This window comes from Thamnophis elegans, chromosome 2 (genome assembly GCF_009769535.1).
Source record: "Thamnophis elegans isolate rThaEle1 chromosome 2, rThaEle1.pri, whole genome shotgun sequence".
Taxonomy (NCBI): domain Eukaryota; kingdom Metazoa; phylum Chordata; class Lepidosauria; order Squamata; family Colubridae; genus Thamnophis; species Thamnophis elegans.
This window is the reverse complement of record NC_045542.1, coordinates 9476886-9533438: the sequence shown is the minus strand read 5'-3', so window position 1 is coordinate 9533438 and position 56553 is coordinate 9476886. Positions and strand designations below refer to the sequence as shown.

The 56553-nt window shown below is 42.5% G+C and overlaps 2 protein-coding genes and 1 non-coding gene across 5 annotated transcripts; all 3 read right to left on the bottom strand.

Moving 5' to 3' along the window:
• Positions 1-4492: 4492 nt before the first annotated feature.
• ATP6AP1 (ATPase H+ transporting accessory protein 1) lies at positions 4493-22658 on the bottom strand. The gene is made up of 10 exons (XM_032211304.1): positions 22523-22658; positions 20312-20438; positions 19472-19546; positions 16832-17025; positions 13938-13978; positions 11816-11901; positions 9850-10085; positions 7695-7742; positions 6192-6426; positions 4493-5354 (listed from the first exon to the last, which is right to left on the bottom strand). Exons 1-10 carry the CDS (start codon positions 22618-22620, stop codon positions 5145-5147), a joined length of 1350 nt encoding a protein of 449 aa, XP_032067195.1. The 5' UTR covers positions 22621-22658; the 3' UTR covers positions 4493-5144.
• Positions 22659-32369: 9711 nt separating this feature from the next.
• On the bottom strand, positions 32370-53152 carry TAZ (tafazzin). Of its 3 annotated transcripts, none has more exons than XM_032211850.1 (11): positions 52931-53152; positions 49488-49642; positions 48142-48270; positions 45127-45172; positions 44923-45008; positions 42347-42427; positions 42004-42045; positions 41861-41923; positions 35101-35153; positions 34006-34083; positions 32370-33021 (listed from the first exon to the last, which is right to left on the bottom strand). In XM_032211850.1, exons 2-11 carry the CDS (start codon positions 49594-49596, stop codon positions 32920-32922), a joined length of 789 nt encoding a protein of 262 aa, XP_032067741.1. In that variant the 5' UTR covers positions 49597-49642; positions 52931-53152; the 3' UTR covers positions 32370-32919. The 3 variants fall into 3 exon arrangements, with proteins under 3 accessions (XP_032067741.1, XP_032067740.1, XP_032067742.1); XM_032211849.1 differs by having other exon boundaries at positions 52941-53152; XM_032211851.1 differs by having other exon boundaries at positions 52956-53152.
• LOC116505111 lies at positions 43018-43121 on the bottom strand. The gene has a single exon (XR_004254897.1). It is a non-coding gene; the product is annotated as a U6 spliceosomal RNA (small nuclear RNA).
• Positions 53153-56553: the final 3401 nt, after the last annotated feature.

Below are 56553 nucleotides of genomic sequence, written 5' to 3'. Positions count from 1 at the left end.
CCATTAAGGACATTCTAAACTGCAAGAGTCAAAAAGAGGACCATGAAAATATTTAGACCTCTCGCATCCTGGACATAAATTGTTTCAATTCCTACCCTCAAAAAGACCCAATAGAGCACTGCACACCAAGACAATTAGAAACAAGAACTATTTTTTCCCCAAATACCATCACTTTGCTAAACAAATAATTCCCTCACCACTGTCAAACCATTCACTAAGGCTGCATTACTATTACTATTAGTCTTTTCATAGTTCCTATCACCCATCTCCTCCCAGTTTTGACTGCAGGAACTGTAACTTTGTTGTTTGTATCCTTACTATTTATATTGATATTGTTTCAATTGCTTATTTGCGTGACCCATCAAATGCACGTCCGTCAAAAACACGCCGAGAAAACCGCGAGGTCGAAAGCGATCCCACAAGAGCGCCAACAAAACCACACCCACAAAAGCGTGGTTAAGGTAAGGGTTAGGGTTATTACGTTGTTTTTACGTTGTTTGTTGATGGCGCGCTTTCATCGGCGCGCATTTATCGGCGCGCTTCTGTGTGCACAATTTTGACCTCGCTGTTTTCTCACCGCGGTTTGGTCGGCGCGCTTTTGACGGGCACACATTTGTCGGTGAACCCTTATTTGTACCCTGTGACTATCATTAAGTGCTGTACCTTATGATTCTTGACGAATATATCTTGTCTTTTTATGTACGCTGAAAGCATATGCACCAAAGACAAATTCCTTGTGTGTCCAATCACACTTGGCCAATTAAGAATTCGATTGTATAACCCACCCGACTGTCAACTGCATTTTGTCAGCTGCCCCAGAACTGCACATGTGTACGTCTGTTGGTTCTGTTCACCAATAAACTATCTTTACAATCAGCCTCCATGTTATTCCCAGCTTGGAACTGGAACTGAAGTTTTCATCCAACAGGATCCCAGCATCGTCTAAAGATAGCATACATTTTGGGTTCAGAAAGAATAAGTTCAGACCCTGATTTCTTTAAGACTGGGTAAAAGAAATCTCTACAAGCCTAGAGAGCCACTGCCAATCCATAGATACTACTGTGTCTTCAGTAGCATCATTCCTGGCTTCAGGAGAGCAGGCCCAGGAGTATTGTATACAGCCTAAAGCAGTGATGGCTAACCTTTTAAATCACTGCGTGCCGGAAATGGCATGCAAAACCATCCCGCCTGGACTGCACAGACTCACTGGCCTTTGCATGTGTCGGAGCACTGAAATCTGACGTGCCGGCACCTGAACTTCTGGTTTCCAGCAAGGGTGCATGCCTGACGAACAGCTGGCTGGCATGCATGCACGTAATGGAAACCCGTAAGTTTGGGTGCCAGTCTGTGCATGCGCGCCAAAATGCTGCTCTTCTGGGTTTTGGCGCTCCTGTGCGCAAGACCACCAGCTGAACAGGATGCATGTGTGCACAGGAACACGGAAAAGGAGCCAGCGAGGCCACATGTCCCACGTGGGATGGCTCTGTGTGCCGCTTCCAGCACGCGTGCCATAGCTTCGCCATCACAGGGCTAAAGAAACAAGATATTATTTAGGCTGTATTCTGCCTCTTTCTCCTTACCTCTTGCTGTTTGCAGAAAGGCATTCTAGGCAAGGAATTGGTCAGTTCTAATGGCATTACTGACAATGCTCTCACTAGGCAAAAATCAGACAAAATGATTGACTGTCAACTTTCAGAATTCTGAGTTGATCTTCTTTAATTGCTAAGACTGAGAAATGCTGTATTAGCATTTTAGAGTTTACTAGTTTTACAGTGTCAAAACAGATGCAGCCATTTCCTCTCTTGCCCATGGCACTATTCATGAAAATGCAAGGAAATGTCACTTCCTTCTATCTTTTCAGCTGCAGAGGTAGAAAGCATCTAATTCAAAGGCTCCCCACTTTCCCATGAGAACTATAGTACAAAACAACTCTTACATACCTTTGCATGATCGATTACAAGAAGAATTGAGACCCACAATAGCTTCAGGTATCATAATTCCTTCTGTTGAATTCTCTTGAACATAAAAGGAAAAAGCAGACTGGTTTTGCACATTAATTCCCTGGGAAATATGCACATTAAAATGAAATAGGCTTCCTTTTTCTCGATCCCTCTACTTTCTTAGTAACAGAAATTGCACATTTTTATTTTTTGCAGAAATCCAGGAATGGGGAATTTCTTTCTATTAAAGGTGGAACATGAAAAGTTCTCATTCCAATGATACTACCTTCCTCATCTACTATTACCTATCATCCTTGCCTGAGTTGTAAATAAATAGCATCCCCATAACTTTTTAAAATTAGGCCAAGCTACTATTGATTACAATAGTATCGGATTATAGAATCTTTAAAATGACAGTATATAACATTTGTGCCTTTACAATAATTTGGCATATCCTACAAATTCCAGCAATCCATCATCCACTTTTATTACAAACAGGATTTAAGAAACCAACTTTTCCCATTTAATATGAAATCCTGGTTCCCAGAATATAGTTGTAACTAAGTATCACTAATATACTGGCTACACAGAACTGTACTAAATGTTTAATAATGTGCTTTTAATAGTGCCAAATCTAATTAGGATACTTTGAAATCGTGCATTGTTAAATGTGATTTACTTGCAACATGTTTCAGGAAGTTTTTTTTAAAATAACAGTTACAATATTTTTTCAAATGAAATGGATTCTTAAATGCAACCACTACTGGAAAAGGAAAGACAGATATTTGTTTCCAATACATGTATAAACTGCCTTTTTTGTTGTTGAAGCACATTTCAGGTGCTATATCCATGTCAATAGCAAGAGCTGAAAGCAATGATAAATGTCATGAAACTGATGTCACACATGAACTCTTTTTCACAGTCTTCATGCCCCTATTACCAGGACAGTGAATCAACTTTTATTCTTCCTTTACATTTTTACAAATCAAAACCAATGTTTTCTCATTGATTTTCTTCCATCAGATAAGAAATTGGTTATTGGATAGGAAACCTCTTGGGTTTTGTGTTGCAGCAATGAAAAAATTGTCAACAGATCAGTAGGAAGCTGGGTATGGGCAAACACATTGAAGATCCTTTTATTTTAACCACTGTCATAATTACTGATAAGATACTCTTGCAAACTGGTGTGAACTCTTATCAATTTAGACATTGCAGCTTTTTAGTAACCAAATAAAACTCATTTGAAAGCTATGGATGTTCAATGTTTTTCATAAAATTGATTTATAGATCTTTTCAGCATATTAGTATCTATTAGGCCCTCAATTTAGTTTTGAAGAGTTAAATCTGTTTAACCAAGTAAAGTTAAAATTAATTGGTTAAATTTATTTTATCAGCGATACCTCATTTCAATTTACTCTTATTTTAAAGATTGTACTTATATCTTTGATTCCACTTATGTATCCATTTAATCTTTCCTTGGTTTTTGATTCTATGTTTTCTATACTGAAATTCTATTAATCACTGGCCAATGAGTGTAATAAATCGATATGATTTGATTTCATACCACAAAGCCTGCTGAGGAAAAGATTGATCTTTATTGTGAATTAATCACATGTAAAAATTGAACTTAAGCGGAGGGCTATTAAAATTAATCCTTGACTGCAAGTTGCTATCTCCTGCCTTAAGACCTACCTAAAATCAATATGTCAGACAGCAGCATTCAAAACTGGCATTTACAATAGACGTGGGAATAAAGGAAGATAATATATTTGAATAGTAAACCATTTTCCATGGATCCAACTAAAATTCTATGTGTTTCAGAATACGTTGCCCTCATAGCTCACAAGGGGCTGCTACCTAAATATTTAAAATGCACGATGCTACATATTACCATATATGGTGGACTTGTAAAAAGGTAAAAGCATTTTGCATAAAAATATGGTGGATTATGCAAAATGTTCTTAAAAAAAGGATAAAGTTTACCCCTCAGTTCTTGTTAGGTATAACTACTGATTGTACTGTTATAGAGACTAACTTGATTTTGTATTTAATAACAGCAGCAAGACTGTTGGTGGCGCAATACTGGAAGAAGGAAGACTTGCCTACTATTCAAGAATGGACATTGAAAGTAGCAAACCTAGCAGAGATGGCTAAAATATCAGCATATCTCAAGGACCACTCAAATGAGAGATATAAACTGGAGTGGAGAAGATGGATTGACTATACTCAAAATAAATATGGGACTAAGAAATTCCAGATAGTTTATGACTGAAGAAACAAGGAATGATGTAATCTGTTTAGAGCTAGCCTAGCAAAGAGGAGTTAAAGCTCAAATGAAAGATGATACTAACTTTTTTTTAAAGTTCATCTTAGAATATCTTTGTTAAAGATTTATACCCTGTATCTGTTCTGGGAAGTCGGGGGGGGGGGGGAGGTCGGAGGGGGGGGCTCGGGGGGGGAGGGCAGGGGGAGGAGGTAAATATTTGCACAAGTTTTTTTTTGTTCTAAAAATTTTCAATTAAAAAAAATATTTAAAATGCACACTACACAGATTCAACTCTTTCTCCTTTATTTTGCATCATTCAAATTGCTGGAACAACAAATGGGTCGTGGGAGGGAAATCCATCTCAACCTGATCACGAGCAGCACAAAGTCCCAAATACTTGAGTTATCGTAAACAGAACTAATCACAAGAACCACAAATAAATAAATACAATGGGGAGAAAGCTATCTGGAGTACAGCAGTGTGGATGCAAAAAGGAATCTCGGTAAAGCAAGGGGGGGGGGGAGGGAAACATTCAACAAAAAAACCCGAGAAAATGTACACCACTTTACATTACAAGGTAAGGTTTCTGTCCACTAGAAATGTAAAGGGAATGGTTGTTTTCTTTGAGGAGATATAGCAAACTTCAGTGTAGATATTCTCAGCAGTGTGCAAAACACAGGATGTCCAGCTCTATCCACTATGGAAACAATACCTCTTATTTACTTACAGCTTGTCTCCAGGAATATTAGATTGAGGGGAGAAAAATAAGGGGAATTTGAATCAGGGAATGGCTATACAAGGTGAAGGTCCAGGACCAAGTAGAATTTAGTACATCCTGTTAGGGATTGGGATGATGACTGATGGAATAGGCAGAATAATGGTATACACAAGCTGGTCACTTTTTTCCCCAATAAAATGAGATTGACGTGAATCAACCACTATTCTGTCTGGGGCACAGAGATAGTAGGCCCCTTGGGATCATCAAACCGGTCCATAGTCTTGAGGCTCATGATCATGTGGAGGCCATAGGTGAAGATAGCGACAAGAAGCAGAGAAGTGAGCAAACCCATCCATATTCCAGGAGAAAAGAAACCGGCACAGTCACTAGCATCAGCAAATGTTTCATTTATCAGGTTGTGGCTTTGGATCTGCAAGGACAGAGAGCATTGCATTAGTGTTGCAGGCTGGTTTAAATCTCCTTATACCTTGCTACATTCCCAACAGGATCTTAACAAATTCCATTACTACAGTGTTCTGACCCCCCTCCTCCATCCAGGAACGAAAGCCAAAACCAACGTAAATGAGAATGTTTCTTTTAATCAGTCCAGACTCTCGTTGGCTGCAAGTCACATAAACAAGGAGATAAAGGGCGTGGCACAAGCAGTCTCTTTTATAATCAGGAGAGGATCTTAATAAGCATCAGCTGAGCGTAATCATCTCCTATAATTACGCAGCTGTTCTTTCTGCGGAGTAGCCCTTCGACGGCGTGCATCCCGAAACAACTCACAGGTGTTTTCTAGATCACTCCCTCTTGTCTCCTCCCCACTGATCCAAGCCTCCGGCGCCACCTGGTGGCCAACCAGTCTCTCCTCGCCCTGCTCAGAGTCGGCACCCTGTCCAGGGTCCTCCACCTCCTCCAGGGCCGACTCTAAGACCTCTCGCTGTCGGAGTCTGGCGGCAGCTCCAACGGCTCCTGTCGGGCCACAACACTACAGTATATAGAAACAGTTCTAGCCCAGTGCTGTTTACAGTTGTCTTACCAGAAGTCAAAAGGATGTGGGAGATTGGCCTTGATTCCTGGCTACCAATCAGAAAGCAATCAAAGCCCATTCTTCTCACAAATACCAAAATGATTTATTAGAGTTGATACCAGCACATAATGAGACATTTCTGGAAAGGTGGGAACAGCTTGGCTTTACAAAAGACTAGGGATTTTCTGTCACTGTTTCAAGCCAGCTAGGATGTATTTCCCCCACTCGGCGTACCTGAAATCTCATGATAGTCAGATCCCACTGGGTGGCATTTTTGGCGGGGTACAACATGCCCCCCAAAGATGGTTGACTGCTGACACAAGCACAGCTGAAGGAATAGTTGGTAGGGGCTGTGATTTGGGTAACATTGAAGACAGCAGGTGGGTCTCCAGGTCTGGCCAATTCCACAGTGTGGAGGACAAACCAGTCACGCTTAGAAATGGAATAACTGGCATTTGTCATTAGAAAACTGTGGGAAGAGAGAAAAAAACCAAAAGAGAGAAGGGGAGAGGGAGGGGTAGAGAAGGAGCAAAATAAGTAAAAATAGCCTGGATAGTTCTTTAAACCTTAGTAATAACCACTAGTAAACCTCTGGGTCAATGCTTGAATTAAACTAGCCCAAAGCTGCCTAGAAGTGGCAGGTTTCATATTTAATATAGATATCACATATATTATTTTCATTAAAATATTTTGTCTCCTAGTTTACATGGGATTTCTAAAAATGCCTTAAAATGTTCACCAAGCCTTAATACTGCTGCTAAAAGAGAAAGGATGAGCTGGCATCTTCTTGAGACTCAGGATCACATTGTGTGTGTGTGTGTGTGTGGTGTGTGTGTGTGTGCGTGTGTGTGTACACAAAACATTGGCTCATGTAAATGGATTGAACCAGGATGTTCTGCTTTTTCTCCATTTTTGTTGGAGGACACTTAATAGGAAGCTCCATGTTTTAAAAGTATTAAGTCTAGTTTAGTAAAGAGATTATTTCTATACATTGCCCCTTCAAAATTTTACTGTAGTAAAAAGAGAGAGCCGAGGTGGCACAGTGGTTAGGGTGCAGTACTGAAGGCCACTTCAGCTGACTCTAATCTGCAGTTCAGCGGTTCTAATCTCACCGGCTCAAGGTTGACTCAGCCTTCCATCCTTCCGAAGTGGGTGAAATGAGGACCCAGACTGTGGGGGCGATATGCTGACTCTGTAAACTGCTTAGAGAGGGCTGAAAGCCCTATGAAGCGGTATATAAGTCTAACTGCTATTGCTATTGCTATAAAAGGACTTTTAAAGATGAAGACCTGAGCCAAGCTGAACTCTTAATGTCTACACACTTTTTCTTGGAAGTCACAGGGAGTGGATAAGAATAATTTAAGGCTCTCTTTATCTATGAGACTTCAGGGGCAACACTGGAAAAACTACACACAAAATCTAAGGAACAAGACTTCCCCTTTTAGAATATTAACAAAAAGACCCAGTTGAGCCCTTCAATGCAAATTGTACCACAAGAAAGAATGTTTCATGCTTTAAAATGGCAGGCTTTAAACAATTTGTGTGTGCACGCACACACACACTCACGCACACACACAATGGATCAATACTTTTCTTAAGAAAAATGTCAAAATTCAACCCTGCAGTAGATAGAGAACCACCTGGTGATTTAACTCCCAGATTGAAAAAGACAAGTAACAACTGGGAAAAATGTATGCTGCTATAAGAACAGGATCTCAGAAACTGTGCCAACTTTACCTGATTGTTAATTGTTTCCCATTTACTTTTGGATATTTCAGTACCAATCTATGGAGAGAAAGCAGAGTTAGTTTTATTTATTTAACCAGCCTCAAATTATACATTCCCTCCCCATATCTATTAACCTTCATTTTTAGCTAATGCTGTCCAGGTTTTAAGTATGATTCTAATATAGGTAGTCTTTGATTTATAACCACAATGGAGCCTGGAATTTTAGTCATAAGTTGTGGTTGTCAAGACACCACATGATTTTACAACAATTTTTATGAAAGTAGTCATTAAGCAAACCATGTGATTAAGTGAATCAATACAATACAATAGCAGAGTTGGAAGGGACCTTGGAGGTCTTCTAGTCTAACCCCCTGCCTAGGCAGGAAACCCTATACCGTTTCAGACAGATGGCTATCCAACATCTTCTTAAAGACTTCCAGTGTTGGGGCATTCACAACTTCTGGAGGCAAGCTGTTCCACTGATTAATTGTTCTAACTGTCAGGAAATTTCTCCTCAATTCTAAGTTGCTTCTCTTCTTGATTAGCTTCCACCCCTTGCTTCTTGTTCTACACTGAGGTGCCTTGGAGAATAGTTTGACTCCCTCTTCTTTGTGGCAACCCCTGAGATATTGGAACACTGCTATCATGTCTCCCCTAGTCCTTCTTTTCATTAAACTAGACATACCCAGTTCCTGCAACCGTTCTTCATATGTTTTAGCCTCCAGTCCCCTAATCATCTTTGTTGCTCTTCTCTGCACTCTTTCTAGAGTTCCCACATCCTTTCTACATCGTGGTGACCAAAACTGAATGCAGTATTCCAAGTGTGGCCTTACCAAGGCATTATAAAGTGGTATTAACACTTTACATGATCTTGATTCTATCCCTCTGTTTATGTAGCCTAGAACTGTGTTGGCTTTTTTGGCAGCTGCTGCACACGGCTGGCTCCTATTTAAATGATTATCCACTAGGATTCCAAGATCCCTTTCACAGTTACTACTATTGAGCAAGGTACCACCTATACTGTACCTGTGCATTTTGTTTTTGTTGCCTAAATGTAGAACCTTGCTCTTTTCACCATTGAATTTCATTTTATTAGATAGTGCCCTATGTTCAATCAAGCTTAACCAATGTTGTTTTTTGCCATTTTCTGATGGCAAAAGGGTGGGATGGGGTGAGGTGAGGTGCGGCAGTCATAACTTTGGGGACAATTCGCAAGTAGCTTTTTAAAAGTCTATTGTAACTTGCATTATTAAACAACCAGTTGTAAGTTGAGGGCTACCTGTATGCCATTTTAAAATTTGGTATGGCACAGAAAAATCCCACAGATTATTTCCCTCAAAGTAAGTGTGTGTGTGTCTGTGTGTACATCTCACTCGCAATCTGTAAAATTTGACAGAAACCCTGGCGCAAAATGCAGGCAGTTGTCAATATGAGGCAAAATGGAGCAATTATAATGATATAGGAAAGCTGAATTTAGGATCCTCCACATACCCTACCTAGCAGAAGCAGACTCACATCAAGTCCTTCATGGCTTAGGACCAGCATACCTGCGAGACCGCCTCCTGCCACACGCCTCCCAACGGCCGGTAAGATCCCACAGGGTGGGCCTCCTCCAGATGCCGTCAGCCAGACAATGTCAGCTGGCGGCTCCCCGGAGGAGAGCCTTCTCTGTGGCTGCCCCGACCCTTTGGAACGAACTACCCCCAGAAATCTGGACCTCACCCACTCTCATGGCCTTCAGAAAAGCTGTCAAGACCTGGCTATTCCAGCAGGCCTGGGGCTGTTGACCTCATTGTTGAGGTCCAGCCCCGACTGAAATGAATGTATCTGTGTTGTTTTTAACTTGTCTATTTTATTTTTTATTTTATTTTATTTCCCTTTCTGTAAGCCGCCCGGAGTCCTCCAGGATTGGGCGGCCTATAAATAAAATTAAACTTGAACCTTTAAACTTGAAGTGTTTACAGATTGACATGACAGCTTGAATGATTCAAAGGTGAATCTTGTTATTTGTAAAAGTGCACACAACTTGCTCTTCCAACTCCTAGCAGCCAGAAACTTCCCACCCCACCTATACATAGTATTACATACATACAACAGCTCATATTATCCCATCATTAGATTCCAACCCCCCCCCCCCAACCTCACAGCCCTTGCCCCAACTTACTTAGAAGTATTGTGAGTCAATTTAGAGTCGGCCACATCAACCACAGCGCTGGGCCCAAAGGTTAAATTGGTTAGGTCAAACAGTGTGCTGTTAATGCTCACTGATAAATTGCTGGCCCAAAAGAGTATCTGTGGGGTCCCAGTTGACGGGTAACGAACAGGTACAAATGCTGTCTCCTTCTGAAGCAGCTGTCTCCCTAGCTTCTCTGGAGCCACATCCGAAACATCCCGGAGAACCTACAGGAGAATTTTCTCTTCTTCATATGCTATATCATACAACCAGTGTTTCCCAAGACAGTTTACAAACAGAATTATAATACCATATATTTTTTTAAAAATCCACCAAAAGTAGCAATAGCAATAGCAGTTAGACTTATATACCGCTTCATAGGGCTTTCAGCCCTCTCTAAGCGGTTTACAGAGTCAGCATATCGCCCCCAACAATCTGGGTCCTCATTTCACCCACCTCGGAAGGATGGAAGGCTGAGTCAACCTTGAGCCGGTGAGATTTGAACCGCCAAACTGCAGCTAGCAGTCAGCTGAAGTGGCCTGCAGTGCTGCACTCTAACCACTGCGCCACCTCGGCTCCTCAAAAGTCACTTTATCAGAGGAAAAAATAAAGGTGGAGACAATGCAATGGGGCAGAAAAGACAGACAAAAGATATAGCTCCCTCTCTTCTTTGCAGACAAGGACTTAGCTCCCTCTGCTCTCCAAAAAGTTGTTATCAAAGTATAAATTTTATAGCAGCGGCAAGGAACAAATTATCAAGTATTCAAGGAACAATCACATTACTCCTACTGAACGTAAATGAATTCTTAAATTGATGCTGCTTAGCTTATTCACTCCTTATAGCATAGGTTCTGGAAGAGGTCAAAGAGGCCATGTGGGGCTCTCAGGTACCGCAGAAATAATTGCTCTAGAGAACAAGATTAGTGCAATGGTTTAGGAGCCGGGCTAGAAACAGGAGACCATGTTCCCATCCGACTTTGGATCAGCCCCCCTCTCCCTCTCTCAGTCCAACCTCCTTCAGAGTTATTAGTGTGTGGAAAGCAAGAGGGAGCATTATGTAGCTTGAAATGCATATAATCAAGGCACAGTATAAAGCAGGTAAGCAGATAAATAACGTGGCACGACAAAACCGCGCTCGACTAAAGCGCGCCGGATTAAACCGCGTCGCTGATGTCATCAACAGGGCGACAACAGCGAGCGCGGAGAAAGAAGGGCGCTTTAAATAGAGCTTTGAAAGCAAGCCGATTCAAGTTAAGGTAAGGGTTAGGTTTAGGGTTAGGTTAAGGGTTAGGGTTAGGTTTAGGGTTAGGTTAAGGGATAGGGTAAGGGATAGGGTTAGGTTTAGGGTTAGGTTAAGGGTTAGGATTAGGTTTAGGGTTAGGTTAAGGGTTAGGTTAAGGGTTAGGTTTAGGGTTAGGTTAAGGGTTAGGTTTAGGGTTAGGTTTAGGATTAGGTTTAGGGGGGTTAGGTTTAGGGGTTAATTTTAGGTTTAGCGTTTACAGCGTGCTTTTTTCTCCGCGCTGTTGTCGCGCTGTGATGACGTCAGCTACGCGGTTTCGTCAAGCGCCCTTTAGTCGAACGCGGTTTTGTGGTGGAACCGATAAATAAATGCTCCCAGGTATCCACCCAGGCATCCATTTGCTGAAAATTTTGCTTTGGCAGAATCCAATTTAACTCAGTCTCTCCTACTGCTAGTTCTTATTAATATTTAAAAGAGTCTTAAAACCCTTTTTTGTTGTCCTCCTCCTCATTTCACCGTATTTCTGTGTATAATTTGATTATCACTACGTTTGACTTTTCTTTTAACGTTTGTAATGTGAGCCGTGCGCCTATTATTATCGAGCTGCCTCAGACTCAAAAGGCAGCCGATGGATGCGATTCAGACAACGATGTCTTCCCGGGAATTGCGGAGGAGGGCAAGAAGAGCAAATTGAAGGCAATCAGAAGGCGTGTGTACCCTGGAAGGCCGCAGAGCAGTCAGGATGGCTGTGTAGGGAATATCCTCTGATTGAAGGGTGCTCAGAACCTGCCCCAGGATCTCATCTGCAAGAAGACATTTTGTTAGAAGGCTAAAGCCCAGGCATGAATATCACCCCACAGCACTCGGCCCAAGAGCAAGCAGCACTTCTGGCTCCACCTGCATGCCTGTTCTTCAGTGGTGGGTTTCAAAAAATTTTCGAACCTACTCTGTGGGTGTGGCCTCCTTTGTGGGAGTGGCTTGCTGGCCATGTGACCTTGTGGGAGTGGCTTGCCGGCCATGTGCTTTCTCTCTCTCTCTCTCTCTCTCCTTCCTTTTGTCTCTCTGTCCCTTTTTCCTTTTTTTTCTTTCATCTCTCTCTCACTTTTTCTTTCTTCTTTTCTTTCTTTCTTCCTTTCTTTCTCTTTCTCTCTCTGTGTGAGTCTGTGTGTGTGTGTCTCTGTGTGTGTGTCTCTGTGTGTCAGTGGGGGGTTTCAAAAATTTTTGGAACCTCTTCTACAATTAAAACGAACATTCTACCTAGAGTTTTATACCTGTTCCAGACAATCCCAATCAGATTGGGTAAGGACTTTTTTCAAGACTACTTAAACAAAATAGTTTTGAAGTTTATTTGGCAAGGGAAAAAAAGCCAGAATAAAACTTAAATTGTTACAAGATGCTAGAATTAGAGGAGCATTGGCTTACCTGATTGGGAGTTATACTACCAAGCAACAAACTTGATGTGGATTAAGGAGTGGATAACACTAAAAAATTCTAGACTATTGAATGTAGAAGGTCAAGATTTACTGTTGGGATGGCATGCTTTTTATGGTATAAGGGAACTAAAGCACATGGCTATTTTAGAAGACATTATATAAGGGAGGCTTTGTTATTAAACTGGGAAAAGGTTAAAAGATTACACGAATCTTTTACAGATTTGACGAACCGGTTCTACTGAACTGGTGCGAACTGGCAGGAACCCACCTCTGCTGTTCTTTACCTCCCTGCTTCACATAAGGCTGCCTGTCGGGCCTGCAGTCATATTCCTTTTAGGATTTTTGGCCTGCCACTCACTCACTCACTCACACTCACACTCACTCTCTCACTCTCTCTCTCTCTCTTTACTATGCTGTTTCATTAGTGGGATAATTGGGAGGGGGAGGAGTAGAATTGTAGAATGTTTTGTTGTCAAAATAGAACATTCCTTTCTACAAGCCCAAGGTCATCCTTTGTCTCCGCACCTCTGCACCTGACCGGAACTAGATGGGTGGAAATGCCAGCGTGGCAGAGGAAGATTGGACCCTGCGATGGATTTGTGGGTGTGGGGACAATCATGGACTTTCAACTGGGTGGGAACCCCAGGAAGTTTTCAGATTTGGGTTTCCCACAGATTGTACCAACATGTCTCTCTTATTAAATTGGAACTTTGAGGAAAGCTCTGCCTTGGACTCTGATTTAATTCTGGATGATATTTGGAACGCTGCTGTCAGTGAGAACTTGCCTTGAGACTGTCTTTTGCATAAGCCAGTCTTGTACAGCAAAAAGCAAACCACTTTAAGACTGCCACACAGCAGGCTACTACAAACTAAACCCAGACAGTCCTTCATTTGCAACCATCATTAGGACCACAGTTTCGGTTGCTAAGCAAGAGGGCGGTTAAGTGAATCATGTCCCATTTTATAATCTGTTGTGCCACAGTTGGTAAGCAAATCACCGCAGCTGTTATGTGAATGACGTGCTTGTTAAGTGAATCGGGCTCCCCCACTGACTCTGCTTGTTGGAAGCCAGGCGAGAAATCGCAAATGGGGATCACATGACCCCCAAGATGCTGCAACCATTGTCATTACATGCCGGTTGCCAAGCGCCTGAATTGTGATCATGTACTGGGGGGGGGGGATGCTGTGACGGTCATAAGCCTGAGGATTACTTCTAAGTCACTTTTTGAACTCTGAACCCTCGCTAAACAAATGGCTGTAGGTCAAGAATATTTGTACGAGCTGGTCTTAAAACCAGAATCCCACCCCAGGACATTTCAAGCAGATCAGCTTTGCAGGCCCCACCCGAAATGCAACCGGAAGCCATTCTTCCACAGAGGAGATAAGGTTTTCAAGGTGTTGCTTACCATTGCTGGTCAAAACTTCCTTCGGGGCCATAAGACTAGAGCTGGAGAAGAAAGGGGGAGGGAGGGAGAGGAAGAGAGAGATTACAGCTTGTTAACGAAAACGTCTCCGGTCTCCCTTTGTGTGAATCTGGATTCTTCCATTTTACAGGTAGTTCTCTGTTCTGACCCCCCCTCTTCACAGACCAAAGCATGCCGAGACAAAGATACTTCAAGGATTTATTAACACACAGACTAGCCCTTGGCAGCAATCCAGCACAGTCCAGACCTTGGCAGCAATCCAGCAGAGACTAGACGTTGGCAGCGATTCAGCACAGACTAACCTTGGCAGCAATCCAGCCTGCCAAGCTAGCCACGAGAGTTCTCCAGCTCTAGTGAATACATTGACTCCTGCAACAAGCATGTGCACAATCATTCCTTTTATAGTCTTGAGAGGAGCCTAATTACCACCAGCTGAGTGCAATTATCTCCTGTAACTGCGTAACTGTTCCTTACGCCTATTAGCTCTCCGTTGCTGGGCATCCAAGACCAACTCTCTTGTCTCCTCCCCACTGCTCCAATGCATGACATCAGGATCACACTCCCTTGTCTCCTCCCCACTGGTCATAGACTCAGGCGCTTCCTGGTGGCCAACCAGCCTCTGTGCGCCCTGCTCGGAATCGGAACCCTGTCCAGGGTCCTCCACATCCTCCAGAGCCGACTCATAGGGCCCCTCGCTGTCGGAGTCTGGTGGCAGCTCCAACGGCTCCTGCTGGGCCACAACAGTTCTCTATTTAGAACATTTCATTTAGTGACTGTTGAAAGTTACGATGGCCCTGAAAAAAGTTGCTTAGGACCATTTTGCACCCTCTGGTCATTGCAGCATCCCCATGGTCACGTGATCTACATTTGGATGCTTGACCACTCTCATATTTATGAGGGTTGCAGTATCTCGGGGTCCTTTCTGACAAGCAGAATCAATGGGGAAGCTGGGTTCACTTAACAACAATACAATACAATACAATAGCAGAGTTGGAAGGGACCTTGGAGATCTTCTAGTCCAACCCCCTGCCTAGGCAGGAAACCTGATACCATTACAGACAAATGCCTATCCAACATCTTCTTAAAGCCTTCCAGTGTTGGGGCATTCACAACTTCTGGAGGCAAGCTGTTCCACTGATTAATTGTTCCAACTGTCAGGGAATTTCTCCTCAGTTCTAAGTTGCTTCTCTCCTTAATTAGTTTCCCCCCATTGCTTCTTGTCCTGTCCTCAGGTGCTTTGGAGATTATTTTGACTCCCTCTTCTTTGTGGCAACCCTACCACTTTGTGGTAACGGTGTTACCGATTTAACCCAACTGCAGTGATTTGCTTAACAAATGTGGCAAAACAGTTGTAATATGGGGCAAAACTCATTAAACACATGTATCATTTAGCAACATAAATTTTGGGCTCAATTGTGTAAGTTGAGGACTGTAGTTATCAATGATACTCTACTGTAGTTGGAGAGAGAAAGTTTAGCCTAGATTTCCAGGAGCTGTATTGCTTCTCACTACCTCATATAGAAGGGAGTCCAGATCAGCCTCCTGTCTGCAGTGGAGAACGATTGATAAACCTGAAGGAAGCATGAGATGCGTATGTCTCCTGATAAGGTATGGGTAAGAAGGCAAAGGGGAAAGTACAAAAGGTGAAATACCAAGACAGGCCACACAGAGTGGAAATAGGAACTGCAGAGTGAGTTGAGAGAAGTTGACTTCGAGGGAAAGGAATACTAAAAGCTGGATACACATGAGCAAGAAACGGTAAAACAGATTATCTGAATGTTAACATGTAATGATCAATAGGAAGCGGTTGCTCATGCAAAGGATTGGAAAACTGATTGGGGGGGGGGGAGATATGAGAGAGCCATTCAAGAAATTACACAGCCCTGAGATAGAGGAAGGATGAGAAACAAACTACCAAAATAATTTAGGCTTGGGTTAGTGTTGTGGCCCGGCAGGAGCCGTTGGAGCTGCCACTAGACTCCAACCGCGAGGGGCCCTATGAGTCAGCCCTGGAGGATGTGGAGGAACCTGGACAGGGTTCCGACTCTGAGCAGGGCGCAGAGAGACTGGTTGGCCACCAGGTGGCGCCTGAGCCTTGGATCAGTGGGGAGGAGACAAGGGAGAGTGATCCAGAAACCACCTGTGAGTTGTTCCGGGATGCACGCTGTCGAAGAGCTACTGGGGTCAAGAACAACTATGTAATTACAGGAGGTAATTATGCTCAGCTGATGGTCATTAGGCTCCTCTCCTGATTATAAAAGAGACTGCCTGTGCCATGCCCTTCTTGCAGAAGTCAACGTTAGGGACTAACGAGAAACAAACTTGGTAGGCTGGATTGCTGCCAGAGTTTGTTTGCATTGCTGCCAAGGTTTGTAGGACTTGCTGCCAAAGTGCTTATCTCTTTGTTTATTTGGCTTTCAGCCAACAAGAGTCTGGACTTATTAAAAAACATTCTCATTTACGTTTGTTTCGGCTTTCGTTCCTGGACGGAGAAGGGGGGGGGGGGTCAGAACAGGTTAGTATAAGATGGAACAGAGAAAAACTTGAACAAACTTTCAAGTATGCCAAGTCAAGAAACAGGCAAGGCAGGGATTCCAGAATTAATCTCTATTGGATAAGAACAAACCCCTGAAAGCTCTCTCCAACAATCAAGATGGGGTTATTTTGAGCTCATTTCTCCTGATTTCCCTTTTTTTCCAGGATTGGCTAACCTTATTCTTACTCTCTCAATGCCTTCCCCAAAGAGATCAATGCATTCCTTTATCACTTACAGCCCTGCGGATGCACCCTGCAATATCTGTGTGTGCATTTGCACAAGAGGGAGGATATTACAGTAACAAAACAACAAAAAAAGGACCACAAGACTGAATACCTACCCAGTGGTATAAGGCAGTCGCACCATCAGTAAGGCAGGAAGGCTGGCATTGAGTCGCAGCTCCTGCAAGGTGTTCTGGTCCACGTGAAGAGGTGAAACGCCCAGTTTGGCCTTCAAAAAGGCTGGCACGGCCCCAGCTGCAAACCAGTCGACAGAAGGAAGCACCAAGGAAGAGGAAGCTGTTCCTAAGGCATTCTGATGGGGAGGAACGAAATAGTCAGTTCTATGCCCAACACGGTTTCCCAAATTATGTTGTTAATAAAAGGATGGATGCTTTTTTCATTACCTTGAACTGCCACGGTGCATCTTTTACTGCTCCAATATTTTCAGAGCTACTGGCCGCATCGCAATCTAACGCATGGCCAGGGTTTTCTTTAATATTCATCGTTCTAATCTAATATTTCAGCATTACAGGTTACAATGAATCCACAAAGGACATCTGTTGTGGCTCAGCAAGAGCCGTTGGAGCTGCCAGCAAGGGGCCCTATGAGTTGGCTCTGGAGGATGTGGAGGACCTTGGACAGGGTTCCGACTCCGAGCAGGGCGCAGAGAGACTGGTTGGCCACCAGGAGGCGCCTGAGCCTTGGACCAGTGTGGAGGAGACAAGGGAGAGTGATCCAGAAGCCAGCAGTGAGTTGTTCCTGGATGCCCGGCACCGAAGAGCTAATAGGCGTCAGGAACAGTTGGGTAAGTACAGGAGGTAATTGCACTCAGCTGGTGGTCATTAGGCTCCTCTCCAGACTATAAAAAGACTGCTTGTGCACACGCCCCTATAGCAGAAGTCAACGCAGGAATTAATGTGAGTTTGGAATTGTGAGCTTGGCAGGCTGGATTGCTGCCACGGCTTATCTGTGCTGGTTTGCTGCCAAGGACCTGTCTGTCTGTTAATTAAATGCCGTAACTTATCTTTGGCTCGGAGTGTGTGTTGGTGTGGGACGAGGGGGGTCAGAACAGAGACCTATCACCTGGATTCAAAGTCATGACCAAACTTTGGGGATTTGGCAACAGGGCCACATTTATAGCCATCTGCAGCATCCCAAGATCTCATGATCTCATTTTATGATGGTTTTGCCCAAAACTGGCAATTACTTCTGGGTTGTGTCAAAACTGCACCATAGAAAATAATGGGTTCACTTAATGACCACGTTTATGACTGCCACATAAAAGGTCATAAAATTAGGTTGGTTAAGTGACCATGGGCAGGCTCCCTTGTGGTCAAAATTCAAGGACTATGTGTATCATAGATAATTCTAAAATACATATTTTTCCTAGAACTTAAGAAATAAATGGAGATTAATGGTCAGCGACGAAATGCAGCCTTCCCCAAATTCAATACAGCTCCCATAGCCCGTTTTTCATTTATTACCAAGATCTGGTAAGAAATCACATCAATCATTTTCAGTGACCAACTGTCTATAAACAGCTTATTGTTCCATTAAAGGATTAGGGTTAGGAAAAGAAGGGATAAAGGAAATGTTTAGAACCTTTTAAAACTTCCATTTGTAATTTACAGTCTGAGATAAATAGCGTTGGTGTTAAAGTACAAGGCTTTCATTTTTCATTGTATATTCCAGCTTATTTATGCAAACTCATACATGGAAAATTGTTGATTATTTTTACATGATTTTGAATTTCATACATAGGAAAACGGAACAGTAGATAGGAAGCAGCCCCTTATTGGCCCTAAATCTGAACATCTCCCCTTTTTAAGTGACATGAAGAAACCTTTATCCATTCACTAGGCTGAATATATAATTAGATGTTAAGACTATAGTTAGAATTCAAATCAAATCTGAATGTTATTTCTTTTCCTTCCTAGAAGCTCAAGACTGCTAGGGAAAGTTTTCTCTCTCTCCAATTAACATTTTCTCACAGACATCATTTGTTGCAAGATTAGCTTGAGAGAGTTTGCAAGCTATATAATTGAGAGAGAATATGAACGCAGTTCTCAGGAGATCCTGATCAAACATACTTAAAATAAAACACACTAGCGATCCTCTGCTTTTTTTATTAAACAAAACCCCCAAACGGTTTCTTTTCCTTTTTCCTTTTATTTAATACAGTGGAATGACCTATTTTTTTGGCTTCCAGTCCCTCGCCATTCTAGCCTATAATACAAACCAAAAAAAGGAAAAGAAAAGAAATTGTAACTGCACACAATGGAAATGTTAATTCCGTGACTGTATTTTAAGATCCTTTTTTTACTACTTTTTGGAAGCAGTAATGGAAAAACACTCATAATGAAACTCAATTCAAGTTTCTGAGCTCCACTCAGACTTCAGATACAAAGGCTAAACTTCCATCCTGAAATAATTAAACAAATGCATTGTATCCGAAGAAATACAGCTAATGCAGTCAAATATATGTTAATTTTCAAATTGATTTTATCTCACTCATGAGATTTATGACACTACACAAATGGAATAATTAGCATAACTTGATGTAATTTAAGATTTAACAGACATTCAGGAGCAATGGATCCCCCTTCCCCCCAAACAGTAAGATCTCTCTCTCTCTTTCGCTCTGTATACACCTATGCATATACAAACACGTATATATCTTGATGCACATTAAATAACATGCGCAGTAAGAGAAATAGGAGATGCAGCATAATTTATAACTCTCCATTATTTTTGCTCACCTCCAGATTGGGGAAGGCGCTATCTGGCTTATTTCCAAATACTCCACCATACGCTGTGAAATCCTCAATGCTAAGCTGTAAGGGAAGACAAATGGTTTTAAACCTCTCTCTGAACAACTGGGCTTTGTGAGCAGCATTTTTAACATTTTATATTTTGACAAGAGGTCGCCTTGATTTTAGTTCAAACCTACAGAACAGATCAAAAGGAAAAAAATGGGCAAAAGGAGGTTTCAATAGAAGCTGCTGCTCCAGTTTAAGGAGAACACGCATTATTATTTTCTTATCATGTTACATGGGAAGGAGAAGAGAAATACCCCACCCTACAGCACTGGCCAACAAAGATCCTGATAAATGTAGTGAAGAAGAAGTGATCAAATGTCACAAGGTTCCCAGCAAAGATGACTAAGCTAAAGAAGCTTCCTTTTATTGCCATGTGCACTCTCAAGAAACAGGAAGCTTCCCCCCCCCACACACACACATACTGAATCCCCAAAAGAACCAAAATCAGTAAACAGACAATGAAATATATTTGTTGTTGTTAGTTACGAAGTTGTGTCCCACCCATCGCGACCCCATGGACAACGTTCCTCCGGGTCTTCCTGTCCTCTACCATCTTCTGGAGTCCATTTAAGCTCACACCGGCTGCTTCAGTGACTCCATCCAGCCACCTCGTTCTCTGTCGTCCCCTTCTTCTTTTGCCCTCCATCTCTATTTCCAAAAGACTTTTCTACTCCCATAGGTTATAATAGGTAGGATTTAGGAGTCTACATAAGCAGGTCAGCGTTCAACCACTGGTAGAGTGACATAAATACAATGAAGAAGCCTGTCACCATAACTTACTTTCTCCTGAAGGAACAGCAATACATTGTGAGGGCCACCGTCTACTGCAGAGTCCAGTAAAGATGCCAGCTGAGCTTCTGTTACCACATGACCCTCATGTGGAGCTGCCAAGGGGGACCACAAGGAGCTGTGCTCACAAGACGGAGGGGGAAAAAGTCAAAAAGAGAAAAAAACTACTCTTTTCTTTCACATGAGCTTTTATCTTTCTCTTCCAATATCACACAGTCTTTTCCAGCCTGCTGTATACTGGATTTCAACTTCCAAACAAATCTCAGACAGCTTCTACTGGCTAGATGTTACAAGCACTGGTGTTCAACACGTTCAGATGACATCAGTTTAGGGAATGAGACTGACATAGATAGTACATGCATTAAAATGAGCATTTCGCCCATCACAAGCCAAAAGGAAAGGCTCTGTGAGCTTTTATGTTCAATACTTGGCAACCAGCTCAGTTTCTGCAACTGAGAATATCAACTAGCTTAATGCCACCTGCAATTCCGTATCTGCTCATTGAAAAAATTCCTCTAGTTTGAGTTGCAACAGTAAGTTGAGAAGGCTCATCAGCCATGATAAAAGACCGAAATAATAAGTTACTATATCTTTTATGTACAGCCAAGTTTTATTCTAAGAATTAAGTCTTTTTGAGGGGCAAAAAAAATCTCATGCCACATTATATGCTAGAAATTCTCACAGAATTTCTAACATATAATGGCACCTAAGTTTATCAAAGTCTCAAAAATATTATTTAAGATTATTGCAGTAGAGGAGTAAGTAGAAACCCCATCATATCACCTGGTTGATTTATGTTTATGTTTGCATTAGCTTTTTTTAATATGTCCATTTATTAATTGCAATTGGTCACAATACAATTATATCTCAGAAGGCAAGGACAACAATAACGCCAAGGGAAATATAATCAAATGTGTTTTTCTTTTTTAAAAAAGAAGAGGAAATTATGAATACTGTAGATTCTGGTTGATTTATCAAAATTAAAATTATGAAAGGAGAATGGAAAAATCAATGTGGGAAATCTTCTATACCTAAAAACTGGTGGAAACAAACTCTTCTAAGGGTGTGGAATATCATTTTCCTGTACATTGTAATACATATGCAAAACATCCTATAGCTCTTGAAGTCCTCCTTGAACAATCAAACTTTATTGATTACTTTCGGGGGGGGGAAAAGACATTATATGTAAATCAAATATTCTGCCCATGCGGTGTCAGAAATGTCACATTGGCACTTTGGACCGAAGACGTAAATTATAAACAATACTTTTGCCAAAGTTACAGTCTCCTTGGGAGAAACTATTAATATCACAAAAACTAAGCTATTCATTACCTCAGTTCCCCTTAACAACACTAGTGCCTCTAGAACCATTTTTCACCTTATACTAAAACACACACACACATCTCAAGAGCTCCAAAATCCGAAGCACCCTGCAGATCAAACAGACGATTGTATTTCACAATATTCTTCCAGGGCCATATAACAAAAAAGGGGGGGGGATTTCTTATTGTTCCCACAAATAGTAATCCCCGCTTTTGCACCCAAAATTACACTCAGAGACCCGTTTCACTCACAACCCTGAGAATAGCTAAGGACCGAAATCATCTGCGACCGTGAGACCCTCTGGTAGGTTCCCCAGAATTGCACATGCAGTATAATTGCAGCAAAATCAAGACTCTTCTCCAGAAGAGGGAGAAGTAAAGAGGGAGTGAGAGGGGAATGTAAGGAGGGTGAGATGGAAAGGGGAGAAAGGAATGTTTGAGGGGGAAGGGAAGTAGAAGAGGGGAATGTTGGAGGGGAGAAATGAAAGTTGGAGGGGGAGAAGAAAGGGTGTATGGGAGATTGAAGTGCTATGTTGGTTTTCTATGGTGGAAGATGAGTTGTGTTCATTGATTTTCCTTTTTTTTAAATGCACAGTATATAAGTGATTGTATAAAATGAAAATGAAAATGAAAAAAAAAACAGTTTTAAGAAAGAAAAAAAAAGACTCTTCTCCAGTGTTCAAGGAGGATACGAATACATGCATTTGCAGCACGGGTGGTTTGCATCTCGGGAATTTTAAAGGTTTAAAATATCCGTCACGTGTGGATAAAGGGAGCAAGAATAAAAGACTCGGGTCTTATATCCACGCAAAGCAGTCTCAAACCCTCCATCCCCCGTGACCGCAATTACCCGCGTCGGCTATTTCAGAGTCCCGCATACCTGTGACTCGACCAAGCGATCAAGGGCACCTGTCCCGTATGCGCGGCCACCAGCCCCAAGCTCAGCAGCAAAGCCCCAGCGACCCACCGCAACGCCATCTTCCTTCCTGTTTCCTTCCCCGACGCTTCTTCTCCTGCTTTCCCGGCGTCGCTGCAGCCAATCACAACCCGGAAGGCAGTTTCCGGGTTTAGGGAACTATCCATTTAGAGGACGAGGCGGGACCTTCAAGAGCCAATGGGGGTTTCCTTTTGGCCGCCTGATACTTCCTTTCCCGGGATGGGAAGTCTCTTCCCAGTTTCAGCCAGACTTGATTTTGACTGTTTATAAAGCCCGTTATCTCTTTGAAGCAACTTTGGGTCAGGCGGGGTGATATACGTTATTCATTAAACATGAAACTCAGTCAACTGAACATTCAAAAATGCATCACAAATACCATTGACTGGTGCTAATGGTTGATACAGGTTGCTGCCAGGATCCTAAGTATCAACAAAATACCTTCTTAAGATGTACAATTACATCATCATCATCATCATTATATACTTTATTCATTAAACATGAAACTCAGTCAACTGAACATTTAAAAACGTATCACAAATATCTTTGGCTCTGCAGGTTGCTGCCAGCATCTTAGGTATCAACCAAGTATCAGTTTTTTGCAGTTCCACTGGTGATGATGATGATGAAGATTATCTCTTACTCATTAAACATAAAACTCAGTCAACTGAACATTTAAAAGCCTATCACAAATATCATTGACTGGCGCTGATGGTTGATATGGGTTGCTGCCAGCATCCTAGGTATTGACCAAGTATCTTCTTAAAATGTGCAATGTTCCGAGTACCGCAACTGGTGTTATTGCAGGAAGTTGCAATTTCTTAATGTATTTTATACAATTCTTGGACATGGTACCAAGTGCTCCGATGACAATGGGTATCACTGTCACATGTTCCATCCATAATCACGTGGTTTCGATGGCCAGGTCGTGATATTTTGTGATTTTTTCCAGTTCTTTTTCTTCGACTCTGGCGTCTCCTGGTACAGTAATATCAATAAATTGTACACTTTGGTTGTTATTATTATTATTAACTTTTATTCACTAAACATGAAACTCAAGTCAACTGATCATTCAAAAATGCATCACAAATACCATTGACTGGTGCTAATGGTTGATACAGGTTGCTGCCAGGATCCTAGGTATCAACAAAATACCTTCTTAAGATGTACAATTACATCATCATCATCATCATCATTATATATTTTATTCATTAAACATGAAACTCAGTCAACTGAACATTTAAAAACGCATCACAAATATCTTTGACTGGCTCTGCAGGTTGCTGCCAGCATCTTAGGTATCAACCAAGTATCAGTTTTTTGCAGTTCCACTGGTGATGATGACGATGAAGATTATCTCTTATTCATTAAACATGAAACTCAGTCAACTGAACATTTAAAAGTCCTATCAGTTATCACAAATATCATTGACTGGCGCCGATGGTTGATACGGGTTGCTGCCAGCATCCTAGGTATCGACCAAGTATCTTCTTAAAATGTTCTGAGTAGCGCAGCTGGTGTTATTGCAGGAAGTTGCAATTTCTTAATGTATTTTATACAATTCTTGGACATGGTACCAAGTGCTCCGATGACAATGGGTATCACTGTGACATGTTCCATCCATAATCACGTAGTTTCGATGGCCAGGTCGTGATATTTCGTGGTTTTTCCCCAGTTCTTTTTCTTCGACTCTGGCGTCTCCTGGTACAGCAATATCAATAAATTGTACACTTTGGTTGTTATTATTATTATTAACTTTTATTCACTAAACATGAAACTCAAGTCAACTGAACATTCAAAAATGCATCACAAATACCATTGACTGGTGCTAATGGTTGATACAGGTTGCTGCCAGGATCCTAGGTATCAACAAAATACCTTCTTAAGATGTACAATTACATCATCATCATCATCATTATATACTTTATTCATTAAACATGAAACTCAGTCAACTGAACATTTAAAAACATATCACAAATATCTTTGACTGGCTCTGCAGGTTGCTGCCAGCATCTTAGGTATCAACCAAGTATCAGTTTTTTGCAGTTCCACTGGTGATGATGATGATGAAGATTATCTCTTACTCATTAAACATGAAACTCAGTCAACTGAACATTTAAAAGCCTATCACAAATATCATTGACTGGCGCTGATGGTTGATATGGGTTGCTGCCAGCATCCTAGGTATTGACCAAGTATCTTCTTAAAATGTGCAATGTTCCGAGTACCGCAACTGGTGTTATTGCAGGAAGTTGCAATTTCTTAATGTATTTTATACAATTCTTGGACATGGTACCAAGTGCTCCGATGACAATGGGTATCACTGTCACATGTTCCATCCATAATCACGTGGTTTCGATGGCCAGGTCGTGATATTTTGTGATTTTTTCCAGTTCTTTTTCTTCGACTCTGGCGTCTCCTGGTACAGTAATATCAATAAATTGTACACTTTGGTTGTTATTATTATTATTAACTTTTATTCACTAAACATGAAACTCAAGTCAACTGATCATTCAAAAATGCATCACAAATACCATTGACTGGTGCTAATGGTTGATACAGGTTGCTGCCAGGATCCTAGGTATCAACAAAATACCTTCTTAAGATGTACAATTACATCATCATCATCATCATCATTATATATTTTATTCATTAAACATGAAACTCAGTCAACTGAACATTTAAAAACGCATCACAAATATCTTTGACTGGCTCTGCAGGTTGCTGCCAGCATCTTAGGTATCAACCAAGTATCAGTTTTTTGCAGTTCCACTGGTGATGATGACGATGAAGATTATCTCTTATTCATTAAACATGAAACTCAGTCAACTGAACATTTAAAAGTCCTATCAGTTATCACAAATATCATTGACTGGCGCCGATGGTTGATACGGGTTGCTGCCAGCATCCTAGGTATCGACCAAGTATCTTCTTAAAATGTTCTGAGTAGCGCAGCTGGTGTTATTGCAGGAAGTTGCAATTTCTTAATGTATTTTATACAATTCTTGGACATGGTACCAAGTGCTCCGATGACAATGGGTATCACTGTGACATGTTCCATCCATAATCACGTAGTTTCGATGGCCAGGTCGTGATATTTCGTGGTTTTTCCCCAGTTCTTTTTCTTCGACTCTGGCGTCTCCTGGTACAGCAATATCAATAAATTGTACACTTTGGTTGTTATTATTATTATTAACTTTTATTCACTAAACATGAAACTCAAGTCAACTGAACATTCAAAAATGCATCACAAATACCATTGACTGGTGCTAATGGTTGATACAGGTTGCTGCCAGGATCCTAGGTATCAACAAAATACCTTCTTAAGATGTACAATTACATCATCATCATCATCATTATATACTTTATTCATTAAACATGAAACTCAGTCAACTGAACATTTAAAAACATATCACAAATATCTTTGACTGGCTCTGCAGGTTGCTGCCAGCATCTTAGGTATCAACCAAGTATCAGTTTTTTGCAGTTCCACTGGTGATGATGACGATGAAGATTATCTCTTATTCATTAAACATGAAACTCAGTCAACTGAACATTTAAAAGCCTATCACAAATATCATTGACTGGCGCTGATGGTTGATATGGGTTGCTGCCAGCATCCTAGGTATTGACCAAGTATCTTCTTAAAATGTGCAATGTTCCGAGTACCGCAACTGGTGTTATTGCAGGAAGTTGCAATTTCTTAATGTATTTTATACAATTCTTGGACATGGTACCAAGTGCTCCGATGACAATGGGTATCACTGTCACATGTTCCATCCATAATCACATAGTTTTGATGGCCAGGTCGTGATATTTCATGATTTTTTTCCAGTTCTTTTTCTTCGACTCTGGCGTCTCCTGGTACAGCAATATCAATAAATTGTACACTTTGGTCGTTATTATTATTATTATTAACTTTTATTCACTAAACATGAAACTCAAGTCAACTGAACATTCAAAAATGCATCACAAATACCATTGACTGGTGCTAATGGTTGATACAGGTTGCTGCCAGGATCCTAGGTATCAACAAAAATACCTTCTTAAGATGTACAATTACATCATCATCATCATCATCATTATATACTTTATTCATTAAACATGAAACTCAGTCAACTGAACATTTAAAAACGTATCACAAATATCTTTGACTGGCTCTGCAGGTTGCTGCCAGCATCTTAGGTATCAACCAAGTATCAGTTTTTTACAGTTCCACTGGTGTGAGTTCAGGAAGCTGCAATTTCTTGATGTTTTTTATAAAATTATTGGACACGGTACCAAGTGCTCCGATGACAATGGGTATTACTGTCACATGTTCCATCCATAATCACGTAGTTTCGATGGCCAGGTTGCGATATTTCGTGATTTTTTCCCAGTTCTTTTTCTTTGACTCTGGCATCTCCTGGTGCAGTGATATCAATAAATTGTACACTTCGGTTTTTGACAACTGTGATATCTGGCATGTTGTGTTCCAAATGACAATCTGCCTGTATTTGACGGTCCCACATGATCTTCACCTTATTTTCAACAACTTTTTCCACTTTAGGTTCCCATGACTTTTCTGATATAGGTAAGGCGTATTTTTTACATAATGACCAGTGGATTAATTTAGCAATTAATTTAGCAATTAATTCGGCTATGTGTAGCTTTGTAATCTGTGTGATTTTGCTGCAATCACATATTAAATGTGAAAGTTTCAATTTTAACGTTGCAAAGTCGGCAGTTTGGATTGTCAGTGGATTTTTATATCTTCGCTTTCATGGCATTAGTTTGTAGTACTTGAGCAAACGCTATTTTTTCAAGTGCTGTCCATGTAAAGCTTTGCTTTTCCATCTATTTAATCTGTCATCTAGCTGTTTTTCCTTATATTTTGTCTTTTTTTTCTGTTGCTTTAATAATCTCCATTTTCACAGCCTGCAGCAATTTTTCTGTATTTTGGTTAACATAGTTATTCAAACTTTGTTTTTCTTCTTCTACAGTTTGATGGATTTGCAATAGCCCTCTGCCCCCTATGACTCTTGGTAAGTACAACCTGTTGATGTCACTTTGTGGGTATAAAGCATGGTACATATTCAATATTTCCTTTTTTTCTGGTCCAAGTTTTCCAGTTCAGCCACAGTCCAATTGATGATTCTAGCTGAGTAGAGTATCACTGGAAGTGCCCATGTATTATGTTTAATTACCGTATTTTTCAGAGTCTAAAATGCACCAAGAGTTTGAAGAGGTAAATTTTTAAAAAAGGTTTTGCATTCTGCAGACCTCCCTAACCCTCTGCATGCCTCATTTTTTGTGAAAAACTGGGCATGCAGAGAGTTTGAGAGGCCTGCAAAGTCCTCCTGGGGGCTAGGGGGCAAAAATGAGCAAACAAACCTGCCCATTTTTCACAAAAGCGAGGAATTTGGCAATTGGCTGGTAACTATGATGGCTACAGTGTCCTGGGATGATGTGATGCTCTTTTGCCATTTTCTGACAAGCAAAGATAATAGGGAAGCCAGATTCATTTAAAAACCCTGTTTCCCCGAAAATACGACAGGGTCTTATTTTCATTTTTACTTACAAAATATGGCCTTGGGCTTATTATAGGGGAGGGCTTATTGTTTTGGGGTTGCCAGGCGGCTTCTCCCTTGCGAATTGGCTCCCGAAGAGCCGGGCACATCCTCAGGGGCGAAGCAGGCATGAGGTGACCAAGCTCACGAGCAACCGCCCGGCAAACCCCCTCTCCAGCTGGGCAGAGCGCCATTCACTGACCTAGGGGGTATCCCTAAGGCGCCAAGCCACGTGGCACTCTGCCCACTCCCCAGCTCCCGCGGCTTGGCACATTAGGGATAGCCCCTAGGTCAGTGCATGGAGCTCTGCCCGGCTGGAGAAGGGGGTTGCGCGAGCACCTGTTCCGGACAAGTTGAGGCTAGGAGGCATGCCTGCTGGGGGCAGAACAGGTGCTTGCGCAACCCCCTTCTCCAGCCGGGCAGAACTCCATGCACTGACCTAGGGAGTATCCCTAATGTGCCAAGCCGCGGGAGCTGGGGAGCTTCGGGAGCCAGTTCACAAGGGAGCAGCCGCCCGGCAACTTGCCCCTCTGGCAGGCAGAATGCCACTCCCCAACCTAGCGGTATCCCTAAGGCGCCAATGTGAGCCAAGGTGGCGCAGTGGTTAAATGCAGCACTGCAGGCTACTGCTAGATCAGCAGTTCAGCGGTTCAAATCTCACCGGCTCAGGGTTGACTCAGCCTTCCATCCTTCCGAGGTGGGTAAAATGAGGACCCAGATTGTTGGGGGCAATATGCTGACTCTCTGTAAACCGCTTAGAGAGGGCTGAAAGCCCTATGAAGCGGTATATAAGTCTACTGCTATTGCTATTGCTTTCTCCCCCCCAAGCTCCTGCGGCTTGGTGCCTGCAGGATACCACTATGTCAGTGAACGGTACTCTGCCTGGCCAGAGGGGTGTGTGTGTTTGTCCAGGGGGTTTATTTTCGGGGGTGAGCTTATATTTTTGCCCACACAAAAAATGTGGCAAGGCTTTAGTTTCAGGACAGGTTGTGTTTTCGGGGAAACACAGTAATTTCATAACTGCAGTGGTTCACTTAACAGCAGCAAGAAAGGTCATAAATTGGAAACACAACTGTCTCACTTAGCGCAGAAATGTTGGGGGTCTATTGTGGTTGTAAGTCTAGGACTACATATATCTTGCGACTTAACATATCTCAAAAGATTGCTGTAATGGAGGGATCCAGGGAGGAAAGTTAGGATTGGGTTGAATCAGCATCTATGTTAGGACATTTGAACAATATTGTAATGTCCTGTATATTGGACATTTATTAGGAATGCAGACTTTTCAAGGCCTCAAGCAGGGCAGATATAAAGTTTTGCGTTTACAGTAGTCCGGGGATAGGAAGCATTGCTTTTTAGCTGCTACTAAAATTTTAATCCTTTTGGCACACATTGGAAGGTATTGTTAATTCTTTTAAGTCTTAACTCATTTACATGTCTACTCTAGCAGCCACCAATGGTTTTCAAAACACCACACTTTTCTGAACTTAATTCCCAGCCCAAAAGATCTTTTGCAAATCCTATTAAAATGAATGGAATTTGTACACAGATGGCCAAGCTCTGGGTGGGGATGGGGGGGGGGGGGGTTTCTGCAGTCACCAAAAGATTATAGGTTGATTTACACAAGAGGTATCAAGTTGTCAGCTGTAATGTGAAGAATCATAGGTCATAGCAATAGCAATAGCAGTTAGACTTATATACCGTTTCATAGGGCTTTCAGCCCTCTCTAAGCGGTTTACAGAGTCAGCATATCGCCCCCACAGTCTGGGTCCTCATTTCACCCACCTCGGAAGGATGGAAGGCTGAGTCAACCTTGAGCCGGTGAGATTAGAACCGCCGAACTGCAGCTAGCAGTCAGCTGAAGTGGCCTGCAGTACTGCACTCTACCCACTGTGCCACCTCAGCTCTTGCCATAATATACATAATATACATAATATACGTCATAATATACACCTCAGTGATGCTGAATTCCTGGTATTATATTTGAACTAATAATAGATTTACAAAATACTCAATGCCTAATGTCATTATGAATGTCAATTATGTAAATGGAATAACAGTAATTAACCAATATGATAGAAACCTTCAACAGGCATTACGAAGAAAGGGGAAAGGAGACATTTCCTTCCCACTATCTCTAACTAACAAGGCATATAGTCCAGTGTTTCTCAACCTTGGCAACTTGAAGATGTCTGGACTTCAACTCTCAGAATTCCCCAGCCAGCGAATGCTGGCTGGGGAATTCTGGGAGTTGAAGTCCAGACATCTTCAAGTTGCCAAGGTTGAGAAACACTGATATAGTCTGATAAGAATCCCTACTCCCCTTATATAAATAGCACTCATATTCAGAGTAGTGGTGGATTTCTATTTTTTTTTACTACTGGTTCACTTGTGCGCGCACTCAGGACACTTCCTACACATGCACAGAAGTGTCTGGGCGGGTAGGCTGAGCCTCCTGCTGCTGCCATTACCGGTTCGCCTGATCCGGGCCGAACGGTAGAAACCCACCTCTGATTCAGAGGCCTTACCCTGGACAAACTTTCTCTACTAGCTTGACCCCCCATCCTATCACTCTAACCACACCCAACACCTGTTGCTTAAGGTGCCTTTTCATTGGGTTGTGCTTTTAAACGGAAGTAGCAGTTAGTCTTTAAGATTGTTCTTAATTGCCAGAAGCTGTTCTCTCTCTCTCTCTCTCTGTGCTGTGTGTGTTTTGTTCTTGCATTGCTATCTGAGTATCAGACAGGAAGACACCAAGTTCTTTACAGTGGATATTTTCTCAGTGCTCTATTGAATGTTCCCGAAAGCATTGTACTGATCTAACTCCATCTTTTATGGTTTAATGGGGTCAATGGTTGAAGATTTAATTATATTTTATGTAAACTGGCAGATTACTGTAACACCTGTGACCGTTCAGGATTTTATAAATATCCAGTATTAATGGGTAATTAGAGAGTCAGTTTGATATAGTGGTACAGGTAACCTTAGCAATAGCAGTTAGACTTATATACCGCTTCATAGGGCTTTCAGCCCTCTCTAAGCGGTTTACAGAGTCAGCATATTGCCTCCAACAACAATCCGGGTCCTCATTTTACCCATTTCGGGGGGATGGAAGGCTGAGTCAACCCTGAGCCGGTGAGATTTGAACAGCCGAACTGCAGTCAGCTGAAGTAGCCTGCAGTGCTGCATTTAACCACTGTGCCACCTCGGCTCTCTAATCTTGCACTAGTCTGGTCCAAAGAAGGGGACAACAGCAAACTGCTTCCGAAAAACCTTGCGAAGAAAATTGAAGGGATTTGTCCAAAACCAGAAACAACTAAATTGGGGGCGGGGTGTGTATGTGTTTGTTGTATTTTTTTCCTGTCTTCAGTGCCTAAAATCCACTCTGTCTCCGTAGTCGTGGTACTTGTATTGTATATACAGACATTTATATATCTGACGAAATTTATGCCAACCTGTTTTGCTTGTTTTTAAGAACGGTGCCTTAATTGTTTTTCACAAGCGACAGTATTTGGTGTACCTGCTGGCTAATGGAGGATCTTTTCCTAGGTACTTTAAAGTAAGTTTGAAGTTTTATTTTATTTATATGCCACCCTATTCCCTAAAAGGGACTCAGGGCGGCGAACAACTCCAACGGGAAGGGGAACATGTAAATACAAAATAGACATTTAAAATAACCAACAACCACACCTGTCGAGAGGGGAAGGGAGCTCATCAACCCCAGGCTTGCCGGCATAGCCAGGTCTTAATGGCTTTTCGGAAAGCCAGGAGAGAGGTGAGGGTCCGAATCTTTGCGAGGAGTTCGTTCCAAAGGGCCGGAGCTGCAACAGAGAAGGCCTTCCCCCGGGTCGTAGCCAGATGGCATTGGCTAGTAGATGGAACCCGGAGGAGGCCAACCCTGTGCGATCTAATGGGTCTTTGGGAGGTAATTGGCAGCAGGCGGTCTCTCAAGTACCCAGGTCCAATACCATGAAGGGCTTTATAAGTAATAACTAGCACCTTGAAGCGTATCCGGAGACCGATTGGAAGCCAGTGCAGCTCGCGGACGATAGGTGTAACGTGGGTGTATTGAGGTACACCCACAATCGCTCGCGCGGCTGCATTCTGGACGAGTTGAAGTCTCTGAATGCTCTTCAAGGGCTGCCCCATGTAGAGTGCATTGCAGTAGTAACACTCCACCCTGAAGAAACCTGAATTCTGTGCAGAAAGCTTTCGTCCCTGGCACTTCAGAGCTTAACCCAGGCTGCAACAGGTCTGAATCATTTATTGGGGGAGTGGGGTGGGGGGGGAGAGTTTTCAAGTATAAAACCATTTGCAAACCAATAGTCTACAAAAAGAGGAAATGTACAAAATGCATTATCTATTCCTCCAATGAGCGGAGATATTTGCAAGAACAGGATGGAGATGGGTTCCCCCCCCTCCCGCTCCCTGCATCCCCTCCTCTTCCTGTTCTTGCACGACCAGCCGTTGTCCCAACACCTCTAGGTTCCAGCAAGAGGGAACTACATACAGTAGTCATTACAAGTCCCTCCCTTCGGGTGGCAGACACCAAAGCCAGTACAGTGAGGAGAGCGTGAAGGTCGACAAAGGGTTATCGGAGCTTTCATCCAATCTTCTGCATGCAATGCCATTCCATCTGCAGCAGGGCGTGGATGGTAGGTGGAGAAAGGATAAAAATTTAACTTAAAAGCGACGGGTTAAAAGTAGTCTGTGCATAGACAGCATGTCTTGCCGTAGACTACGAGTGGATAGTCCATGTTTCGGTAACAGAGCTGCTGCTTGGTCTAGTCGACATTAGGCCTGTAGCTTGAAAGTCTGATGCAGCCTCTCGGCCTGATCCTTTAGAGTCTGGACCTCTTCCTGAACGAAATCAGTCAGGGCTTTGCGCATCTCCATCTGCAACCAGAAAGAGCCCAAATCAGCAAAGCAATGCAAGCATACTTATAATGATTGCGTCCACACACCATGTTAAATTATAAACAAGACTTTGGCAGTGTACACACATTCCGAGGAGCCCAAAGTACACAAACTACATTATGGCTCTGTATAGGGTATGAATCAGGGGTGGGTTCCTGCCAGTTCTAGCCTCTTCTATAGAAGAAGATTCCACAAATCTACAGTGCCGTTTAGAACCGGTTCCAGCTCCCTCCCCCCGCCCGTCCATCATCAAAATGAAGAGCAAGAGGAGGAATTCTGGGAGTTGAAGTCCACAAGTCTTAAAGCTGTCAAGTTTGAACACCCCTGGGGTTTTTTTCCCTAAAGGGTTAGGGGTGCAAGGGTCTTGTAACTTGACAGCTTTAAGACTTGCGTGCTTCAAATGCCAGGGTTTCTGAGCCAACATTTTGGTTGCTAAGCAAGAGCGTTGTTAAGTGAGTTTCACCACATTTTACAAGTTGGCCACGCCTACCCAGACACATGGCTGGCAAGCCACTCCCACCCAGTCACATGGCCAGCAACCCACTCCACAAAGCAGGCCACACCTACAGAAGAGGTTCTAAAAAATTTTGAAACCCACCACTGGTGTGAATCTAGCTAATGCCTTGCCACATCAAGTCTGTTTTGCTAGGGCCACAGTGCACAACTTTTCCCAATCTGGTGCTTGAAAGGGTACAAATCTAAACATTACTATCTAGCATGTTCACTGTATTGTCAAGAGTCCAATGTGAATCATACTATAAAGTCAGCTTTAGCAATCTCTTCAGCGACTGGCAATAAGATTTAAAGGTAAATTTCAGGGATTTTTTTAATGTAACGTCTTGAGCGTCCCTGGAAGCTTTTTGTTGCCCGTGGACACTCATGCTTTCAACCTCTGCCACGTAATGCTTATCCTATCACCACCCATGGAGGGAAGTTCTCCCAGTATTTTCCCTGGGCACTCACCGCCGACTTGTTTTCTGCCCGCAGCCGTTCTAGCAATGGACGGACGCTGAATGGCTTCCCAATTAACACAGTAATTTTCTGTATGGAAGAAAATGCCCTGTTATGACACTTCTCTAATGAGGGCTTCTAGATTTCAGTGCTCTGTAGCTGCTCTCGCCCTGTGGAATGATCTACCCGTAGAGATCCAGACCCTTTCCACTCTCTCGGCCTTCTGAAAAGCCACTAAAACCTGGCTGTTCCGGCAGGCCTGGGGCTGTTGACTTCATGAATGAGGCCCAGCCCCACCTAGACGGAATGTATGGTGTGTTGTTTTTAAATTTGTTTCTCTTTTTCTATTTTTAACTTTTATCTTGTTTCTGTAAGCCGCCCAGAGTCCTACGGGATTGGGCGGCATACAAATTTATTAAATTACTAAATTACTAATTTCCATTTTCATAATTTTCCAGGCCAATTGGAACCCCTTTTCCCTATATCCATCCTGCAACCCCAAAACCCTTACCTCTACATGGGGCAGCCTTTGAAGAGTATTCGGAGACTTCAACTCGTCCAGAATGCAGCCGCGCGAGCGATTGTGGGTGCACCTCGGTACACCCACGTTACACCTATCCTCCGCGAGCTGCACTGGCTACCGATCGGTCTCCGGATACGCTTCAAAGTGCTAGTCGTAACTTATAAAGCCCTTCATGGTATTGGACCTGGGTACTTGAGAGACCGCCTGCTGCCAATTACCTCCCAAAGACCCGTCAGATCTCACAGGGTCGGCCTCTTCCGGGTTCCGTCCACCAGCCAATGCCATCTGGCTACCACCCGGGGGAGGGCCTTCTCTGTAGCAGCTCTGGCCCTTTGGAATGAACTCCCCGCGGAGATCCGGACCCTCACCTCTCTCCAGGCCTTCCGGAAAGCCGTCAAAACCTGGCTGTGCCGGCAGGCCTGGGGTTGATGAGTTCCCCTCCCCTCTCGACTGGTATGGCTGTGTGATTTTCGTGTATTTTAATTATGTGTACTGTTGTTTATGTTCCCTTTCCCCCCTGAGTTGTTCGCCGCCCTGAGTCCCTCCTGGAGAAGGGTGGCATACAAATAAACCAAATACAATACCTGTCCAGCTCGGGGTACATAAGGAGGTGTATTGGGAAGTACATCGTTCATTCCTAGGGAATGAAATTGAAAGACAGAATATTTATTTTTGATCCAAGCCCTGATCCTTGCAGGGATGTCAAATGACAACATAAAACAGGATTCCTACACATACATATATGTACATACATACATACAATCGCAAAAGAACCTACAATTCTAAACCAGTACAGGTAGTCCTTGACTTATGACCATAATTGAGTCCAAAATTTATGTTGCTAAATGAGAAATTTGTTAAGTGAGTTTTGCCCCATTTTATGACCTCTCTTGTCATTAAGGGAATCACTGTAGTTGTTAAGATAATAACAAGGTTGTTAAATGAATCCGGCTTCCCCGTAGCCTTTGCTTGTCAGAAGGTCACAAAAGGTGATCACATGACCTTGGGACACAGCAGCGGTCATAAATATGAATCAGTTGCCAAACATCTGAATTTTGATCGCCCGACTGTGGGGATGCTGCTATGGTGGTAAGAGTGAAAAACAGTCATAAGTCACTTTTTTCAGTACTGCTGTAACTTTGAACAGTCACCAAAAGAACCGTTGTAAGTTGAGGACTACTTGTATTCCATGTTCTTAGTTTACATATCTAGAGGTGGGATCCTGCCGGTTTAACAACCGATGCTGTGATCGCGTGTTTTGCTGCATGCGCTGGCGCAGTTTCACCAGAACTTCTCTCCCACGTTACTCCTTGAGGAGTAATGCAGCTAAGGTGTGGCAATCCACTCTGCCAGGCGAATCAGCTGAGAGGATATAGGTAAGTAAAGTGCGAGGGCCGGCGGGTGGGCCCACCTGATCATCGGGCTGAACCGCTCTCAGCTGATCGTTGGAGCTATTGGTTAGCCCGAACTGGTCCAAACCAGCTGAATCCCCCCCATGTATGTATGTGTGTGTGTGTGTGTGTATGTATGTTAGTGGTGGGTTGCAGGTGGTACACCCCAGGACGGGCGTATCGGTGCCTGCCCGGAGCAGCGGATACCGTTCCAGGCCCACCCGCCTGCCCGTCGTCCTTACCTGTCTTTAAACTCTTTGGCACTTACGCACATGCCACGTACAGCGCCTGCATGATGCTCCGCCAAGCAGCTGGAGCGTCACAGAAGCTAGCGGAGGTGTTGCTGGACAGTAAAACGCATGCATGCACTATGAGCGTGTACAGGCGCGTTGGAGGACGCCGGGCCCCATTGCAACCGTACTGGTTGCAACGGGATCCGGAACCCACCACTGATGTATGTATGTATGTGTATGTATGTATGTATGTATGTATATATATGTGTGTGTGTGTGTGTGTGTGTGTATGTATATATGCTGGTCTTGTTGTATTCGGGTCTTTTCCCGTGTAAGATTGAGATTGTCTTGGGAACGTTTCGGCGAGGTCTCACTCGCCATCTTCAGGCTGGTGTTTTTGTCTATATATATATTATATATATATATTAGTTTTTCCTAATGTTGTTCTATTTAAATAGGATCCCTGCAAACCAGTTTCCCTCCCCCTCAAACAGTTTGGCCCTTACTATTCAAATTCTAATCAGGAGGTGGGGGGATTGTGCAGTCTATTTGCATAGATTTTGTTGAGATCAGCTTCCAGCATTTTTATCATGGCCTTTGATATCTGGGATCTTTCACAATGCTTCCTCCTATCCTATTCCCAGTCTAGAGGGTTGGGAAGGAGGAAATTGGCAAGAAGGAAAGATGGAAGCACTGCAACGCAAGCCCTGCCCTATTTGAACCTGCACATTCAGAAAGTGTGAGGCCTCCATTTATGATGTTCCACCCTCCCTCCTGCTGATTTGGATATTCTTTCCATGGATGCTGCTGCCTATTCTACATGATAGAACAAGTTTTAGATGCAACAATTTATGACTGCATTTTCCCTCCCACTATGATTCCCACTTCCATTTGGGTATGGAAAAAATAAGCACCAAGTACCTTCCTTTATGTAAGAGGGGCAGGATTCCACACTGACAACTTTTTACTGCTTCCTGTTCTCTTTTGCTCCTATCTACAACAAAGGTTATAGAGGAAGTACAAAGGAAATAGATGAACTTTTTGCTAGTCAACCCTAACCCTAACCCTAACTAAGGTATGTAGGAAGCACACCACAATAGTAGTGGGGGATTTTAACTACCCTGACATCAACTGGGAAACAAACTCTGCACCAAGTGGAAGATCCAACAGGTTCCTAACAAACTTAGCAGACAACTTTGTTTCCCAAAAAGTAGAGAAGGGAACAAGGGGATCAGCCATATTGGATTTAATTCTCACTAACAGAGAGGAAATGATAGAAGGTGTTGAAGCCACATGAACCCTGGGGGCAAGTGGCCATGCAATATTGGAATTCAACATTATGCAAACACAAGTAGTAGAACAAAGTGAAACTAGAGTCTTGGACTTTAAGAGAGCTAATTTCAATAAACTTAGAGAGAGCTTGGGAAAAATTCCATGGATGAGAATACTCAAGGGGAAAACAACTCAAGAAGCTTGGGAAATTTTGAAAAATGAGATTACAAAAGCCCAGTCTAGCACAATACCAATGAAGAAGAAAAATAACAGCTCCCAAAAGAAACCAGCATGGCTGCATAAAGAACTCTCTGACAAATTGTAAGACAAAAAAGATAAGTATAAAAAGTGGAAAGGGGGGGGGGGGACATAACTAAGGCAGAATATCAGCAAATAGCCCGAGCATGTAAAGATGAAGTGAGGAAAGCTAAAGATCACAATAAAGAAAGGCTTGCCACAAAAGTAAAAAATAACCAAAAAAAGCTTCTTCCAACATGTTAAAAACAAGAAAAAAATTAAGGAAACAATTGGTCCATTGCTGGGAGAAAGTGGCAAGAAGGTGACAAGCAACAGGGAGAAAGCAGAACTATTTAACTCATGTTTTGCATCTGTCTTTACACAAAGGGATAAAACAGTCCAACCTATCAAAAACGGCACCACAAAAATCAGATTAGGAATACAAATTGAAATAGGGAAGAAAATGGTAAGTGAGCACCTGTCTACCCTAGACAAGTTCAAATCACCAGGACCGGATGGATTACACCCCAGGATTCTGAAGGAACTGGCTGACGAGATCTCAGAACCACTGAACTATATCTTTCAGAGATCCTGGAGCACCGGGGAACTACCAGAGGATTGGAAAAGAGCTGATGTGGTCCCCATCTTTAAAAAAGGGAAAAAAACCAGATCCAGGAAACTAGAGACCTATCAGCCTGACCTCAATACCAGGAAAGATTCTGGAAAAGATAATCAAGCAACAAATTAGCAAACACCTAGAAGCAAACAAAGTAATAGCCAAAAGCCAACATGGGTTTGTCAAAAATAGATCATGCCAGACTAATCTTATTGCATTCTTTGATAATGTGACAAAATTAGTGGACCAGAGGAATGCCGTTGATATAGTTTACTTCGACTTCAGTAAGGCATTTGATAAGGTAGACCATAACCTACTACTAGATAAAGTAGATGGATTTGTAACTGGCTGACCAACCACACTCAACGTGTAGTCCTCAATGGAACTGCATCTTCATGGAGGGAAGTATGCAGTGGTGTACCCAAAGGCTCTGTTTTGGGCCCAGTACTCTTCAACATCTTCATCAATGATTTGGATGAGGGAATAAATGGGGAACTCATCAAATTTGCAGATGACACCAAGCTGGCAGGAATAGCCAACACTCCAGAAGATAGGCTAAAGATACAGAAGGATCTTGACAAACTTGAACATTGGGCACTATCTAATAAAATGAAATTCAATGGTGAAAAGAGTAAGGTTCTACATTTAGGCGACAAAAACAAAATGCACAGGTACAGCATAGGTGGTACCTTGCTCAACAGTAGTAACTGTGAAAGGGATCTTGGAGTCCTAGTGGACAACCATTTAAATATGAGCCAGCCGTGTGCAGCAGCTGCCAAAAAAGCCAACACAGTTCTAGGCTACATAAACAGAGGGCTAGAATCAAGATCATGTGAAGTGTTAATACCACTTTATAATGCCTTGGTGAGGCCACATTTGGAATACTGCATTTAGTTTTGGTCACCACAATGTAGAAAAGATGTGGAGACTCTAGAAAGAGTGCAGAGAAGAGCAACAAAGATGATTAGGGGACTGGAGGCTAAAGCATATGAAGAACAGTTGCAGGAACTGGGTATGTCTAGTTTAATGAAAAGAAGGACTAGGGGAGACATGATAGCAGTGTTCCAATATCTCAGTGGTTGCCACAAAGAAGAAGGAGTCAAACTATTTTCCAAGGCACCCGAGGGTAGAACAAGAAGCAATGGGTGGAAACTAATCAGGAAGAGAAGCAACTTAGAATTAAGGAGAAATTTCCTGACAGTTAGAACAATTAATCAGTGGAACAACTTGCCTCCAGAAGTTGTGAATGCCCCAACACTGGAAGTCTTCAAGATGATGCTGGATAGCCATTTGTCTGAAACGGTATAGGGTTTCCTGCCTAGGCAGGGGGTTGGACTAGAAGACCTCCAAGGTCCCTTCCAACTCTGCTATTGTATTGTATTGTATTGTAGCACCTAATTCACAGATAGAGTGTCTACGACATCATTCCATCCCATGAAACAGGTACCGCAGCTGATACGTGGAGTTGGCAGGATCATACCTGCAGTTGGAGCTGGAAGGGGCAGGCAGGTAGCACAGCGCATTTGTGGCAGTAAAAGTATAGAGCCTTATTTGCCTTCCCATCCGACATCTTCTCGGCAGTCTGCTGACAAGCAGATCCCATGAGGTGGGGAGGCCAGTATTGACCGAAGTGCAAGGGTTGTGGGCAGGTCACAGAGGAGATCTGAGAGGGGAAAGCTCCAAGAGCAAATTCTCTTGTTTCAGCGCATGATGTTATGGCACTCAAGCTCCGGGAAGGGAGAGTGACTTTAGAAAGAATCTGACTGCTTTGGCCAGCACTAACTCTCTTGTGACCTGCAGGCAGCCCAGTAATGATGCTGTCAGCCTCTGCTTGCTGCTGCTTCGGCTGTCGTTGAAACGGGGAGGGGGGGAGCATGGTATTTGGGAGGGAAATCATTATGTGCTGGAGGAAGTTTCTAGTCGCTGATTTGACCACCTTACTGCGCATGTGGAAGAAGGGAGTTTCCCGCCAAGGCTAACTGTCCGGCCTTCCATCCTGATGACACCTTTTGAAGTTATCTCCCACCTGGTACAGTTGGGTGCATTATAATTGGACTATGTACAGGGGTGCCAAGGGGAGGGGATTGAATTGTACTTGATATTATTTGCTTTCACGCCTAATTAACCAGACTCAGCTTAGCTTTGCAACTGTTCATTTATAATTAGTAAAAGTACCCTTGATTTCAATTCAAATGGAGTCCAGTGGTTTTCTTTCCTGATTACTGAATGAAGTAATGCTGACAGATGCTGACTTTGAGTCACCCTACCCTCCTGTGGCATCTTGGCAATTTGTATGAGGATGATGGTGGGCCCACTTCAATCAGTGTTATCCCCCGACACACACGTTCTGGGATTTTATCTGGCATGCAGCAGGACTAGTACCGGAGCCTTGCATGATCAGAAGGGAACCAGGAAAACAGGAGGAAGGGGAGGGGGAGAGGAGGGGAGATAACCAAAAGGGCTTACGGGAACTGAGGCCTTTTCTACATCACCAGCTCTATAGCCCCAGCAGCTTCAGGCATTGTGCAAATCTTAACACATCAGGGAGAGGTGGGAGAAAACAGAAAATGCGACTTTTACATCAGGTCAGATAGATACAAAATACAAAATAGACTAGGGGGATTTGTCCTGAGGATGAGATAGTGAGGCATCCTCAAGCTGGAAATGGGAGTTGAATGGATGTGCTTTGAGGAAACAGATCTGTACTAGAGCTTGCATTCATCCAAGGCACTTGGACAAAGAACAAAATCCTCAAAGTTCAACTTATATGTGTAGATGGGGAAGAGTTTGTTCCAGTTGCAGTGGTTTTTTGCCTGCTCACGGAAGGAGCCGGCAGGTACAAGGAGGTCCTTCTACAGTGATTTGCCACTTTACCTTTTAAAACCATCCTTTTGGACTCATTCTTAGAAAACTATTTCCAAAAAGGAAAGTGTCAATCACTAAGGAAAAGGCGTGACCCAACAAATGCACGCACGTCAAAACCGCGCCGAGAAAACCGCGATATCGAAATTATGCCCACAACAGCGCGCCGACAAAACCGCGCCCACAAAAGTGTGATTAGTGTTAAGGTAAGGGTTAGGGTTAGGTTCAGGGTTAGGTTTAGGGTTATTATGTTGTTTTCGCGTTGTTTGTTGAAGGCGCGCTTTTGTCGGCGCGCTGTTGTGGGCGCAATTTCGACGTCACGGTTTTCTTGGCGCGCTTTTCTCGGCGTGCTTTTGTTGTGCGCGCATTTGTCAGTGAACCAGGAAAAGGTCCTTGTGGCCATGTTACTCTATTGCAGAAAATATCTCGTGGCACCTTCAAACTATTTATTATCCTCTAAGCTATCACAAATTACTTCACTGGATGGTTAACTGATGTGTGAGTTCCTGCCAGCTTCCTTGAGCACATCTGCTTCGCTTTCAAGATTATTATGGCCTGGAATGAGAAAAGCCACCGCTTCTCATATTATTCTTCCTATATAGGTGTTAGAGGATTAATCAGGTTGGGGACACCTATCTCACATTTATTCCGGCAACTGTAATTTGTAGCCACCGTGCAAATTTTACTTCCCCTTCTCTCCAACCTCACCCTACACTTTTGTTTGAGGCCTCACCTACATGCCAGAGTGGCAGTATAATGGGGTGCAGACGGCATTCAGCCAGAAGACGGCCAATACCTGGAAGACAGAAAAAGAAGCAGAATTAAAGGCGACCGAGTTACCCCAGAATGCACTTCACTTCTTAGGAAAATACCTACCCCATTTGAAGCGCATGAACTCCTGGGTCATGTTTACTTTACCTGCAAAAGAAAGTTGGGAGGAAATGTGGAGCAATTGGGTGCACTGCAAGTCCCCTTGGGCAGTGGTCTCCAACCTTGGAAACTTTAAGACTTGTGGACTTCAACTCCCAGAGGTCCTCAGCCAGCTTTGTTGGCTGAGGAACTCTTGGGAGTTGAAGTCCACAGGTCTTAAAGTGGCCAAGGTTGGAGACCATTGCCCTAGGGAATCTGGCAGTTCAGGTATGATAGCAAGGTGCTATGAAATGCATCTGTGCCTTCTAACCCCCACCAACCTCCCAGAACAGTTTTCAGCTACTGCTACCTTCTGGAAACATGTGCACCCAGTCACCACAGTTGAGCTTCTCTAGTATATAGTCCATGCCTTTTTGGTAGACTCCGTCTCCTGTGAAAAGAAGGAACACTGTCAAGGTCTTCCATCTAACATGGAAACTCCTTATCTACACTCTTAGAGAGGGTTCCTAAAGCATGCATCCCAGCCATACTACTTGTCATCCCTCCCTACGAAAAAAAGACATAGGTATCTGTAAGATTTTTATTTAGAGACCCTTTTTCCATGTGTAAAGCAACTGGCATTTTTTTTTTATTGAAAATTTTCGATTTTTTTTTTTTTACAAATGTTTACCTCCCTCCCCCTCCCCTCCCCCCCAACCCCCCCACCTTCCCGCCCCCCCCCTCACGACTTCCCAGAAAACCAATACAGGGTATAAATCTTTAACAAAGATGTTCTAAAATAAACTTAAAGATAGTTAGTATCATCTTTCATTTCAGAGCTTTAACTCCTCTTTGCTAGGCTAACTCTAAACAAATTATATCATTCCTTGTTTCTACAGTCATAAACTATCTGGAATTTCCTAGTCCCATATTTATTCTGAGTATAGTCAATCCATCTTCTCCACTCCAGTTTGTATCTCTCATTTGAGTGATCCTTGAGATATGCTGATATTTTAGCCATCTCTGCTAAGTTTATTATTTAAAAATATGGAACGCTTCACGAATTTGCGTGTCATCATTGCCCAGGGGCCATGCTAATCTTCTCTGTATTGTTCCAATTTTAGTATATGTGCTATGTAAAGAGCCGAGGTGGCGCAGTGGTTAAATGCAGCACTGCAGGCTACTTCAGCTGACTGCAGTTCTGCAGTTCGGCTGTTCAAATCTCACCGGCTCAGGGTTGACTCAGCCTTCCATCCTTCCGAGGTGGGTAAAATGAGGACCCGGATTCTTGTTGGGGGCAATATGCTGACTCTGTAAACCGCTTAGAGAGGGCTGAAAGCCCTATGAAGCGGTATATAAGTCTAACTGCTATTGCTATTGCTGCCGAAGCGAGCACAAGCAACTGGCAATTTTTAATGGATCTACTCAGCAACAGTAAGACATGTAGGCTTTGGGGGGCGGGGGGCAATGATAAATTACTCTGCAGAAGTATATTTTTAAAAGAAAGACAAGTTACTAAAATGGGTTATATTTGCTATGAAGTTAGGAAGTCATTTCTTCATATATGTCTCTTTTGTTACTGCGGTATATATTTTTTCATTTTTCCCCTGCACCTTCTATTTTTTAATTGGTATTTCTATTATAGTAATTTTAATAAAGATACTATTAAAAACATTATAGATCACTAATATTTTTATGGAGATATAACACTGGGGAATAAAGGTCCAAAGACCTCTTGCTGTCTCAATATTTAGTGGGGATCTCAAGATGGAAAATTACTTTTCAGTTTGTTTCAGGCACTTCTGTCCTTGGTCCTGATATCATCTCTCTAGTTGTATCCCAAGAGCTGCATGCCTTGGTTAATGAATCCCACAGAAGAATCCCATAATTCTAGTTCACATTATTTGAAGTGATATTTCTATGGAAAATGGGGCAATTGGTTCCAGCTTGATAGAAAAGAGGCAATGGAATATTTTAAACATAAATGTTTATATGCAGAAAGGTTCATGTGTATATGTGAATCTTACAGCAATTTTAACTTGCATCAAATTCAATTTTTAAGTCAACCAAATCAAGCAACACCTTTGTTCTGTTTCTTTTCTTTTTCTTTTACTCTCTTAAACAAACTTTAAGTTTTGTTCTGAATGGCCACTCTGCCAAGAGGAGTGCATTTTTACTGCAATCCTTAATCCATACATCCATATTTTGTTTCTGTGATTGTAACACAGAGGATGTTGTAGATGTTTGCAAACCATAAAAAGCTGGTACAATTTTATTTTATTTTATTTTATTTCCCCTGTTTTTTATAATAATCCATACTGTAAATTCAGCCATAGCAATAGCAATAGCAGTTAGACTTATATACCGCTTCATAGGCCTTTCAGCCCTCTCTACGCGGTTTACAGAGTCAGCATATTGCCCCCAACAACAATCCGGGTCCTCATTTTACCCACCTCAGAAGGATGGAAGGCTGAGTCAACCTTGAGCCGGTGAGATTTGAACCACCGAACTGCAGATAGCAGTCAGCTGAAGTAGCCTGCAGTACTGCACTCTACCCACTGCGCCACTTCCTCGCCATTCCAACATCTCGTCCTATTTTTAGCATTGCTGTAGCCATGTTTGTGCCATTCAGTTATATGAATTTTTTGCTCCAATGCAATAGTGAGCAGTCTTTTTTGAACTTGTACAGTTTTCTTCTGATGGAAAATTCCTTTTCTCGTTTTGAACACATGAAGAGTAGCTGTGACTAAAATCCCAAACTGCAACTGTGCGTGCACTGCCTTCAATATCAGAACCCCGAGTCTCCCATTAACTGAATTTTGGGTGGCATTAAACATGATCTGCATTCAATTTTACAATTAGCGCTTAAGTGAATATTGCATTTTTTTGAACATGCACTAATCGTGATCTGTCTGTATTCCTCTATCAAGTAAATCAGCTACATACCCCGACAGACAGGAACACATCGCCCAAGGCTAAAGAAATGGGAATGCAGCTCCTTGGTGAAGCAGATATCTGCAGCTGTTGGAGTCCTAAGAGAGCCACAAAAAATATGTCACAGTACTTAAAGATGTTCACCAAACCCACACAACAGGGACTGAATGGGGGCCCTTCTTTTTCCAGAGAAAACCACCCTTCCTCATGATTTACCACCGCATCTTCTGTAAGTTCCAGACATGTCGTAATCTCAGGATACCTGTAGGAAACACAACATTAATGGGACCAATACAAACCTATTTCTACCAAACAGAAAAATAAATGCATAAAAAACAGGTGATGTTAGAAAGCTGTTGAAGTAGCTTTGCAGTTAAGAATGGAATTTTTAAAATACGTATCACTATTTGGAATGTGATTCAGGGAAGAGCCAGGGTTTGATGTCACTGCTCTGATTTAACATGAAAAGGTGGGTAAATTCCTGAGTGCAGTGTTATGCAATGTATTATAGTCTGTTCCACCTTTCTATGTGCAAGTTAAGAAAGTATGCACACCCTAATACTTTGGCCTTGTATTTTTTTCTACAGCAACAATCCTTTGACTGGCCTGAAGCTTATGCAACCAACTTTCATATATAAGGGAAAACTAGAACTCACAATTTCCTGGTTTCTAGGCTAGCACCCTACCCACTACCCCCAAACTAGCTCTCTTATGTCTCACATTTGGTGGTATTGCGGCATTGTTAGTATTTAATTTTTAAAAGTGAACTTGTAATAAAAAAAATACCCTCACTGAGATTCCAGTTTTAACTCCTAGGTGATTGTCCACCTTAAAGATGTACCAGTTGTATCATTCAAACAGGTGGAATGTTGAAAGCAGAGAAGTTTGACCACACTGAACTTTCTTGAAAGAAAGATGCTTCTATGAATAAGCTATGAAGGAAATTCTTGTTCAAGATGGGTCTGCACTTATTACAAGTAGTAACAAATTAAACAAGTACCATGGACTCATCAATTTGATCATGATTTGTTAAAAGCATAGTAGTAGATAGCTAAAGTTCAATACAGATATATCTGAATATTGCTAGATATTGTTTGAGGCAATGAACAGGAATGTGAAGATATTCTTAAGAAAGGAAGGCAAGAGCCATGTCAACTTTCCTGGGAAAGTTAAAAAAAAAATCTTTAAGAAAGAAATTTAAGATAAATCTGCCTTGATTCGGGGGAAGAAGGATATTGTGGCAAGCTTTCAAGATACCCTAGAGCAGTGATGGTGAACCTTTTCGGCACCAAGCACCAAAACAAGCACCGAACGCTGGAGCCCTGAAAACTCAATGATCAGCTGGCCAGTGCACATGCCAGGGGTGGGATTCAGCCAGTTCGCACCTATTTGGGAGAATCACTTGGTAACTTTCTAAGCAGTTTGGGGAACCGGTTGTTGTTTTTTTCCCACTTTGCAGGGCTAATCCTGTAAGGAAGGCAGGAAGGAAACATTCTGGTGTTGTTTCTAGCCTAATCTTTATTGCCCTGCTTATAGAAACTGCCTCTCTGGTTAACCCTTATTACATTATAACAGCTAAGGCGAAGTGTCCATCAACGTGAGTGATGTTGAGTTGGCCATGCCCAACCAGTAACATGACAACCAAGCCGCACCTACCTTGCTGGTCATTATGGCAGAGAACCGGTTGTTAAATTATTTGAATCCCATGCACATGCTGGCCACCTGGTCTTCTGGTTTCCAGCGCACACATGCACTCTGCTCATCTGGTCTTCGGGTTTCTGGGGCTCTAGCACACACAGAGATCGCCTAGTTGGTGTGCATGCGCACACTGGAGACCCGAAGAGCAGCTGCTGAGGGCGTGCGTGCCCAGAGAGGGCTATGTGTGCCACCTCTGGCATGCGTGCCATAGATTCACCGTCACGGCTCTAGAGTTTCAGTAGTCCACGTTTCCTGACCTGGCTCAGGTTGAAGGGCTGACAGACAGTAACAATTGATTCAGGGACTTAAATATGAGATCTGTTATGATGTTTTAATCAAATGAGTCATTAATGTGTTAGGAAATGTATCAGAGAAAAATTTGAAAGACAGAAATAACTAAAATCCGCCCTGAGTCTTCCGAGAGTGGGCGGCATACAAGTTTTAATAATAAATAAATAATAAATAAATAAAATCAAATAAATTCTTTAGATGTGCTTTTGTTTCACAGCCCTTGCTAGCACTGCTTGATTCAAGATCATATGGACTGGAAAGCCTCACTTACCTTCTTGCTGCAAAAATAGCCAGAGTAATAAACTTACTCAGAATTTGAAAATGATTGAAATATTTGACCAAGCAAGATGGATTAATGACCATACGACTTCCTTTCTCATTTACTTTTGGGCAAACCCTGAACCACCTGTTTCTAAAAAATTAACAATGTAAGCTCCAGATCTCTGCAATTCCCTCATTTCCTTTCTCCTCTTTCCTTTTTTTTAAAATGTAAAACAATGTGTGCTTCACCCAGTCTATTTCAGTGCATTCATAAATCATCCTTGCCTGTATTAATTATGTCACAATTGTTGTTGTTATTGCTAGATGAATTATAACCATCTATATATAACCATCAGTTCCACCACAAAACCGCGGTCGACTAAAGCGCGCTCGACGAAACCGCGTACCTGACGTCATCACAGCGCGATGAAAAAAGCACGCTGTGAGCGCTAAAGCTAAAATTAACCCCTAAACCTAACCCCCTGAAACCTAACCCTAAACCTAACCCTTAACCTAACGCTAAACCTAACGCTAACCCTTAACCTAACCCTAACCCTAACCCTAACCCTAAACCTAACCCTTACCTTAACGTGAATCGGCTTGCTTTCAAAGCGCTTTTTAAAGCGCCCTTTTTTCTCTGCGGTCGCTGTTGTCACGCTGCTGATGACATCAGCGACGCGCTTTAATCGGGCGCGCTTTAGTGGTCCGCGGTTTTGTCGTGCCATGATAACCATCTATATATGATTTATAATCATAGCAATATTATTTGCATTATAATTGTAGTACTACAGGCTTATATTTTTAGCATTTAATAACAGCAAATTAAAAGACCTTAATGGAAGATCTGTGAAATGGGAGAAGCACTCTCTTTTGCTTGTTTGACTCTAAATCCTAAAAGAATAATGATCCAATGTCTCAAAGGGGGGCAGTGGGGGGGAATATTTTTCTCAAACTGGCAGCCCTTCCCTTCTCATAGCGTACCCCAAAGATGTGGGTCATCCATGCAGGACTGATGGTTGCAGATAGTCAAGAGGGGGGTTCCTGGTTGGCGCTTCTCAATTAGCTCGTAAAGAACTTCTTCATTATGGATATTCAGCTTGTTTATATATCCTGAACAAAGGACAACAAGGCAGCAGAGTGAAAAGCAGCAACTGCAACACTTTAGATAAAACACTCAAGTGGATTTTATTTAACAATCCCACTTATAGAGTTCCCAGGATCTAATTCAGATTGAAGCAGAGCAGAGCAGAATCAGGAATTTAGACTTCTGAATGTTTTGGGTGTTCAGAGAATTTATACAGGTCTATCAAAGAGACCCAAGGTCATAAGCGAAAAATTATAAAAAAACAGTCCAAAAGAAAGGAATAGAAATTATCTCTTCACCGTTGCCTCCAAAAAAAACCTGAAAACAAATGTCCTGGAGTTGAACTTGATCTGAGGAGATGCAAGTCAAGAATTTTGATGGATCTTGTCCTCAGACAAAACCGGCCATTGGAAAAGGCAAGGTACATAAACTTATCGAATATGTTGATCCATATTCATCCATCCATGAGCTAGTATCCACCCTCTTGTTCCCCCCCCCCCCGATCTACTAATCCAGGTATTGGGCATCTTGCTAATCAATTAAGGAGCCGAGGTGGCGCAGTGGTTAAATGCAGCACTGCAGGCTACTTCAGCTGTCTGCAGTTCTGCAGTTCGGCTGTTCAAATCTCACCGGCTCAGGGTTGACTCAGCCTTCCATCCTTCTGAGGTGGGTAAAATGAGGACCTGGATTGTTGTTGGGGGCAATATGCTGACTCTGTAAACCACTTAGAGAGGGCTGAAAGCCCTATGAAGCGGTATATAAGTCTAACTGCTATTGCTATTGCTAATTAGCAAGAGGCTGAGGTGGCGCAGTGGTTAGGGTGCAGTACTGCAGGCCACTTCAACTGACTGTTATCTGCAGTTCAGCAGTTCAAATCTCACCGGCTCAAGGTTGACTCAGCCTTCCATCCTTCCGAGGTGGGTGAAATGAGGACTCAGACTGTGGGGGCGATGTGCTGACTCTGTAAACCGCTTAGAGAGGGCTGAAAGCCCTATGAAGCGGTATATAAGTCTAACTGCTAATTTCCAGAGCTCAGAAAAATGGGACCTCTTCTCCAAAATTTGCATTATGCCCGGAAGAACCAAGACATGTGATAGCATGAGCTTTTTGGCTGTTCCTAACATTCCAAGTACCTTCCCTGATAATATGGCCAAGGAAGCCCCAAGCGACAAATTTGCTTCATCAGTCAAGCATCTTTCAATCAGCCATTGATCAAAACAGAGAAGAGGTAATAAATACTCACTGGTCCAGAAGCAGCTATAGGTACCCACCAATCCCATGATCACCCTGCTGGCCAAATTCCATGGCAGATTTGGGACCTGAGGAAACGGCCATTTCACCTCCAGGGGCATCTTCCCATCCCTGGTGATCCTCTAAAGGCAATGCTGTCAGCTGTCCCTGTGAATGGAGAGAGACAGCAGACTGTTTTTCAGCCAATGATTTCCATTATATTTCTCAGCTGACAGACTTGTGCTGAATCCTTGCTCTACTCAGAGGCCACAGTCTGAAGTTGCTACTGGCACCACACCCTTACAGGATCATCTTGCCCATGGATTGCCACACAACATTAAAAAAAAAAGTCCTATATTTTGAAAGAGGTGCCACAGTCACAAAACAAAAAAAACTGAACCAACAACATCAAAGCCATTTCTCCAGAACCCTGTTCTCCGATTATAACACCTCAGATTATTATTTTTTCTATTTAAAATTAGTCATCAGAATTAAGCCGAATCACATAATTGAAAGATGCAACTGAAATATAATGGCCTGCTTTTTAGTAATACTATATGACATATGGCCACATAGATATATGGCTTTTAGAAGCTGATATTAATTATAATTACACCTCCAAGCAAACTATTAACCAATCATGTCACTGTCATAGATCCACCCCAACTCCAGAAAAACCAGTTTGAGGGATGAAATGCGGGACATATGCTATTCTTAGGGAAATAAAGATTTTGAGATGCACATCACATGAAATTATATCATCTGGGAGAAATAGGAAATAGTTGGAGAGTGAATACACTCTGGAGTGTATTCATGTATTCATTCATCTTTAGACTGGCTCTCCACAGCTTTAAAGATCTGGTTCTCAATAATTTCAGGAGCAAGAAGAAACTCCCAATCTCATTTTTTTTCTACATTATCATAGCTCTCTCCTCAGTGTACCAAATATGGGCCTCAGTCCCAGTTACCCTTCAGAGATGTTGCTAGATACATAGGCTGCCAGTAGATATTTTTTAACTTTATACTTTTAGCATCATTATTTAGTGTTTCCTTTTTTCCGGAACTGAGTTAATAAGCATGTTTTCAAGATAGCAGAGAAATCAGGCAACTTCTTCAGTACTTGGCTGGAGCAGCAAGCCAAGCGAAAAGATATCATTGCAATTTTTATTTTGGCTTCTTGCATACAATTCATTCCGTAGGAAAACATCCACAGCCAAAAATGTTGTTGAGATGCAGGACAGGAAAAAAGGAAGAGATGCATCATTCTAAATAGAAGCTGATGGTAGGGTTTTTGCAGAAGAGAACCAGTTTATCTGAGCATCAGTTTGGAATTTTGACAGCAGCAATCTTTAAAGGTTGTAAATTCCTTGTAAAAGTAAATACTGTATATGACAGGGGAAAGAGAATGTGGCAATCAAATGCTTTGTCCCACACACACCCAGAGTCGATCCTGATTTTTTTCCCCAGTAAACCTGTCACTTCCTGTCCTTCTGAATTAACCAGCTGAAGCCACAATAAAATGTTTCTATCCAGATGCCATTCAACATCATCAGCATCTTCGCCTACTGAAATATAAATCTTTTGGTCACCCTTCTTTCCCCACATTTCATAACAAGGATACAGTAAAGTACTGCAGATAACAGATATACTGGTAGTCATTTAATCCAACTCCCCCTCCCCAGACTCAAGCAGGAGACCCTACACCATTTCTGACAAATGGCAGTCTAATCTCTTGCAGCAGAGAGCAACTCCATTTTCTTCTGCAATGATTTTTTTTTAAAGCTTGCATCTCCAGGTTGCCAGGCAGCCACCCACCCCTAACCAAATTCCATTTGCTTTTTTTATTCCGCCCCTCCAAAGCAACCCGACTCAGCCACCTGTTTCTTGAGCCTATTCTTCCCTTTCCATCACTTTGCAAAGTCTGAACCACACTGAACCACAGCATCCGATTTCTTCATTCGTATGTATGTATGTATGTATGTATGTATGTATGTATGTATGTATGTATTTATTTATTTATTTATTTATTTATTTAGTGTCACAACCCCTGGTATGCCCAGATATGGGAGGAAGTTTACTGCTTCCATTCTCTGTCTATCAGCTCGTCACAAGAGACCATCCAGACAGAAACCCAATATTTTTACTGTTGCCTTTGTTACATTTGTGTTGTATTTGTGCTGATAAATAAATAAAGGGAGACTAGTATAGATCACTAAATACATACCTATTTCCCTGGCTCAGCTGATAAGGAGGAGAACCTTGTGACTTAATGGTTAACACATCTGCCTAAGATGTAATACAGCACAGGTTCTAATCCCAGTAAGGGTATATGGCTAGCTGATGAGAGCTAAATAGCTTGAAATAGATCTATACTAGTCTCCCTTTATTTATTTATCAGCACAAATACAACGTATGTGTATGTGTATATATGTGTATGTGTATATTTTTATTTGTGCTGATAAATAAATAAAGGGAGACTAGTATAGATCTATTTCAAGCTATTTAGCTCTCATCAGCTAGCCATACCCTTACTGGGATTTGAACCTGGGCTATATTACATACTAGGCAGACTTTTTAGCCATTAGGCCACAGGCTCTTATCCGTTATCAGCGAAGCCAGGGTGAAAGGTATCTATTAGATTTTTACAACCCCTGGTAAGCCCCAATTATGGGAGGAAGCTAGCTGATGAGAGCTAAATAGCTTGAAATAGATCTATACTAGTCTCCCTTTATTTATTTATCAGCACAAATAAAAAAACACAAACATAACAAAGGCAACAGTAAAAAACATTGGGTTTCTGTCATGATGGACTCTTGTGACGAGCCGATTGACAGATGATGGAAGCAGTTAGCTTCCTCCCATAATTGGGGCTTACCAGGGGTTGTAAAAATCTAACATACATATGTATGTATGTATGTATGTATGTATGTGTGTGTGTGTGTGTGTGTATGTATGTATGTGTATATATATATATATATATATATATATATACATACATACATACATACATACATATATATACACACACACATACATACATACACACACACACATACACACATACATACACATATACATACACACACACACACAAACACACAAACAAACACACACACACACAAACTCCACCTGTTTCTCCCACTCTAAAACCCTCCTCTGGGGGGGGGCAGCCCCCTTCTATCTGCGGGTCGATGCATTTAGCTTGCCCATCCCAAATTCAAGAGTCCATCTCTCCCATTGAACCTCTCCCATCTGCTAGGCAAGGCTTACAACCACCGGAATACAATACAAGCCGCCGCACACACACCCCACCCCACCCCAGCTCCCATAGACGATACCTCTGTGCAAAAGGGTCGTTCCCAGATTACTGCACGCGCCTCCTAATCGGACCGTCTGTTCTTTCCATCCCCCCAGAACCCCGCCTGGATTCCCCCCCGTCAAATCCCATTCATTCACCTGCACTTACTTCCCCGAGACTGACCCGTCAAGTCTCTCCTCTTTGTTCCCCCCCCGCCGGCGGTGGAGACACGTGCAGCCTCAACGCGCCCCAAGTTTTGCAGCCTCTCTTCACGCGCCGCTACCTTCCCACTAGGGCTTCGAAGGAGGGAAGCCCGTCAAGTATCCATTCCCGCAAGACCCCGCCCCCTTCGGGCTGCTGGAAAAGGCTTTCCCAAGTGACGCACTTTCGGAGGAGCCCACGGAGATAGAGAAAAAAAGGATAGAGGGGTAGAAAGTCTGAGTTTCCGGTCCAACATGTCGTGGTTTAAAAAAAAAAAAAGAAGAGAGAGATCCCCGCTTCTTGGTTCTCTCCAAGGCGAGCAAGAAAAGGTTTCGCTCTAGATTTCCTCGTCTCTATGGTAAGAGCCCCAAGGACTGTCTTTTGGGACTTGGAAAAGTCACAGATCAATTTTTAGAGGTTTAGCTTTATGACTGAAGAGCCGCGGAGTCCAACATTTTGAATAAATGCGTGAAGAACTTGAGTTATTTGTAAAATAATAATAATAATAATAATAATAATAATAATAAAGGCGGGATACAAATAAATAAATTTAATAAATAAAAAGGTCTCTGAATAATTCTGAGCCAGCTTTTTAATTCCTCCACCCACCCACCCTTTTTTCCGATCTGAGTAGTTTTCGCCTCCTTCCCATCACATAGATTTTATTCTTCAGGAGGATCTAATCTGTCCCCAAACTGGTCTTTCAGGTCGGCCAACATTGCATCCGATTTAATATATGTCTCTGTCATTTCAAGCTTCAATATTATACACACTTCTTTGGAAGGACGTCGAGTGAAATCAGCGGATTGCCTTTGGGGTAACTGAGAGAACTTGCACTTTATTCATTACAAGCGCTACTGTTATCTACAGTGTTTCTCAACCTTGGCAACTTGAAGATGTCCGGACTTCAACTCCCAGAATTCCCCAGCCAGCATTCGCTGGTTAATCTTTTTTTACTTTTTTACTTTTGCCTTTATTTGTATGCCGCCCTTTTCCCTAAGGGGACTCAGGGCGGCTCACAATTCAAAAGGGAGGGGGAAACAACAAACAATAAACAATACAGCATATTAAAAGAGACAAACGCAACAATCACACAATTCGAGTGGGGCTATAATCTTAACCCCAGGCCAGCTGGGACAGCCAGATCTTTACAGCAGCGCGGAAGGATTGGAGGGTGGTGAGGGTCCGAATCTCCACGGGGAGTTCGTTCCAAAGGGACGGAGCAGCCACCGAGAAGGCCCTCCTCCGGGTAGTTGCCAGTTTGCACTGGCTAGAAGATGGGATTCGGAGGAGGCCTAATCGATGCGATCGAATCGGTCTGGTGGAGGTAATTGGCAGTAGGCGGTCTCTCAAGTACCCAGGCCCACTACCATGAAGGGCTTTATAGGTGATAAGTAGCACCTTGAAGCGCACCCGGAGATCAACAGGTAGCCAGCGCAGCTCGCGGAGGATAGGTGTTAGGTGGGTGAACCGAGGTGTACCCACTATCGCTCGCGCGGCCACGTTCTGGACTAGCTGGAGTCGCCGAATGCTCTTCAAGGGCAGCCCCATGTAGAGCACAACCAAGTTCTTCAGCTGAAAATGTTGAGTGCAAAATGCTTCATAGAATTTCTGGCCACAGAATTTCTGATTGTACAGCTGTAGAATTTAATTTGATTTTGCACTTAATAAGTGCAGCTAGATTATTGGTGGCGCAATACTGGAAGAAGGAAGATTTGCCTACAATTCAAGAATGGACATTGAAAGTCACAAATTTAGCCGAGATGGCTAAAAATATCTGCATATCTTAAGGACCACTCAAACGAGAGATATAAACGAGACTGGAAAAAATGGATTGATTATATACAAAATAAATATGGGACTAAGAAATTCCAGATAGCTTATGATTAAGATCAGGAATGATATAAATTGTTTAAAGTTAACCTAGCAAGGAGGAGCTAAGTTCAATTTACAGATGTTATCAATTCTCTATTCTTTTTTAAAATATATTTTAGAATGTTTTTGTTAAAGATTTATACTGTGTATGGGTTCTGGGAAGTCGGGGGAGGAAAGGCTGGGGGGGAGGGGGGGAGGGAGGGATGTATATTAGGCTTGACGAGGGATGTTAGATTTTAAAGTAATACGATTGCACATGTATACTGTCTTTTCTTATTTTTTCTTTAAAACTAAGGTATGTTAAGTATATTGATATGGAAGTATAAATACCATCAACATAGAATGCAGTTTGCTCGGAAGTTGAAATACACCAAGTGAATGAGAGGAAGAGTGGGAAACAGAGGAGAGAAGAAAGATAGGAAGAGAGGGATAGGAGAGAGGGTAAGGGGGGGAAGATGAGGAGGAGAAGGAGGAGTGGAATGAAGAGAGAAGAGGAGAAAGGAAGGGGAAGTAGAGTAGAAAAGGATGATGGAGGGAAGAAAGGAGGTAGGAGAGAGGTAGAAGAAAGAGGTGTATGGAGAGCAGAAGAGCTAATAAGGGGTTTTTATCTTTCTGGGTATTGATGGCAAGAGGAACTGATGTAATTACTACTTAATACAATAGGATATTGGCTATGTAATAGTATACATGTGATTATATGTTATGAAAATGGAAAATAATTTTTTTTTTAAAAAGAGAGAGAAAAAAAAGAATCTTTTCCATAGTTGCAATTCTGCAACAAATCAATACCCAAAGAAATCTGGATATAATTAACTCTTTGTTTTGTCATCAATAAGGAAGCAGATTCCACAGTCATATTAAAGTTTCTGTCCCTGTTTTTATTCCTCGCAAATCCTTGTGTAAATTAGCAAAATGATACAGGCTGAAAAGGAAATTGAACTCTGCTTCTTATGGTTACACAATTGCAAATATGTGGACACATCGAGTTCCCTGAAAGTTCCATGCCACTGGAACAATTGCATTCACTTGATGGGAGAATCTGCTATCTCCAGCTTTTTGAACCAAGTTCATATGATGAGCTTGTTTCTCTGTTGCCTGAGATTCATGTTGTCACAGACACAAACAATTTCCAGTTAGTCTTTTGGCAGTTCTCAATCCTAAAGAATAACTTGGACTATGGAGAACTCTGAGAAGTAAATGTATTTCTCAAGAGGCGTACTCAGGGGTGGGTTTCAACCGGTTCGCGGCGGTCCCCGCGAACCGGTTGGTTGGCGAACCCGGAAGTAAGTAACTTCCGGGAACGGCGAAGGGCCCAGCCGCCCGCCCGCGTTCCTTACCCGGTTTTGACGAGTTCTGCGCTTCCACACATGCGCAGGACGCATACAGCGCCTGCGCAATCCTCCAGGAGCATCTGGAGCATCGCACAGATGCTAGTACGCATGCGTGCACTGCACGCATGCACGAGGATGCCGCCGGCCCCGCTCCAACCGAACCGGTTGGAACGGGGCGAGAAACCCACCCCTGGGCGTACTTCAGTGGTGGGATTCAGCCAGTTCGCATCTATTCGGGAGAACCGGTTGGTAACTTTCTAAGCAGTTCAGAGAACCGGTTGTTGGAAGAAATCTCCTTTTGTTTTTCCCCCACTTTACAGGGCTAATCCTGTAAGGAAGGCAGGAAGGAAACATTCTGGTGTTGTTTCTAGCCT

Excerpts from the sequence above, each read along its gene's own strand:
- ATP6AP1 (XM_032211304.1), bottom strand. The coding sequence starts at position 22,620 with ATGGCGTTGCGGTGGGTCGCTGGGGCTTTGCTGCTGAGCTTGGGGCTG. Across the intron at positions 20,439-22,522 it reads ATCGCTTGGTCGAGTCACAG|CTCCTTGTGGTCCCCCTTGG; the intron begins GTATGCGGGACT and ends TTGTGAGCACAG. Across the intron at positions 17,026-19,471 it reads GCGCCTTCCCCAATCTGGAG|AATGCCTTAGGAACAGCTTC; the intron begins GTGAGCAAAAAT and ends CCTCCCCATCAG.
- TAZ (XM_032211850.1), bottom strand. The coding sequence starts at position 49,596 with ATGCCCCTGGAGGTGAAATGGCCGTTTCCTCAGGTCCCAAATCTGCCA. Across the intron at positions 45,173-48,141 it reads GGATGACCCACATCTTTGGG|GTATCCTGAGATTACGACAT; the intron begins GTACGCTATGAG and ends TGTTTCCTACAG. Across the intron at positions 45,009-45,126 it reads AACTTACAGAAGATGCGGTG|GACTCCAACAGCTGCAGATA; the intron begins GTAAATCATGAG and ends TGGCTCTCTTAG.